Genomic DNA, 72,089 nt, shown 5'->3' with positions numbered 1-72,089 from the left:
TTGTCACAGATCCACCAGGAGGATATCTAAGCCTGCTTTCATTCAGAAGAGTGCCTGAAAAGGTTGGATTTGAATTTTGTCTCGCCTCGTGGGGGGAAAAAAAGGTTAGAAAATGTATTTTTATTTGAATTTGCTTTTTTTTAAAAAAAAAATATTTTGAGTTCCAGGTTTTCATCTCAGTTCCTTCAGATTAATTTAGGCAAGATATGTAAATTCAGACAGCTTGAAAAACCTTTCCTTTTCAGCCTAGCTAGAAAGGAGAATGAGATTTTTGTAAAAAGAAAAGAAAAAAAAACCCCAGAGGAAAACAAAATACATATTTCCATCCATATTATTCCCCCGTGCCATCACTCTGCTAAACACCTAATTCCCACAGGGCTGAACTGTTGTTATCCTTCTCATCTTTCCTATTACCTCTCCTATTGGTATCTTATGATTTATCACTTTGTTGTTTATATCTTATGATTTATGATTGTATCTTATGATTTATCACTTTGTTGTTTGTATGTACACTGAGAACTTATGCAGTGGAGACAAATTCCTTTTGTGTCCAATCACACTTGGCCAATAAAGAGCTATTCTATTCTATTCTATTCTATTCTATTCTATTCTATTCTATTCTATTCTATTCTATCCTATCTCTTATCCTATCCTATCCTATCCTATCCTATCCTATCCTATCCTATCCTATCCTATCCTATCCTATCCTATCCTATCCTTGCTTCAACTCATCTCTAAGTATCAATTTCCTACATAGTACTCCTGTAATAATTCATCTCTAAATGGAGAAATGTTACCCCTGGTGGTTATCATACTTACTTTAACTCATAGCCTAACCTACCTTATAAGGATGTTGTGAAAATAAAGCCACTTCATTCACAGAGCAGCACCCTTGGATATAACCCTGTCCCTTGACATTGATTCCCAACGGATACAAAAAGCTGCTTGGGTGTAGCTTTTCTGCTTCTTTTCTTTCTGATCATCCTGAACAGATTGGGCAACCATTTGTCTGAAATGGTAGAGGGGTTGGACTAGAAGACCTCCAAGGCCCCTTCCAAATTTGTTCTGTTTTGTTCTGAATTTTTGCTGCTGAATTTGGTTACTCTAAGCCAGCATTTCTCAACCTTGGTCACTTTAAGGCAGGTGGACTTCACGGCTGGCTGGGGAATTCTGGGAGTTGAAGTCCACCTGTCTTAAAGTGTCCGAGGTTGAGAAATACTGGTCTAAAGGTATCCAGTGAATCCTCTTGAATCAGTCACTATGCATAAATGAATCATCTGTTCACACTCTCACACAATCAGCAATGCTGTGTGCGTCCGCACTTTGTCCATTGTGCGTCCTTGTGATTTTAGTATTCCTAAACACGTCCCTTGTTCTCTCGCTTATGCTCAACCAAGTAATGCCGCAGTTTTTGCTCCATCAGCGTTTTTCTCGGAGAGCTGGCGGCGGGGGTGGGGGGTGGGTGTTGTTCTGTATTCTGGCTGCCACCCTTTCCCAGGTTGTTCCCATTGGGGCTGGGAACAGCTGACCGTGTCTGCTGAAAGCTGATTGGCTTGGAGAAGCCCTGTCTGGAAGATTAGGCTGGGTGGAGATTTGAAAGATGAGAGAGAACTGAGGATTTGAGCCAACCCATCCCTGCTTGGCATAAAACTGATCTGACCTTTTGGCTGCAGCTAACAAAGGAAAACAAAATCGCCCAGAGGATGTCTTACAGAATAACAGAGTTGGAAGAGACCTTGGAGGTCTTCTAGTCCAACCCCCTCCTCAAGCAGGAGACCCTATACCATTCCAGACAAGTGGCTGTCCAGTCTCTTCTTAAAAGCCTCCAGTATTGGAGCACCCACAACTTCTAGAGGCAAGTCGTTCCACTGGCTAATTCTTCTCACTCTCGGGAAATTTCTCCTTAGTTCTAGGTCCGTGGTGGCGAACCTATGGCACACGTGCCAGAGGTGGCATGCAGAGCCCTCTCTGTGGGCATGCGCGCCATCGCCCCAGGCCTAGGCCTTCAGCTGGGTTTTATAAAACCTTTTTGCTTTAGGCTTCCGCCGCCGTGTGCAAAAAAAAAAAGGTTCAATCAATCAATCAATCTCAACTTCTCGTGGGAAAAAAAAGATCTCGCAAAGTTGGAATTGATTAAACTTCTTAATCCCACCCAGTCTGCCATTACCACCGCAGCCACACCCACCCAATTGGCCATGCCCACCCAATTGGCCACGCCATCCCGGCACCCGACAATACATGTGGGTTTTGGGTTGCAGTTTCGGCACTCGGTCTCTAAAAGGTCCGCCATCACTGTTCTAGGTTGCTTCTCTCCTTGATTCGTTGCCACCCGTTCCTTCTTGTCCTGCCTTCTGTTGCTTTGGAGAATAGGTTGACCAAATCAGGGATTATGGACTCCTGCAGGAAGGTCAAAGAGAGTCCTTCACATTCTCCCCACCATCTTCAGCTGTTTTCACCCCTGTTTTACTTCTAACTTATGAAATTCAACCACCATGGATGATGCTCTCTGTGCTTGGTTATTTTCTTGCAGACATTTCATGATCCAACTAGGTAACCCCATCAGTGCTAGAAGGAGTGGGACAGACAAAGGGAGTAGTTTGCCACTCCCTTTCAAGCACTAAGGATGTTACCTAATTTGGTAATGAAACATCTGTGAGAAAACCACGGAGCTCAGAGAGCATCAAGGACCCCACAGTTCAACCCTGAACCAACCCTGAATAACAAATGCAATGATGTGTACACACATATTAATACTGTGCAATTAATACTGTGCAATGATGTGTACACACATATTAATACTTTAGGTACATTGTAAAATGCTCCAAGGAGGATGCCAAACTTTCCAGAGACATCCACCTCCTCTACCAGCAACCTCCATCTTCTGCATCTGATAAAAATTCCAAAGGAAGGAAGGAAGGAAGGAAGGAAAGAAGGAAGGAAGGAAGGAAGGAATAAGGAAGGAAGGAAGAAAGGAAGGAAGAAGGAACATTAGTTGTGGCAATGTCATTGATGCTTCTTCTTTCCCTCCCCTGAATGCAAAATCAATTTTCTATGGATATCACAAATGAAGGACCTGTCTTTCTTTCTGGGTCTTTTTTCCCTTTCAGCCCAAAGAAAAGGCAGAGAGATTGATCTAGAGTACAATGGAGGATCTTTCCTCCTCTCCCTAACCTAGAAAAGGGTCTCTTAGAGGACTTAAAAAGAGAAAGTGTGTGTGTGTGTGTGTGGGGGGGGGGAATCTGAATGATGGGAAGGAATGAAATCGGTGACCTTGGACAACTATCTCCCTGGCACTGACACAGATTCAAGTTCAGCTGGTGGGCTTCGGAGAAGGCCGGGATCCCTGCCTGAACTGAATCTTGGAATGAATAACATCAGGCTTAATTCTGGACTGATGACACCTCTTCATCTTCCTGTTTTTCATTTTTCTCTCTCCTTGTTTTTTTGCCATCACCCATCTGGTTCTCCCACCTCAGTAGTTTCCTCCTCCTCCTCCTCCTCCTCCTCCTCCTCCCCCTCCTCCTCTCTTTCACATACTTTAGCTCCTTTCTTTCATCTCCGGAATGACCTAAAATGACCTTTTGCTGAGCTTTAGACGTGACTCAACTGATAATAGTGAATACTTTGGGGCCCCTAAGTGTTGGGAAGTCTGAGCACGTAATGGAAGGGGGGGGCGAGTGTGTGAGTGAGACAGAGGACAAGAGATGAAGCCTTTGTGAGCATATTTGTACGTATGTGAGCTTTCTAAAGTTTATAGATATACAGGGAGAGACAAAGAGACGAAGCAAGCGCGCAGCGGATCGCAAACAGTTGGACGTTTTGTGCAAGTGAGCACCACGCAATACTTTTATTCCATTTGTATGAAAGGTTGTTCTTAGAAAACCCAGTTTTGGGGAAACAAAAAGAAATTTATGGCCAACAAAAGAGTGGTGGGTGATGGGTGGGAAGATACATAGGATGTTTCTCCTCAACTAAGCATTTTTCATGGCACAATCAGCTGTATTTTTTTTTTTTAAAAAAAGAATGAATTTAAAGAAATCTGCCCATCATCAAAATCTCAATAGATATGCCCCATCATCATCATCATCATTATTATTATTACAGTGATTGTATTAGTTTATTTATTTATTATCTCTAGATTCTGCCTTTTCTCTGAGGAGTGCAAAGTGATCTGGGTATAGCATCCCCATGTTTATGTTCACAACAACCTTGTGAGGTTTAGCAGGAAATAAAGCTGAAGCAAGGCTACAGCCTGTTTCTTTCTGCTTCTTTAATTTCCTGCTCTAGTAATTCCTTTGACTCAAGGAGGCTTTGAGCTGAGAGTCCCAACAATGCAAATTGCCCCTTTCCATTAAAGAAAAGGTACCGAAAAGGGTACCTATGAGAATCAGGTAGGGCAAGATGATAAAATTAACTAACTAACTAACTAACTAACTAACTAACTAACTAACTAACTAACTAACTAACTAACTAACTAACTAACTAACTAACATGAGATAAACAATCTAGCTTTGAAGTGGGATTAAATGTGGTATAATAAATACAGTTTGCCAAGATTAAGTGACCTAGTTTGCCTTCGAGATACCTTGTAGAATCTACTGGTGTCAATTCTGATTCTTGATTCAGTCTCTCAAAATATTCAAGGTGGTCCTTTATTAGCAAACACTGACGCCGACACTTTCCAAATTGTTTTACCTGTCTCCTTATTTTTGGAATGATTTCAGATGTTACGGATTCTTTGTTATGCATTGTCCACAGTAAAGGACTCCTCCAGCCTCCCATAATTTTGCTTCTTTCCTGCATTTGCAATGCACAGCAGACACAATACCTGCATTCATGCAATGTCATATCAAGTCAACACAGAACATCGCACCCCTGAAGAAAGGTTCAGGGTCCCCCTGTTATTAATTGCCTGGAGGTACCTTTCTGGAGGTACCTTCCCAAGGTGAAAGATAAGATTATGTTATTGCTTTAAACTTCGAAGTAGAATGAAGATTGTACAGAGTATTGTATATTCCCAATTTTACTGAACCGATAACTGCCTATAGTTCCTAGTAAATGCTAGCTAGTGACCAGTGAGTTTATCTAAATCAGGGGTAGTCAACCTTGGCTCTTTTATGACTCGTGGACTTCAACTCCCAGAATTCCTGAGCCAGCACAGCTGGCTCAGGAATTCTGGGAGTTGAAGTCCACGAGTCATAAAAGAGCCAAGGTTGACTACCCCTGATCTAAATGTTGTCACATCTTTGCAAAGTTCACAAATCCAAAAAAAGCTTGTAGGCTAGGACTGAAAACTCCCTCCCTCTTGAGCAGGGATCTCCAAACTTGGTAACTTTAAGATGTGGCTGGCTGAGGAATTCTGTGAGTTGAAGTCCACACGTCTTCAAGTTGCCAAGTTTGGAGACCCCTGCTCTTGACAATCTGTTTTTCAATTCCACAAAGGCAAAACGAACAAGGTCTTTCCTTTCTAAGCAATCAAGCACTCTACAGTCAGGTTGTTGAGATGCTTTAAAATCTGGTTGCTCCCATATAGTGGTAGAGAAGGAAGGCAACCTACAGTTTTGAAAACTCTAGGTCTTTCGGAATCAATTGTCTTTCCAGAATGTGGCTATTTTGTAAGCCTCGTCAGCTACATTGTCCAATAGTCAATTGTAAAAAATACAAATTCATCTGCCTTCATTCTGTGATGACTAAATTTCATTCCTGTCTCCTTTCTTGAGCATCTTCTTTACAAATGCATTTATTGGTGGAGACTTGTGAAGAGAATGCTGGATGGACTTCACTGGTGGCACTGCAAAGTCCAGTAAGAACTGGGCACCCAACCTTGCTCCCAGGATCCTTTGTGGTAGAAACCCTTCAGATCAGGGTGTTCCTTCCCAATGCTGGCTGGGGAATTCTGGAAGTTCAAGTCCACAAGTCTTAAAGTTGCCAAAGTTGGATGCCTCTACTTTAGACCATTTGTTGTCTTTGTTCTCCAGTTTGTCTCTTTGCATGAAAGAAGAGGCATCAGAAGGTGGTCCACATAGGACCGACCTAGATGACAGCAATAGGAAAGAACTTATCCAGAAATGCTGGAACAGTCAAAATAACTGCCTTTCTTCCTAAAATGGAAAATTCTGGGAGTTGAAGTCCACAAGTCTTAATGTTGCCAAGGTAGGACACCCCTGGTTTAAACTATGGTTGGATACCCACTCCCAGCCAAGACCAAAGCCAACATGATGCCTTAAGGTAGGAACCCAGTCTGTAACTTTAAATTATCAAGTTGCCTTCCAGCTAGCTATCTCAATGCAAGATCCACAAGGCATTTATTTTATATACGTTTTGTACCTCTTAGTGGATTTTTCACTGGCAACATGATCTGAACTCTAATCAAGGTTTGTAGGGTTGAACAACCTGGAATTGACTCCAGTAATGCTCAGGCAGTTCAACAAAGTCAGGACAGAAGGACAGAGCCTGTTATAACAACATTCATCAAGCCATGGATTGTCCCAACCAATGAAGGGAAATTGACTCTTAACATCCACTGCAATAATTCATGCAAGTAATTGCCATGAACTTTACTTTGCAGCTTACCTTCGCCCAGACAGGTTCCCGGGTGTCTTGTCTCACCTCTTTGGGCACAAAAAAGCGAGGCCAAGCACACCTCATTCCTTCAACTCTTGCAGTAATATTTATTGAGACAATAAAAGCAGAGCTTCTCAATGGGTTGGCTTGCTTCCATGTGTTTTCTTGGCCCCTGTCTTTCCACCCCCCCTTTCCCCTTCCCAGTCTGGAATGGCCTTAGCCTTATTTATATTTGACAGAAAAGCCTTCATATTTGGCAAATTCTTCTTAAGGCTTATGCAAGCCATTCCTTGGAGCTGAGTAATCCTCAGATTTAGGTCCTCCTGGGGAAAACAAATGTTGCAAATAAGAGCAAACTTGGCCGGGTGGGGAGACAAGGGGAAAGGCAATATATTATATTCATATATATATACATATGGGATTTAGCCCACCCAAACATCCCTTTTAATGAACTGATTTGCAGGTTGCAACTGACCTGCTTCCCCTGACCTATGAGAGCTGGTTTGGTGGAGGTGGAGGTACCTGTCTCCTGGATCTGAGCTCTCTCCTGGATTCAGCTGCATTCTCAGCTGTGGAAGGAGCAGGAGAGCAGTGGGTTTTCCTCAGCATGACTGCTGGAGGGAAGGGAAATGCTGTTCATTGAATGAGGCGGATCGGCAGAGTTCAGATCTCTGCTTGGCCCCTGCGCCAGCCTCTTCCCTGCTGTCTGTCAAGACGGGGTCTGAGCTCGCTCCAGGATCCTGGATTTACTTTGCAAAGTTGGAAGGACCGTCTGAATGGGGTGTTTTCTTTTTTTGCAGTGCCAGAAAGAGGCTGGAAGCTCTGTCTAAACTCTTCGTAGAGGCAGATTTTTTTTTGCCGATGAACGAGCAAGACCGAAAGTGGAGTGGAAGGGAATGGAAACTGCCCAGGTCAGTATTAAATTCTCCTTCAATGGTGACTGAAAGTTTTTAAAAGGGATCATGATTCAGCCTTAAGATTTTTATTAATCCTTTCGAGGGGGAAAGGCTGTCCTGTTTTTCTTTTCTTACTTGATCAGAGAGGGCTTTGTGTTCTGGGCAGTTGTTTACGATGCAGGTTACCATACTGTAGGAAGGACACGTGATAGAAAAATGTTTCACTGACTTTCTTCAAACAACTGCAGATGAAAGAAGGAAAGAAAAATAGAAAGAGAGAAAGAGAGAGAGGGGGGAAGGAGGGAGGAGGGAGGGAGCTTAGAAGATTTATTTCAGTTGGTCGAGAAAAATTGTTCAGAAATGGATCTATTGATTCCCTCCTGGCACTCTGCATTTAACGTTCCTTCTTTAGCCTTGATTGATCTAGTAAAGTTCTGGAAAGTTGCTGAGAAACTTAATCTAAGTTGTGCCTGATGTGAATGCAGATGTTTGGGAGACTGGAGCTGAACTGCTATTCCTTTCTTATCGCATATTGTCTTGCTAAGCAGAAAGTCAGAGCTAGTAATTCTTTCTCCCTATTAAAATGTTCATTGAATAGCGCCAGGGTCGTTTCAATCTGTATTCTAAGTCATGTTGTGAATTTCAAAGAGGCTGCAGTCCTGGGGGCGAGGGGGTGTGGGAAAGATTACTTCTGGGCAAATTAAGTCGCCTGAAAGAGACCCGTTAGGAGTAGAAGGCTAAACTTGATTTGTGGTCAAAGACCAGCTGCCAGTTACACATTACACATAATCAGGCAGACAATCGAAAGGAAGTGAAGAGAGAATAACATTCTCAAAGCGTTAAACCACACGAAATAATCTTAGGATAACTTCAAAATGAGAAAGAGAGAGGAGAAATAAAAACAACCCCATCATAATAATCTCAAGCAGTAAGAGCTACAGAAGAAAACTGGGCAATCCTTGAGATTTCTGAAGACTAGCTAGTAAATGTCTATGGAGATTCTCAGTCATCCAGGTCCCGGTTGTCCCAAAGGTGCTTTTTCAAGAAGCAACTAGACTTTCTTTGAAGACGTTTCGCTTCTCATCCAAGAAGCTTCTTCAGCAGAAGAAAAGCAAGAAAGTCCAGTTGCCTCTTGAAAAAGCATCTTTGGGACCAGTTGGTAAGAGGACTGTGCTCTCCTTATCTGGCCTACCAAGGGAGTGAGTGGGGTGAAACAGGCACCTTTGAAGCTACGTAGAAAATGTAGTAACGGTCTCAAGCTCAAATGGACACAAAGGTTTTTGCATTGGGAGTGTTTTTGTGTCTCCCTCGGAGGGCAGAACACGAAATCTCTCTTCCTCCTGAAAGGGTCTCCAGTGAAACAAGCACAAGGTCATAATCCAATAATTGGTTGGTTGAAAGATCTTCCAGAGAGGCCACCACCAAAACAGGTAGAGAAGAGGAGTCTACTTAGATATTTTTGTTGACCTGTGTCCAATACTTGTTGCCCTAGCTTCATTTTAACTCTCTCAAAGCCAAGTGAGATCAAATACTGAAAGTCCAAATCGTTATCACTTCTGTTTGATACTTTTCTTCCTTGGCTAGGTTGAGGGCTTTCTATGATTCTCTGGCAGCTGTGTGGGGTTTTTTTTTGGTATTGTATATATTTTTGTTCTTCATATGGTGAGCCGCCTAGAGACATATCCTTGAGATGGGTGGACATATATAGATGGAATAAATAAATAATAAATAAATAAAAATAAACAAGAGGACACAAATGCTATCAAAAAGAATTTAGGAGGCATAGTTGTCCTATAACAGGGTGTCGATCTCTTTAGCAAAGTGTTTCTCAACCTCACCGACTTTAAGATGAGTGGACTTTTCAGTTCTCAGAATCTCCTAGCTAGCAGTTTGTTATTGTAAGTTAATGATAATGATAATGTTAATGATAATGATATTGATAATGATAATAATAAAGTTGGAAGGGACTTTGGAGGTCTTCTAGTCCAATCCCCTGCTCAGGCAGGAAACCCTATACCATTTCGGACAAATGGCTGTCCAGTCTCTTCTTAAAAACTTCCAGTGTTGGCGCTTTCACAGCTTCTTGAGGCAAGATGTTCCACTGATTAATTGTTCTAACTGTCAGGAAGTTTCTCCTTAGTTCTAGGTTGCTTATCTCCTTGGTTAGTTTCCATCCGTTGCTTCTTGTCCTGCCTTGTGACGGCCAGTAAACCAGATGGCTTTAACAGGGGTTGGATAAATTCATGGAGAACGTGTCTAACAAACGTCTTAGTCTCTCGAGGTTGGAGGAAGCCCCCAAATACAGCTATAGCAAAACAACAGGAGAGGGAGAATGTCTCCACCTTCTGCTTCCAGAGTGGCCTTTCATTGGCTATCATGAGAAAATGCTGGAGCAGAGTAACCTTCAGGTGTCCAATGGGATAAGGATAATATTGTCTGCTAATTTCATTGCATTATTGAGAGGAAGAAGAGGAAGAATATCTGCTTCTGTGAAAAAGTGTGTGGCTGTCGGGTACACAGAATCAAAGCCACATCTTAAGCCCCAGTTAAACTAAGTTGTTTCTCATGCCTTTAGACAGGAATCTAGTCAATTAATGGTCAGCACTAAATTTATGGAATTTAACAGGGTTTGATCTTGGACTGCTTGTGGGAAAGCAATGACTCTAGCCTGATTATTCTCCTAACTCCACCCCTAGGCTCTGCCTGTTCTTTTCCTATCCAGAAGAAGGAATGCTGTAATTGGTTGATGCACCATCTTGGTTTTAGCTCAAGGAAGAACTATAGGAAGCCCCAGAAAAATCTCCCAGATTTGCTGTTGGTTTTGGTGGCAAACTGCTTTGAAAAAGTGATCTGGTTTATACTTTGGATTAAATGGCATCTACTTTAATCCCAATTTGCTGCATAAACTACAGGGGCTGGATTCACACTTCATGCTAAGCTAAAGCAATGAAATTGTATGCTAGCTGAGTGAAATGTGCAAATCTACCCCATGTTTCAATATTTAACATCTGGGATATGAAAAAGGGACGCATGAAAAATATTGAGGATGATACCCATTTAAGTATTTATGTGTGTTTATATTATATTGTTCTGGAATATTTTTGATTTGACCACTTGGGCCGTGTTCATTCTCTAATCATTGTTTCAGAAGACTTGTCAACAACCTCGCCAGAAACACATCCACAATCTTTGTTACTAAGGTTAATGGGAGCCTATTTCCTTGACTGAAATAATTTGCACCAGAAGGACAAGAAGAGAGTGACATGGGGAGCACAAGCTTCCATTTGGCTCAGCTTCTGTATTTTTACCAAATCAGTCTGAGCAAAATTGCTCTTCCCAAATTCTCCATTCTGGAGCAAAATGGGATGGGTCATTGAATTTTCATGGGGCAAGTGAAGCCGTCAACCAGCTTGAAGGATAATTCCAAATGCCCATGATACTTTCTTTTGTTGAGGGGACAAGGTTGGTTCTTTGGGAACAGTGTTGGGCTTATAAACACCAGCTAACTTCTCCTAAAGTGAATCTTGGAAGAAGCAACCTTACAGTAAATCCTATTATTTGCACAGAGTCCCTCTGAGAGGGAGATGGGTGGATTCTAAATCAATCAGGCAGGCAAGCTGGAGGCCTCATTCTTCATCTGGATGCCAGTTCAAGAAATGCTTGAAGGGACCTTGGAGGTTTTCTAGTCCAACTCCCTGTCCAAAACAGGAGTCATTATATCAACCTGGACAAATGGTTGTCCGGTCTTCTCTTGAAAACCTCCAGCAATGGAACATTGATTAGCAACTCCAGGAGGGAAGCTGTTCCATTGATTAATCATTTTCACTATTAGGACAATCCTCCTTATTTCCAGGCTGGGTCACCCTCTGACCAACTTCTACCCATTGCTTCTTGTCTTACCCTTTGGATAATGGATCAATCCCCTCTTCTCTGTTGATAGCCCTTCAGGTATTGGAAAACTGCTATTGTGTCACCCCCTAGTAGTCCTTCTCTTTGTTAGATTAGGCACACCTAGTTCCCTTAACTCTCCATAAGGAGTTCATCTCCCAACATTCTAATCCTTCCACTTCCAAAATCAAATGAAAAGGAAATACACCTCTAATCCAGCCTTTTATTTTATGTGCTACTTATCCACCTGGAGAGCTTTGTTTTTCTTTTGCTATAGAGATGTCCACCATCATAGGAGTCCCACCTAACCTCCTCTTCTCTGAAGTGGGAAAGCCTACCAGCATTTTTTGCTATGCAAAATCACACCAACAATCTATTTTTGTATCCAGCCCTGAGGGCAGGATTCCTCCTGCTTCAGCTGTCTTTGGGCATTTCCCCATCCATTCTGGTCTAAAGGTTTACTTCCCTCCATGGTGTGACCTGAACCTCAGGCTAATTTATTTCTGTCATGGTGGCATGGCTTGGAAGCAAGTGTGGCAGTCCAAAAAGGGGAGGAGAGGCAATTACTTCAAGATGTGTAGGAAAAATCCCTAGGAAGACCTACTAGACATTCCATCAACCAACCCCCCCCTCCCTCTTAAATATATGTCTATATTTAGCCAAAGTTTTTCTCTGCAGCTGAAGCTACACAATGTCAACTTAAAATGAGCCGGAATTAAAAATGATTTTTATTTTTTACAAAAAATAGCACCTGGGCTGCTCCAAAGTTTTCGTTTAGGACAGCTTGAATATGACCCATGGCTGAAAATCTTGTGCATAATGGATGGATTATAGAGTAGTGTGCAGGAGATACAATCTAAACTGAACCTATCTAGCATTTTAACCTAACTGTGCTTTTGTTGAAGTTGAATAAAGTAGCAACCGAAGTAGAAGCCCATTTCTTTACCCTTATATCTCTGCTAGCCTCATTAGAAGCCACAATACTGTTTGATCTTTACTGAGTGGTGTCCTTTTTTGTCAAGCTGGAGCATGAGGAGGTTCCTTAAGCAATTTCTGGCAGCTTCAGTGGCCAGTGGCCTTTCTAGCAGTGGAAATAGTGTATTAATATGGTAGCAATAATGGCATTGGTGTTTGGTAACAACAAAGACTCCTGTTTAGATCTTAGAGACTGATGTATTTCTTAGTTCCCCTGCTCAAACAGGAGACCCTATAGCATTCTGAACAAATGGCTGTCCAGTCTCATCTTAAAAACCTCCAGGAATGGAGCACCTGCAACTTCTGGAGGCAAATTCTTCCACTGATTAATTGTTCTCACTGTCAGCAAATTTCTCCTTAGTTCTAGGTTGGTTCTCTTCATCATTAGTTTCCATCCATTTGGAACAGAATTTCCCATTCTTCCTCTTTACTTCTGTCATTGCCTCTTGTTTCTTCTGCAACAGGATTTCAACGTATTGAAACTCAAGTCTGAACAAAGCAGGATCCTAAAACTTTCAGTAGGGTCAAAGAATCATTTTTGAGTTGAGCCCAAAGAATGGGTAAATTCTGAATTATTTTAGTTGAAGCTTAAATAAATTCCCAGTAATACGTCTGACAGGGAAGATAATATAATTTATGTTTCCCAACAGACAATTGTAATTTATGCAGTGGAAGTCTCCTAGGATGTGCTTCCTGGAGAAAGTTATTTAATAGCATATAAATTTGTTTAAAGTTATGTGAAAGAATGATTATGGGAAGACCTTTTAAAATATAAATCAACCTCAGCGTTATATTCATCTTGATCACATTTATCTTATGCCAGAGACTCAAAGAAATTCCTGATCATCTGTCTAGAGTTTCTTTCATTTGTGTCAAAGTTAGAGATAAGTTTAAATTTACCAGATGAGAAGGCTTCCTGAGTTTCTTTATACTTAGATAAACAAAAGAATGATAAAACAACCTCAACACTCCCAAACATTTTAAAACCATTACTGAGTCCCATGTCTAATTGATTGCAATTAAAGACCAATCAAGATATATATATTCACATATTTCTCATAGTAGCCAAGCCAGATTAGCAGTGAAACTTTCTGACTTATCTACAAAACATACAATTATTCTCATGAAGTGGCCACCTTTGCAATGAAGACTTAGAAATGGAATGCTTTATCTGACACAACTTCTTCAACTCTTAATAGATGTTGATCTACTAATCAAAAGCAAAATATCCGTTGCATATCCCAATGTCTTGATGGATAAAAATGTGGGGTTTTTTTTGGTTTGTGTTTGGCATAAATAGGGAAGTGGTTTGCCATGGTTTTGTTCTAGTTTTTTTTTTAAAGGAGTTGTTTCTATGTAGTTTGTTTAAATAAGAAACTTATGCTAATAACGATATTTCTGGTTCTTAATGTTTTGTGTTGAAAAGAAACTCCGTAAAGGATTATTAGTATTAAAAAATGGCATACACAGCTGCAATGTATGATTTTTCATGTGATAAAATTCATGGTCAATGGCTTAGCTATACCAAAAAGGAAAGACTGGAACACAGTGAATTCTTGCAATATTTAACTGATCTTCTGGCAGAGTTCATTCCTGAAGTCTTAGATCTTCCATGAAGAAAACAGAGCAGTCTTATTCCACTTGTCCTGGAATTCTAGCCACTTGTAAATTGGACCCAAACATAGTGGTCAGTTTATAAACAAATTTCTTTTGCACGTGAAATTTCAAGTATAAACCACTTGCAAGCTACTTAATGGCTGGTCAGTCTATAAACATTCTTCATTACAGCTAATTACAACTCAGAATTTATAAACACAAGAAATGGTTTTCTTCCCATCCCCAAGTCAAAGGATGATTGATTCCCAGTTCATTGGAAGGTGTGTCTATTTTACGTCTTCTCACAGGCAGCCTGTGTCTTCAACTACAGGTAGTCCTCAAGTTATGACCACAATTGAACCCCAAACCTCTGTTACTGTGAGACATTTGTTAAATGAATTTTGCCCTGTTTTATGACATTTCTTAGTACAGTTGATTAGTAAATCAATGCGGTTGTTCAGTTAGTAACACGGTTGTTAAGTGAAGCTAGCTTCTCCATTGACTTTGCTTGTCAGAAGGTCACAAAAGATCACAAGACCCTGGGACACTGCCACTGTCATAAATATGAATCAGTTGGGAAGCATCTGCATTTTGATCACATAACCGTGGGGATGCTGCAACAGAATGGTTGCTAAATGAATGGTTGTAAGTCAAGGACTACCTGTACATGTTTATTTGGGTCTGGCTGGATTCATGGAGAGCAGTACACAGAAGAGTTGTAGACTCTCCCACCTGTAGGTATTCTTTGTCAACTTATGTATCCAAATAAAAGTCCAGGGTTATTTTCATTTCTGAAAAGCTTACTTTTTATTGAATACGTGGCTTGGTAAAGGCGAAGTAAAACTAGCTCTAAAGTCCCAAGGCATCAAACCATAGCATATAACAATGATTTTCCCAGTCAAACCCCTCCCCCCAGATGTCCACGTAACTCATGTAAACAAAGTTCTCTTTGTTATGAGACCCGTCTGCAATCTGCTTCACACCTGCTAGAACGTCCTTGAAAGGTTTCCATACTGCCAGCTCTCAGCAAGAGAGAGTAGAACTGGAGAGTTTTCGTTTCTCTAACTAACCCATTTGAAAGCAACACCTCCCCCCTAAAACATACAAAGAAGGGTTGCTGGAATTGGGTATGTTTAGTTTAATGAGAAGGATGAGGGGGGACATGATAGCAGTCTTCCAATATCTCAGGGGCTGCCCCAAAGAAGAGGGAGTCAAGCTATTCTCCAAAGCGCCTGAAGGCAGGACAAGAAGCAATGGATGGAAACTAATCCAGGAGAGAAGCAACTTGGAACTAAGGAGAAACTTCCTGACAGTGAGAACAATTAACCAGTGGAACAACTTGCCTTCAGAAGTCATGGGCGCTCCATCACTGGAAGTTTTTAAGAAGAGACTGGACAGCCATTTGTCTGAAATGGTATAGGGCAGTGGTGGCGAACCTATGGCACGGGTGCCAGAGGCAGCACTCGGAGCCCTCTCTTTGGGCACACACCTCCTCCTTTCCAGCAGCCGCCCTGAAGGAGAGTCGTCCTCGAGCGTGGCCCACACGGAGCAGCGCAGCCAAGGACATGGCAGTCAGGCAGTGTAGACAAGACTCTGCCCTCATACCTCATTATGCAGTTGATGCTGCAGGGCGCAGGCAGAGGGTGTGGCTGCCATAGCGCTGTTGGGCTGCCTGGGCGATCGGTGGGCCGTGGAGGCGGTGAGTGGTCCTGTGGGCAGGGGGGATGGGGAATGGGGGGGCAGAGTGGGGGTGGGGCATGTGGAGTGGGGCGGGGCCAGTTTTTGGGCACTCAGTCTCTAAAAGGCTCGCCATCACTGGTATAGGGTTTCCTACCTGAGTAGGGGTTTGGACTATAAGACCTCCAAGGTCCCTTCCAATTATTATTATTATTATTATTATTATTATTATTATTATTATTATTATTATTATTATTATTATTATTACTACTACTACTACTACTACTACTACTACTACTACTACTACTACTACAAGAGAGGCACATAGCTGCCAAATTTTCACTCTTGACATTCTTTTGCTTTGATTTTGGAATGAGTTTGCCTGGTTGAGTTGGCAGTGTCCTTGGGTCCAGGAGAAAACGTGAACACTTCAGAGTGTAGCAGTAGCCATAGCAATAAACTTATATTCCCCTCCATAGGGCTGAATATCTCTGAGCTGTTTACAGATGTCAGCCTATTGCCCCCAACAATCTGGGTTCTTGTTTTACCAACCTTGGAAGGATGGAAGGCTGAAGTCAACCTTGAGCTGTGGGCAGGACATGTGCCTTGCAAGAAAAGGCCATTTTGAGGATTGGCTTGCATGAGAAGAACTGTATATCTTCATCTTCTAGACACTGAAGCAAATGCTCAAATGTGTTCCTGACAGCATATATTTTCTTGATATATAAAAATAGTGTGGAATAGAAACTCTTTTAGCTCTTTCTTGAACTCTTATGGAATCTAGAGCTATGCTGGAAAAATCAAGTGTTATTCGGAGATGTTCCATTCATTTTTTCCCAAAAAGCTTTAGAAAAACAATTTCTCCCAATTATTGGGAGAACACCGACTCTTAGTTCTATGGAGCTGAATTAATAGTCTTTATTTTTTCTTCAAGTAGGACACTATATTTGAACAACTCTGTAGAATATTCTTTTCCATACTTACTTGAAAGTATGACATACTGCTTTTGGGAGTTTCTCCTACTTTTCAGTTCTACTCAAGATTGAACTCATCAGTAAAGAAATATCCTAAATATTAAGAGAGCCCTCAATTCCTGTCCAATGTTTTCAGCATCATCATCTCAGTTTTCCCTTTAAAATTTTGGTCACTTCTCAATGGCAGAAACTTTGTGATTCTTCTTTGACCCTGAATCTTGGCAGGAAAACTCTCTGTCTCTCTTACGCTTCCTCACTTTCTACCTCCTGTTTCCCAGAAGGTTTTTCTTCTGCTCCTTTTCAGTTCTGAACTTTATCATCAATTCTTATGCTAAGAAGGGTCAGGAGATGAGAAGTTTCTCACGTTACACATGAAGTTCCTCATGAATAATGGCCCATATCACCTCTATTGTCTACTCCCAAGCAGAGGAGAAATTTCAAAGCACGGGATGAATAAGAAGGATTTGGGCAAAAGTTAGAGGGTCCAGCCAAGGAGACGAAGGCAAGGTGCAACAGATGGTAATTTCGGGAGAAGAAAGGGAGTGATGTCTTCTGCAGATGACTGTTGAGCAGCCATAGAATGAAACGTAATATTTTGTTTAAAAGTTCTCTGAAATCTTTTGGCAGAGGGTTAAAAGTGTCCCAAAGGAGAATCTTTGAAGTCAAAAGAGGGTACAGGTTGTTACTCCCCTGTCGTTTTTTTTGTCTTCCTTTTTTTTTCTTTCAAAGAAAATTCATTGAGTAAGATCACTTTGAGGTTTTCCTGGAACTCTGATAACAAAAGCATCTCTGCCAGAAGGACAATGACTTACTCTGTTTCCCATCCTGGTACAGAGTCTGTACAGCTGTAGTAGATTGAATTGTTAAGTGTTGATTTTATTTTAGGTCAAACTGGCCTTTTTCACTCATGTTCCCTCTCTCTGTGTGTTAATGAACGCAAAATAAATAAATAAATAACATAAATAAATAACATAAATAACAAATGTTATTGTCTCCTCTTTTATGTCTTTGAGTTGGTCTGCTGATATAAAGTCTTACTGGTGATAGTATTATGTGGTCCTTTTAAGCAATTTGGTCAAGATTTCCCATTTGCCCAGAAAAAGAAAAATGCACTAGATAAGGAGAAAATACTGTATAGTCCGAATATAGATACTCCAATGCTGAAATTTCTTTCTTTCTTTCTTTCTTTCTTTCTTTCTTTCTTTCTTTCTTTCTTTCTTTCTTTCTTTCTTTCTTTCTTTCTTTCTTTCTTTCTTTCTTTCTTTCTTCCTGCCTTCCTTCCTGCCTTGCTTGCTTGCTTGCTTGCTTGCTTGCTTGCTTGCTTCCTTCCTTCCTTCCTTCCTTCCTTCCTTCCTTCCTTCCTTCCTTCCTTCCTTCCTTCTTTCTTTCTTTCTTTCTTTCTTTCTTTCTTTCTTTCTTTCTTTCTTTCTTTCTTTCTTTCTTTCTTTCTTTCTTTCTTTCTTTCTTTTTCTCTCTTTTCCTTCCTTCCTTCCTTCCTTCCTTCCTTCTGATATTTGGGTATCTCATGGGAATTTGTACCTCAGTAGGTTTCTCCCATATTCATGCTCCTTCCAGGTAGGAAGTGACCAACTGGCCCAACTTGTTAAATGAGACCTCTTTTAACCTCAAATCTTGCTATACTAAGGATATCATGAATTTAAGATGGAACATGCAAATGATAGGAAAAAGAAATCAACCTATTCGTTGATTCATTGATTCATTCCCCAAAAAGAGTTTGGTTTGTGTACTTTGGGAACCAAAATTCCATTCCTAAGAGTTCAGAGCTATATCAGGTGAAATGTCTGCAAAACAAAGATAATGATCCTTACTTGGATATCCATGCCCTTAAGCCTGGAGAACCCCAACTCTCTCTCTCTCATGTGATCCCTGTGAAATTGTGGGCTACTCCAGAATGAGCAGTGTCTTCCTCCTCTCCACCCCGGTGCTTTAGAGACCTAGAGGTTGGCAGGAAGAGCTTCTAGATCAGAGAAGCGAATAGATTACTCCCACAAAGATCTTCAGAATCAGAATCAGAATAGAGCTGGAAGGGACCTTGGAGGTCTTCTAGTCCAGCCCCCTGCTCAAGCAGGAGTCCCTATATCATTTCAGAGAAGTGGCTGTCCAGTCTCTTCTTGAAAACCTCCAGTGATGGAGCACCCACGACGTCTGAAGGCAACTTCTGTTCCACTGGTTAATTGTCCTCACTGTTAATTGTCCTCACTTTAATTAGAAATACCTTTGATATTTCTAATTAAAGATCTCGGCCTGCAGAGAGACGCAGAGATAACCTCGAAGGAGGTAAGCAGGAATGGGAAAATAAGAGACAGCTCAGGCTGAAGAAAGGAGAAGCGTGAGGAAGGAACTCAAAATAACCCTGCTTCTTCTGCTTGTGTAAGAAGGGGCAAAGGGAAACTCTGGCAGGTTTTTGGGAGTCACCATCTTGAGAGTGTGAGGCTTCCAAAAGGCGAATTGTACCTGATTCCAGGATGGTTAAGACACAATTGAGAATAGTTCAGCAATGGACTTGGTCCCTGGAGGTGGGTAGTAGTAGTAGTAGTAGTAGTAGTAGTAGTAGTAGTANCCATCCATCCATCCATCCATCCATCCATCCATCCATCCATCCATCCTAGAACTAAGGAGAAACTTCCTGACAGTTAGAACAATTAACCAGTGGAACAACCTGCCTCCAGAAGTGGTGAATGCTCCAACACTGGAGGTTTTTAAGAAGAGACTGGACAGCCATTTGTCTGAAATGGTATAGGGTTTCCTGCCTGAGCAGGGGGTTGGACTAGATGACCTACAAGGTCCCTTCCAACTTTACTATTACTACTACTACTACTACTACTACTACTACTATTATTATTATTATTATTATTATTATTATTATTATTATTATTATTATTATTCCTCTCTATCTATCAAAATGCAATTTGAAGACTCCTTTACATTCAACCATGTTTCAAACTCCCAAATATTGCTGGGCAGCCGTGTACCTAATGGTAAATATAGCTGGTCCAGTAGGGAGGACAAGCTGATTACATACATCCTTTTGCTTATACTTCAACCAGATATTAAGCGCATGTATGGTGGGGAACCAGATTTGTGAAACTGCCCATCAGTGCATAATTGGTAACATTTTTATGGTGAATTCTTTCTTTGGCGATTCTACATTCTGCGGTCAGAAAATTGCTTCTATTCTGCAATATTCTGCAAACATGGCAGTTTTGGCACAATTTATTTTGGTTTGTCTAGTGACCATCAGAAGGGAGGAAGCCTGTGTATTCAGATTTGGTCTCTCTGTTGTTGTTTTTTCTGGGCTTTTCATGTTGATGTAACCTTCAGGAATCTTCTCTGGGGTTGGGATGAGGGCAGAGGAGCATCTGACTCTGTTTCTAGAAAGCACCTAAGAAGCTGTGAGTGTGATTGTCTGTTTTCTCTTCAAAGCACTCCAGAGTTGTGGGCAGAGATGACATTACTGGGGGAGCTGCTTGGAAAGCCCCCTCCTGTTTCCCAAAATTATAGGACTGATATCTGTGGTTATCTCTTTTTCTGGCCCCGTTGATCCATGGCAGCTCCTCGGCAAATTAATAGTTTCAGAATTGCAAAGCTGTCTTCTTATTACACTCTATCGATCTGATTGCGGTGTCTTTAATTGAAAGACTCTTGAGAGGTGATGGATTGTGCAAAGCACAGCCCTGCGTTTTCATCCTGGTGGGCAGGACCCTGATTGAAGTACCCCCGCCTCTCTCTTTTTTCTTTTTTGAGTGGGGGGATTGACTTGAATTTGTCAGATCTTGTAATGGCTTTCCAACATTGGGAGGTTTACAGTATGAAATCTTAGATGGCAATGTATTTGAAATGCTGTGTGTGTGTGTCTGTGTGTATAAAATTAAGCTTTGAAATCCTAGAAATAATGATCAAAAGCATTGATCAAGTGTCCTATTCTAAATTTGTTTCTAAATATTAAAATATTTTGATTTAAAAACACTGAGTTTCAAGATTGTCCCTTTTCTTCCTCCCTCCCTCCCTCCCTCCCATTATTCCTTCCTTCCTCCCTCCCTCCCTCCCTCTTATTCCTTCCTTCCTCCCTCCCTCCCTCTTATTCCTCCCTCCCTCCCTCTCTATGATAGATATCAAATTGACTAATGCAAGTTCATTTGTTACTTTTTTGTTTTACAAAATTCTAGATAGCTAAAAAATCAGTGGGATGTTCTTTGCCATTCCTGTTAATCTCCCAGCAATCTTTCCTTGCTATTTGCTTAAAGATCCTTTAAAAAAAATCTTTTAAATCAAATAGGATGTTTATTGTGTTGGGATTGGCTGGATGAAGGGATTTCAACACAATAAGGTGGAAGATTGCCTTCCTTTGGAATAATCACATCACTTCACTCGATCAGGAATGAGGTGAAAAAAGGAGACGGAAGAAGGATTTTTAAAATTGTTGTCATCATCACTGGATTTGAACTGGCATGGACTTCTTTGTTCTCGTTTTCAAGGATGTTTTTCTTATTTATGGCAAAAGCACACCCTAAACATTTTTGAGGCCAAGTTGGTCTTGTTTTGTGGGCCCTTTAAGTAAGCAATGGCAGACATCTTTACAAGCTTCCATTGAATCAATCCTAAGTCTCTTGCTGGATCTATTATTTGGGGAGGCGCGAAAATTCGAGAGGCGTCACCATTGAAATTTTTCAAAGCAAAATTTTAGAACGGGGGAAAAAAAACTGTTGTAGGAACCAAGGAAAGATTGGGTGAGTTAGCCAAATTAGAAGAATAATTTATTTTTAATATTTATGCATCAATTTCTCATCTGTATAACCTTGGGCAAACGACCACGTGACAGCTTGCCTGGACCTCAGTCTGAAATACTAAATTCTCAGTTAGGTTAGGCCACAAACTGCCATGATCTATCCATCTTTTCAGACCTAAAAACAGCAGAAAATGTTGATCTTATAACATTTTAATGATGTGTAATGGGAGGTATGTTATATGTGAATATAGTTAAGACCCTATGAAGGGGGAAAATAAAGCGATCAGTTCTTACTCTTTCCCGTGTATATTTTTCTCCCTACTCAGCAAAGTTGCAACATATTCGTTTTAATAAATGTATGCTCTGCTTTCTTGCATTTTCCATTCAGATCAGGAGCTGATTCTAAGACAGACTTTGTGAAACCAGTGGATTTATGCTTAGTCAAAACCCCTTTAGTTTTGGATCCCAGCCAACCTCAAATATTGAGCCTATTTTTTTTTTTTAAAAAAAGAAAATATTTGGAAGCATAGCTGTTTTCCAATGCCTACCTTTCTTGGGAATGTTCCACAATGTGACTGACAAATTTGAAAAGGGCGAAGATTCGAGATTTTTCTTTTATGGCAGAGATTTCTCCGTGGTGGAAGAACAATTGAGGAGTTATCACTTCTTTTCCCCTCCCTGTTTTCCATCTAGCCAAGCCCCCACGCTGCTCCAAGGGGAGATTGTAATATGTCTTTGTTGGGCAAAAAGCTGCTTGAATTCATAGTGTTATTGTGGCTGCTGGTTGACTTGATCAAAAAAAAAAAAAAAAAAAAGGTGGGGTTCAGAATCTGGCATTTCCACCAAGTTGGAAAACCGCAAAATGGAGCATTAGGTCTTTTCTACCCCCCTTTCATAATTATCTTTTTTTCTTGGAGAAATACCATTTTTTTTGTCTGTTTAATGAAATGGATTGTTGAAATCCGTGTCATTGCTTTTGAGATTTATTCGAGATTATTGTACAATTTGTTGTTCTTTGCTATAGATGGAGTAGACATTTGCACAACTCTAATGTGACAAAGTTCACAGTGTTTTAGTAAATGACAGTGATGGCACTTACCATTCAATACCATTAACACTTCCGAATTTACACACCTCTTCCTCCTCCTTCTGCTCCTCTTCCTTCTCCCCCTTGGGACTGCCATATTCATAAACCAATTTCCCCATTATTTTATTTTATTATTTTATTATTTTATTATTTTATTATTTTATTATTATTTTATTTTATTTTATTTTATTTTATTTTATTTTATTTATTTTATTTTATTTTATTTTATTATTTTATTTTATTTTATTTTATTTTATTTTATTTTATTTTATTTTATTATTTTATTATTTTATTTTATTTTATCATTTTTAGCAGGATATATCATGCTCATCTTTTGCTGTTGTTATTTCTCATTTACACCAGAGCAATTTTGAGAGTGATGAATCAAGGGGATATTGAGGTTGTCTAGGGTGAGGGGAAAAAATATTCTTTTTGATTTCATTCTTCAGCTTTTCAGTAGATTATTAGTTTGTTCTGGTCAGCATGTAACCTTCTGTTACTATACAAAAGTTGCTGTGTGGTGGAAGTAAAGCGATTTGCATTTGAGGTCTCCAGAACATCTGAAGGAAATCAAACTCTGCTGTCGTTTTATGTATGGATTTGTATACACTTCATTTTTAGTGCTGGTTTTTCCCTCGGTCACTGACTGAGAGACATGCTCAAAAAAAATCTTACTGGAACCTGTGTCGTTGTGGGAAGTTTTAAGAAAGGGCTATGTTTTTAAGAAAGCAGAATAGTCTTGGGCAAATGCTTTATTTTTCACTCTATCCCCAGGGCTGATCCTCTGTTAATTATTTAAGATATATTTAATCTCTTCTCTCCAATTTTACCCTCACCACAGAAAGAACATAAGACATATATTTGAAATCACAAGGACTTATCTCCATTTTCTGTCCGTCTGACGAATTCACTCCTAAAAAAGATTTCTTCCATATCAGATTGAGGTTTAAAATAAAATAATAATAATATTTTTTTTTTAAAAAAGAAAAGCTTAGCATCCCAAAGCTGGTGGCAAAATTGTCCGATCACCTCATCGGGAAGAACCTGTTTACAGACAAAATAAGAAACAAGGAAGAAAGACGACAAAGCCAAAATGGTAGATAGAAGGTCGGAAACGAAGTTGCCAGACGTGAGCCAGGTATTAGAGCTGATTTGCATATTTCCCACCTTTGGTTAACCCTCATACTCACCCCAAGCTTGGGGGTCACCCGCTGTGGCTGGCTAATTGATAGTTGTAGCAACTGCTACCAAGCTATCCTTCCCTTCCCAATGCATGCAGATGTGTTATCTCGAGTCAAACATTTAAGGAATACACTCACTCCCTTATTTACATGGACAGGAAGCCTTTTTCCTTAGAGGTGTGTGATGCAGATGGCAGGACATAAAACAAAAGGTGCACATTATCACAGGCAAGCGTGGACACACACACACACACACACACACACGGCATCATCCAGCATATGTGTTTTTCCCCAAACAGTGCTAACACTGCCTTTATCAAAAGCCCAAATCTTCAGAAATGTCCAACCGTTTCCGGATATTCTTTTCATCGTCTCGCTCCATGTGGGACGTCTCGATCTGGAATGTCTGGGGGAAAAAAATGGGAAAGGTGAGAACTCTGCCATCTTTGGCTCTGAATCCGTCAGTTTCCCTATTTCCATCACCCCCGTCCCCTCCACTCCCCCGGTCATCTTGTATTCTTCATGCCATTGTCCATTCTTATGACGGCAGCAGCCTCCCTGGCTGTTGAATGAAACTGTCGCAGTGGGAGGGAAGGAAGGGGTTGGGGCATCATTGTCAATGCCATGGCTGTCTATTGTTCCCCATTCTTTCACGCTGTTGGTTCCCTGAACCTCATTCTTTACCCGTGACTCCGATCCAGGGGTAAAGGAGGAAGAAGACATCAGCAAAACGAGTCTTCTTCTTCTTCTTCTTCTTCTTCTTCTTCTTCTTCTTCTTCTTCTTCTTCTTCTTCTTCTTCTTCTTCTTCTTCTTCTTCTTCTTCTTCTTCTTCTTCTTCTTCTTCTTCTTCTTCTTCTTCTTCTTCTTCTTCCTCTTCCTCTTCCTCTTCCTCCTCTTCTTCCTCTTCTTCCTCTTCTTCCTCTTCCTCTTCTTCCTTCTTCCTCTTCCTCCTCCTCCTCCTCCTCCTTTTCTTTCTTTCTTTCTTTCTTTCTTTCTTCTCTCTCTCTCTCTCTCTTTCTTCTCTCCCTTCCTTCCTCCCTTCCTCCCTTCTTTCCTCGGCACTGTTATGATAAACAGCTTCGCTGTACATCCTGCAAAATTCGGAGCTATAATGATGGAGTGGGTGGTGGGGCGTATTCTTTGTTGCTTCGATGTGTTTTATGTCAAAATGCTGCACTTTTTTCCTGAGATTTGTGTTTAAGGGGCTGATTGGGAAGGCGAGGTGGATTGCTGGGGTTTGCTTTTCTGTCAAGCAATAAGAAATAATTGTAAGTTGCAACCTCCAAAGGCAACTCGGATGGATCTGGTGGGATGCTTACCCCGAAATGAAAGGATGAATGCATTGTTTGGAATTCAGGGTTTTCAAGACTTACCTTTTGGAGAAAATCAAGCTTACAGTTTGGAGAAAATTTCTTTTGCCATCTACCTGTCCGTTTTCCTGACTGACTTTTCTGTCTAGGACTAGACACCAGTGCTTTCTAAAGAGGCCGGAAAAACTCGTGTTTAGCTTGGACAGCAGCCAGATAGAAAGCTGAGCTGTGGTGTTTTGGAGCCTGTAACTTTGCCCTGGCAAATGAAAAGAATGTGTGTGCCTGTCTCTCTTGCATAAGAAATTTGGATTGTTGAAAGACCTACCAGTAAAATCCATTTCATTAACTTTCCTTTGATGTCCAGAAAATATTGTTAGGTTCTTTGTTGCCTTCCTATCCTTGAGTTTCAGATTTGCACATCTTATTCAGAAGCAAGAATGTTTAATAGATTATATGCCCACCAGTATCCAGATCTGAGATATTTAAACTCCAATTCTTAGAAACCCCTGTGTAACAACCTCTTGGCTCTTTAAAAGACATGTTTTCAGAAAGCTTCCTCTATATTCTAGCTCCAGTGCTCTTAATTATTCTGATTTTAAAAAATCCATATTGGTAGAAGCGTAAGAAATGGAAAGAAAACCATCTCAGTGTTACTTCCAGCGAAACAAAAATGGCATTATTATAGTTGTTTCTCGCTATAAAAAGGATATATCTTGGATTCAAAATACAGGCTTTCCGAGTTCCTATTTTTAGCAAGCATGCTCATCACATGCCATCAAGGAAAGTATTTTGATCTCAGTAATTATGTGGAGAAACATTTCAAATCACTTGAGCATGTTTACTCCTTACACCTTGAAATGTCTAAGTGATTACGAAGGTCTGGTATCGTTTTCAAAGTGTCTAATTTTAGTCGTTTAATGCTTTCCTTGCCACAAACATGGCTTAAACCTACAGTGAGTATCTCCCGTCTGTTCCTGGCCATTTGGAATTGACTCCTTGTATGCCATGAAATGTTTGCATTTTATTTGATTGGACTGGAAAGAAAATTGAGAACTTTGCAATGAATATATAGCAATGAATAGAAGAACAATGATAAGAAAATAACAGAGTTATTGGGGACCTCTGGAGGTCTTCTAGTCCAGAGGTCCCCAACTGCTGGTCCATGGACCGGCACCGGGCCACAGCATGGCAGAAACCAGGCCGTGCAAACAAGCAGAGCCCCATGCATGGGATGCAGGCAGCACACAAAACCACACCCCCTCCGGTCTGTGGAAAAACATCTCCCCACAGAACCGGTCCCTGGTGCCTAAAAGGTTGGGGGCCTCTGTTCTACCCCCTGCTCAGGCAGGAAACCCTATACCACTTCAGACAAATAGCTGTCCAGACTCTTCTTAAAAACCTCCAGTGTTGGAGCACCCACAACTTCTGGAGGCCAGTCGTTCCCCTGATTAATTGTTCTTACTGTTAGGAAATTTCTCCTTATTTCTAGATTGGTTCCCTCCTTGATTAGCTTCCATCCCATTGCTTCTTGTCCTGCCCTCAGGTGCTTTGGGGAATAGGTTAACCCCCTTCTTCTTTGAGGCAACCCCTCAAATATTGAAACCTGCTATCATGTCTCCCCTAGTCCATCTTTTCATTAAAGGATCGCTGTTGTTATTCTAAAAACAGGTTGGGTGGTTTAGGAACACAGCTTGCCTGACGTAATTTGGCAAATCTTCTTGAGATTACACAAGTGTGAAAAAGAGGACTGGTTTTTTGTTTTTTGTTTTTTATTTTTATTTTTCCTTTTTCACTTTACAAAAACAAAAAACAAAATACATTTTTTCCCTTAACAGTACTGTGTCCTATATGTCATACAATTATTTACAATTATTTATATCACTTCTCATATTTTTTATTCCTCAATTCTAATCAGTTGTAACACTTGTCCCATATCTCATAAAATTCTGTAGCTTCTTTGTCTTTGATTTCCAGAGTAAGTTTGTATATCTCAGCGCATTTTAGTATCTTGTAAATAATCATATCATTTGTTGGTATTTTTTCCCCTTTCCAGCATTGCGCATATGCAACGTGTGCCGCTGTTATTATATGTACAATGATGTGTTGAAGTTGTTTTTTCATCTTTGGGTTAATTATACCTAATAAGAATAATTCGGGTTTAAGTTCGATTCGTTCTTTTGTTATTTCCTGTATCCATCTCCTTATCTGCTCCCAATAAATCTTTGCTTTGGGGCATTGCCACCACATGTGATAGAATGTTCCCTCTTTGTTTTTGCATTTAAGAGGACTGGGTTTATAGGGTTTTATTTTTTTCTCTCCTTTCCACATTGTGTAGGATCAGATTGTGTTTCGGAATGCAACTTTTTTTTTAGGGGGGGGGAAGCAGCCCTAACTCAAGCTGGCCTTTTCTTGAAGCTAATTCTGACTGCAGTTAAAGCCAGCTAGCTAGAGTTCAGCAGGCACCTCTCTTCCACATTTATCTTACATTTATCACTTCAGCTGCCATTTCTGTTGATAAGTGATAAAGTGCCTTGTTTCTTTCTCTCCCCCCCCCTGTGCCCCTCTGCTTTGCAAGCGAGATAATGTTATAATCTCTTTTGTAGATGGCATGGGTTAGACAGCTCCCTCACAAATGCTTAAATCAGGAAACAAGACCTTCAGAACTAGGGATACAGGTGAAAAAATAATAATAATCAATGTTTACATTTCAGATTCACTTCTGCTGATGTCTGCCTAAAGAGTGAATTATTGCATAAGCTTTCCTGACATTTGCAAAGGGTGATGTGAGCCTTGAGTTATGCATTGGAGTAAAGCTCCTTTTTATTGTGTTTCCAAGATCTACTGTGTGTATTTTTCTCTGCCTGGTTCATTTGTAATGGGACACTCTATGCGTCCCACTGTTGCACTGAGGTTATAAAAATCATCCTTTCTATACAGTTGTGCCCCTGGTCATGCTGTTGTAACAGGAAGAGTCAGGTGACTTTCCTGTTTCCATGGATAAGCAGTTTGAAAGGATGGGTGTGTTTTGTTTGGTCAATCATAGCTAGGGAAAAATTCTTTTTGGATATAAAAACAAGGGCGAGGTTTTTAAGGGTTCTTAATCTAAGCCGGATTTTGCTGTTGCTGAGCCCCTATGGGACTTTTTCTGTTGACCTGAGATTTAGTCAACAACAAGATATGTTTGATTTCACCCCAAGATTGTATATCAAGGAACACAGCCAGAGTCTTGACTAGGACCAAATATTTAAAGTAGATTTCTCCCCACCCCTTATTGTGGTGAAGAAAAGTGTAAGGGGATCTGATTTAAAAAAATAGTATAAGCTGGCTTTGTAAATGAGGTTGCCAATTTGAGTAAATAACAAATAGTCTGTGACTTTGTTTGTTTAGTGACCGTTTGAAGTTATAAGGGCAAGAAAAAAGTGACTTATGGCCATTTTTCACACTTACAGCCATTACAGCATCGTGATCAAAGTCCAGACCCTGGGCAACGTGATCAAAGTCCAGACCCTGGGCAACGTGATCAAAGTCCAGACCCTGGGCAACGTGATCAAAGTCCAGACCCTGGGCAACGTGATCAAAGTCCAGACCCTGGGCAACGGACTCATAATTATGACGGTTGCAGTTCCCAGGATCATGCGATCCAGTTTTGCGACCTTATGACAAGCCAAATCGATGGGGAAGCCAGATTCATCTCACAACCCTGTTACTAACTTAACAGCCGCAATGATTCACTTAACGGTTGTGGCGAGAAGGTCATAAAAGGGGGTAAAATTCACTTAACAGCTGTCTCACTTAGCAACAAATATGTTGGGCTCAATTGTGGTCATAGGCTGAGGACTGCCGCTAGTGCTCTTTGCAAATTATGCCAAATAAATACCGATGGCTTCATTATTCCCACTACAATCCATTATGATTGGCTGTGTTGTTTAATACTGAGGAAAGTTAAAAATTCAAAATATTTGGAGGGTACCAAGTTGTCCAAACCTGGTGTGAACAGAAGCAGGGAAACCTTTGTTCAAAACTCAGCCTCCCAGATGTTGGCTCTATGTAATACTTGATCCTTTCAATATGTCTTTGATATTCCATTTTTTAATTGCTTTTAATTGGCAGCGTGGGATATGTTTCTTGAAACTGTTTATAAGAAAGTTAGATATGATCTTTAAAAATTGGTTTGAGGAAGATTATGATTAAAAGGTTCATCAAACAGTGGATGAGAATAGTTGGGTGAATAAATGCTCTGTTTTGCTCAGCCATTGCCCCTCATTCTCACCTCAAATCTATTTGCATGGGGGGGGGGGAAATAGGCAAAAACCTGGAGTGCTTAACGTATCTGACAGCAAACGGCCAAAAGGATGTGTGTGTATCAGGGAAAATGACAGCTCATAACCCTCTTGAAGACCATTGGGGAGAAAAAGCTTGTATTGGCTGTAGAACTCTTAGTTCCAGTTGAAAAAAAGAGGCAGCATAATTTTGGTTTCCTTTTCAATAGTTCCATTGTGGTTTGCAGGAAGAATGAGTGTTGAGTAAAATGAGAAAATTGTGGTTGAAGAAAGTGAGTCATGAATTTTTCGGTGCCACTATTTGACTCACTTTCTTTCCCCCAAAGGACCTAGAAATGATCTGATGAGTCAAACTGAATCAGTGGTTCAGACTGAAACAGTGGAGACATTTAGGTGTCATTAGGCAACCTGCGACCTATTGGGTCATCATTTCAGAAAAATGTCCTTCCCTAAAGCCAAAAGCAGAATGACCACGGGTGGACGAAAAAGCAGTGAGAGCAGAAGTGACTTCTGACTTCCTACTGGCTTCCCCAGTGACTTTCCTTATAGGAAGCAGGCAGAGAAGGTTGGGATTGATGATCATGTGACTGTGGCTGACAGCAGTAGTGTGGTAGCATAGAAGGAGCCACAATTTTGCCAAATTTCAATTCTAGTGGAGTTAGGGGTCCAGGACACATGCTTCAAGCAGACCGTGAAATTCTGGAAGCTGAAATCCACAGATCTTAAATTTGCCAAGGTTGAAAAACACTGATCTACAGCATCTCCAAGGAGGGCTAGGAATAAATATGTTAAGCATGAAAGATCAGGTCCCCACGTGGCAATCCAGTTAAACTGATTTATTGCTAATCATGCCTATGAACAGGAATCTTCTTAACTCATGGTTCGCACCTGCTTGGACTTAAATAACAGTCAACGGAATTCAAGGAGGGTTATATTTAGTTCATTTGTGGCTACATAGGGATTCTAGGCTGAATCCTCTTTTCACCCCACCTCCAGGTTCTGCCATTTCTTCTCCTACAGGATGCTGTCTAAACCATGAAAACAAATCAGGATTGAAAATTAAACTAGATGGAATGAGAAGCTGACTTGATATTATGCGGTTTCTTATCCTTTCCCCCCCACCTCTGAAATAAATCCCACTGAGTTCAACAAGGTTTACACCCTGGACCTATCTCTTCTCCTGCAATTTAAATGCTTTGCATTGGGGAACCCTCACCAGATTGAAAGTGAACCACTGCTTTTCTTCGTTCCACATTTCATAGTTATCCCTGAAAATGATTCCAAATCCTTTCAATAGGCTATTGAAAGAGGAAGAGGAAAAATGGAAGCCAACAGACCTGGATTCATAATATGGAGGAAATTGGACTTATTAGAAATCTTATTTATACAAGAGAGGTGCAGTGGCTCTTTAAATATCTCACGGGGCTCCTGGGAAATATGGAAAATGCTTGTGTTTATTAAAGCTTGGGTAGTGTCTGCTTGACCTCCTTTGGGATTGATATTTGCAGAACAAGGGAGAAGGTTTTTAACTTCATTTGCACTGATTTGCATCTTGGAGAGATGAGAGTTGTTTAGCATTATTGATTCTTCTTGACTTATTTATCTCAGCTGCCGCTGTTGAGCCTGGCTTGATGTTGGAACAGCCATTCTCCCACAATGCCCTTACATTAACTCCATTTGCATTCTCCTCTCGCCTGTAGAGANGCAGAACAAGGGAGAAGGTTTTTAACTTCATTTGCACTGATTTGCATCTTGGAGAGATGAGAGTTGTTTAGCATTATTGATTCTTCTTGACTTATTTATCTCAGCTGCCGCTGTTGAGCCTGGCTTGATGTTGGAACAGCCATTCTCCCACAATGCCCTTACATTAACTCCATTTGCATTCTCCTCTCGCCTGTAGAGATATCTTTTGTTCTTCCAGAAATTGCTCATCCATTGCCTTGGAGAATGGAGTGGTTTCTCCTTCTTGGTCCTGTGGTCTTCATTATGAGCAACTCTTAGGACCCTGATTGGCTCCCCATTCTGCACAAGCCTGAATTTGACAGAGACAGACCTTTGGCCTCCCTCTCCCTCTGTTCCTTTTGTTGTGTTGTGTTTTGCACTGCAGTGGTCAGAAAAAGGACAGGCTGGGGAACAGTAGAATATTCCCAGAGGGTGTCATGAGACAGCCATGTTTTTTTTTTTTTTTTTTCCTGGTTCAAGACATTCAGGGTTGGGTGAGGAGTCACCTCACCACACAGAAAGAAAAATGGCTTCTACCGCCAGGACAATAGGCCAAGAGCAATGTCTTCAAAAGAAACCATTAATCAAGCAAGGGCTTTTGTCAGTGGCTGGAGAGTGAGGAAAAAGTGCAAGAAAAGACAATAGGAAGTTCCGTTTGTTTCGTTCCTCAGCGAAATATGCATTTGCAAACCTTTTGAAAATGGATGAGACCTGAGACTCGCTCTGCCTTGGAAAAAGGTCTAGTGAAAGTCCAATAAGAACATCAAGAACATTCATCTTCTTCTTTTTCCTAACTAGCATCTGCAAAAATTGTTTCTCACCACCAAACCTTGTTCACCCACACCACAAATGTCTAGAAAAGAACAGAACAGAACAGATCATATCATATCAGATCAGATCAGAACAGAACAGAACAGAAGATGGAATAGAATAGAATAGAATAGAATAGAATAGAATAGAATAGAATAGAATAGAATAGAATAGAATAGAATAGAATAGAGTAGATATGTAGAATAGAATAGAATAGAAAATGGAATAGAATAGGGAATAGAATAGAAAGAATAGAATAGAATAGAATAGAATAGAATAGAAGAGTAGATATGTAGAATAGAATAGAATAGAGAATAGAATAGAATAGAATAGAATAGAAGAGTAGATATGTAGAATAGAATAGAATAGAGAATAGAATAGAATAGAATAGAATAGAATAGAATAGAATAGAATAGAATAGAATAGAATAGAATGAAAATAAAGTAGAGTAGAGAAGAGTAGAATAGAGTAGAGTAGAAAAAATAAAGCCCCAAAAAGTCCAGTTGCCTTTTGGAAAGTACCTTTGGGACAACCATGACCTGGATGATGGAGAATAACTGTAGACCTCTCAGGTACTTATTGGAATAATAATAGTAATAATAATAATAATAATAATAATAATAATAATAATAATAATAATAATAATAATAATAATAATAATAATAATAATAATATAAGTTGGAAGGGACCTTGGAGATCATCTAGTCCAATCCCCTGCTCAGGCAGGAAACCCTAGACCAGGCATGTCAAACTGACGAATGCGTCACGTGGAAACCACGCCTACCCCATTGCCAGCAATGGGGAAAAAAGTCACGATACATCACATGACGTCACGTGACGTCGCGAGTTTGACATGCCTGCCCTGCCTAGACCATTTCCGTCAAACGGCTGTCCAGTCTCTTCTTAAAAACTTCCAGTGTTAGAGCTTTCACAACTTATCTTTGGAGCACCTGGATATATATTATCATTGGATTCCTATCTCCAAAACCGAGAACACCATTATTCAAAAGATTATCGAGGCTTGTGGATCCTTCTCTTTCCATTCATTTCCGCCCCTATATTTTGGCCTGCTTTACTTTTAGAGTAGGGTTATTGTATTTACTGTGGGAAGAGGGAACTTCTAGGAAGCAAGCAATTTAGAGATTCAGATGAGAAGCAGAAAGGTTCTAAGCAGGTGTGGTATTTCTTTTTTGTTATGTTTACTTGTGGCCCATCTCTTTGACTTCCTGGATGAGGATTTCAAGGGAAACTGGAACCTCCTGGGGTTCCTGGAGGACCAACTGATCTAAATGCATCAGGTTGGCGGTTTTCAAGAAAAGATTGGACAATCATTTGTCTGGGATGGTATAAGGCCTCCTGCCTCAGGCAGTTGGACTAGAAGACCTCCAAGGTCATTTCTAGCCCTGTGAATCTATGATTCTAGGTCTGGTCTGCCCTACCAAGGAGATCTCATCTCTGGCACTAGGCAGGCAAGAACAGAAAGATGCCGCCAGAAGGAGTCGGCCTCTCTGAACAAACCAGTTACTTTCCTTTTCTAGTGACAGACCATGGTACCGTTATCTCGTCCCTAATGTGTCCCCCTTTTATATCCAAGGAAAACTAATAATAAGGTTACACAAGAAGAGTCGATTCGTCCTCTCGGCGAATCTGTTCGGTTTTTCCCTCTAAGAAACGTCTACCCCCGTCACTTTCGGGGAAGGGAACATGGGTTGAAGGAGAGGACAGTAGTTGGCCAAGTATTGTTCAAACAGGGCAAATCCACACATTTATCAAGGGAACATGCTCACAGTCCCTTTCATCAGGAAGGCCTTTCTGTTCCACCATCAAAAATGCATCCAGGCATCTTGGGGGAGCCTTGTCTAAGGGAAGCCTTACCATCCTCAGTATGGGGGCTCCACCGGGGATGTTCAGAAGCAGAGAACAGTCTGCCTTTTCCAGCCCAAGTGGATAGTTCTCTTAATATGGGTACAGGGTGGTGTTTTGTACTGACTGTGCAATGAAGTGGTCAAAGGATAAATGTGAATTGCCTTTCTTAACCTTAGCCAACCTTCCTGGCTCTCTGGAAAGATGGAATGGAAGGGAAGGGAGGAGAGGAAGGAAGGAAGGAAGGAAGGAAGGAAAGGGAAGGGAAGGGAAGGGAAGGAGGTGGGAGAGAGGAAGGAAGGAAGGAAGGAAAGGAGGAAGGAAGGAATTGATTTACAGGCATTACATACCACCAGATTTTATACTGCAAACATCTGTCTGTCTGTCAGTCAATCTATCATCTGTCTCCCTCCCTCCCTGTCTCTCTCTTTGTCTCTCTCTGTGGCTGTACCTATCCCCCTACATACTCACCTATGCTGGCCTTTGACAGTAACATAGATTGTTGTGATATGGTATCTACCTACCCGCCTACTCACTCACCCACTCAGTCTTTGTTTCTAGCTCTTGGTTCATGATCCAGCCCTCACTTCCATGCTCCAGACACAACCTCTGTAACCATGAGATAAATACAATCAGCTTTGACTCTAGTGGAGCACTGAGTCAGAGGAAACCGGAAATTCAAATCTGAGCATAATATCATGTGCCTACCCAGAGCCCTGCACCAAAATTAGTGAAAAATTGGTGTCTAGGTGTGCTACTGCCCTCTACCGGACAGAAAGGGTGCTGGGAATCAAATGAAATTTTCATTGATGAATGAACATGTTCAGAAATCCTTGGAAAAGAAACACAGATTTTTATTCTATTCAGTTTGGGACAAAGAAAAAAGATCAACCTCTTCAAACTTCATATCTTTTCAACATTTAAGACATGCTTTTTTAAAATCAACACTTACCATATAGAGAGTATTTTGCATTGAGAAAACTGAACATGTGTGGTGGATTCGGCAATATTTGGGGTGGCCCTAATGAAGGTGGCTGATTCTTCTTTTCTAAGAGTGATGCACACACCTATAACTGGATCCTTTCCTGGTTTAGAAACAAAAGTCCTTTTAATTTGGCTGCTGCAGCTGAGTGGAAATCCCCCCCCACCATTTTTGGAAGAAGAAAAATATGAAAGAAAAGAAAGTTACACCAATCGGCAAATGACGTTTTGCACCAGACCAGGGGTCTCCAGACTTGGCAACTTTAAGACTTGTGGACTTCAACATCCCAGAATTCCCTATGATGGCTGGGGAATTCTGGGGCTTGAAGTCCACAAGTCTTCAAGTGGCCATGTTTGGAGACCCTTGTACTAGAGCAGCGTTTTTCAACCTGGGCAACTTTAAGATGGGTGGACCTCAACTCCCCAGAATTACTGTGCCCACTTCTGTATTCTGGCCCGTTCAAAGTCCCCCTAAGGAATGTGAACTTGGTCGCCCACCGTGAAAAGTGTTATGGTGAACCAACACTAGTGCCTTGCTGGTACACCTTATTGAAGATGTGGCGTGGCAGAGAGTATGTTCTGAACATAAGTATGTTCCCTTTATTCTCATTATTCAGTTATGACTTTTCCTTCTCTTTCACTCAACGGTTTAATTAGCTCTCATTTACTAAGCAGCGCATAAAAAAAAAAGATCGGGGAAACGCACACTCCAAGAGATAATTAAACCGTGTCGTTCTGATGCTGTCTGAACAACTTAACATTGCTGCGACTGTGGGGAAAAAAACCCATTTGCCTTAACTTTAAGTGGCAATCTGTTTTACCCTCTAATCTACTCAGATATGGGTAGTAGCACCCCGAGAGTACAAGACTGATTGTATAGCGTTAATGGGTCCTTGCACACAAAAATGACATCACTGTGGTATGTTAGCAAGCATTTATAATTAATTCCAATGGAGACATTGAATTAGTTCTAAATAAGGGTTCCCGATTTGGTCCTCATTTAATGACCACAATTGGGACCAGAAACTCTGTGGTTAAGGGAAGCAGTCGCTAAGTAAAACCGAGACTTTGCATATGGTCTTACTTCAGCTTTCCTTTGCTCTACAGTCTTGTGAAGGTGGTAAATGTGACTACAGGTCACAAAGTTAGTTTTTCCTCACTGTTGTGACTGTGGAAAGTTGAGTGCCCGTGCTCAAAAGCCAACAGGCCTCCTGAATCTATCTATGTTAAGCATCTCCATCTTCATTTCCTGTATTGATTCAGTCCACTCAGATGTGTCTGATTCTGTGGCCAGATCCCTCCAACATCTTCTGATCTTGCTTCTTTGGGTTGTTCTACGCCAGTGGTTCTCAACCTTTTTAATGCCGCGACCCCAACCGGTCGTAAGTCGAGGACTAAACTGGTCGTAAGTCGAGGACTAAACCGGTCGTAAGTCGAGGATTAAACCGGTCATAAGTTGAGGACTACCCAACCGGTCATAAGTCGAGGACTTTCCCTGCCCGGGAGCACCGCGCATGCGTGGTTCCGCCCCCTGCGCCGGCCGAGGCGTAGCTGGCAAGCGGCAGAAACGGAGCAGGCCGACCACCAGCTGGCCCAGCCCAAGGGAGGTAAGGCACCCGCCGGAAAAGGGGAAAAAAATGGCGGACAGCCTTGCTTGGCAACCCCCGTGAAATGGTCGATCGACCCCAAATGGGGTCCCGACCCACAGGTTGAGAACCACTGTTCTACGCTCTGGTTGGTGTCTGGAACTTATAGGAGAAAATATTTGTAGCTTGGGGTTGAACTGTGGGGTTTCTGGTGCTTGGTTGTTTTCCTGCCGACGTTTCATGACTTACTATGACATCATCAGTGCTAGGAGGGAAAGGCATTTGCGGAATGGGAGAGGAGAAGGAGGAGGAGGAGGGTGAGGACGATGAGCACAACCACTAGGATGGACAAGCTAGCAATGACTTGGATCTCTGGTGATCTCTGTGCTTGATGGTTTTCTGCAGACATTTCATTACCCAGCTAAGTAACATCATCTGTGCCTGTGTACTGGAACTTGTTTGTGGTGTCTGTGCAGGAAGATATTTTATGCACATACATTCCAACAAGTGTTCTTTTCAGATCCAACCCAGGTCTTAAATTTGAGATTTGTCTCCTTTCTCCAAGTTTCTCGGGCTTGTTGCTCCCACCCCCATGCTCAAACCAACCCCACCCACCACCACCACCAAATCTCTTCACTCTGCATTTTTGCAAAGTTTAAAATGATTCTATCCTCATCGCCCACAACATTCTGTCCTTCGGAGGAGGCCAGATAGAGCCACGATTGTTTTAGTGTGGCACCGCAGCTGGGTCCATGGCTTATTTTGGTTTGGGAGTTATAAAAAGCCAATGTTTTGTCAATCTATCATCCTGAAGGAACCAGTCTGGAGACTTGTTAGCTTGGCTTATTTTTGTTTGGTTTCATTGAAGAGCGCACATTCATCAAGGCCCAGCCATCTCCGCCAGACTTATAAAGTCATTGTATCCCAGTTTATTTAGAATGTCTGGCCTGTTAATTGGGGAAGAGGAAGAAAAAAAAACTGTCCAGCTTAGAAGAGGATGTTGATCTATGGAACAAGAGATGCAAGTTTGAAAAAAAATTAAAACTTGGGGAAGCAAACAGTGAACAGGAAGGAAAAAACCACTGGGGCTGAGCAGATAACTGTTGACTGGCTCTCTGTAGGAGCTATTTGAATGAAGTCTGCGAGAAGCCAGAAAGATGTTGAGCTGACCGGATTTAAGATTAGACTAATATTAATCATATTTGCATGGTGGTCATCCATCTTAAGCACATTGAATGCATCTGGAGGAGGAGGAGGAGGAGGAAGAGGAGGAGGAGGAGGAGGAGAAGGAGAAGGAGGAGGAGGAGGAGGAGGAGAAGAAGAAGAAGAAGAAGAAGAAGAAGAAGAAGAAGAAGAAAGAAGAAGAAGAAGAAGAAGAAGAAGAAGAAGAAGAAGAAGAAGAAGAAGAAGAAGAAGAAGAAGAAGAAGAAGAAGAAGAAGAAGAAGAAGAAGAAAAGAAGAAGAAGAAGAAGAAGAAGAAGAAGAATTTGTAGAATTGGCTAAAGACTTATATAATCCATCTTTTGCATTGCATGGAGTCCATTCAAACACATCCTAGTAGCAAGGTGTTTTCATGCTAGTTATGGTTATCAAGACGAGTAGCTATTAACACAGCTTTAGTATACCTTAATTAATTAATTAATTCATCACATTTCTCTATCACCCATGTCACCTAACTTATTCAATAAATTCCCTTGAATAAATTGGAGAGTGGCCGGTGTTGAAAAGTAAGTCACAATTTGGAGAATACTCTGGGGGAAAAGAGCTTTGTCATCCATGAGTTCCCCTCTTTGGTCGCTCCTGAACTTTATTGGTTCCTCTAATCATCTAGATGAGATGCACCCGATTCCCCAAAGTGGGCAAGAAAAAAAGAGTGGTGACCAAACTGGGTTTGGAAGAACCAAGAAATAGAATCCATGTCTTCTTCCCTTTTGTAGTTATGGGTTGCATTTAGAGCTTCCTCCATGACAATCTTGGTGGGTTAGTTTAATTTGACTAGTCTAAAGTCCACCCTGGCTTTATGGTTGGATGGAGATCTGAATCTGAACTTTCCCTCCCAGATGAAATGTTTAATCTCTATCTTACACTAACTTTTTTTTGAAGCAGAAAGGTAATTTTTTGTGTGTGTTTGTTTCATAAGGCCACCCAGCTCTACAGCGACTCTGAACTGTGGACCAGGTCCCCATGTTTTAAGAAAGCTGCTTTTCATCAAATGTTGGCCGTAGTGAAGCTTCCAGCACAGAGGTCCAACATCTCCTTTCATAGCCATCTAGATCTTTCCAAACAGGTGAAGGAGATAGATTTGGATGTTCCTCTTAGGTGCAACACATCAGGGAGCAGTGAGGGACCTGGAAGATGCTCCTAGAAGACCAACAGTCACAAATGGTTCCTTCGAAATGACTCTGTAGGAAAGGGAGCTCTGTGTGCATCGGTGGTGTTCCTTCCTCCACAACCGAAATGGAATTAGCCAGGTGCTCCATCATGTCACGAGCTCCTTTGATTCTTATCTCAAAGGCAGACACCCAGACAGCCAGTGGTGTGATGCTAATGTAGCCTCTGGCAGCCTTTGCCAAGTATTGATTAAGCATCCGATTTGCTTCCCTCGATAATAGGCCATCGGACTAAGCCAATAAGTGAGGAGAACGCAAAGCTGTCACAATCATTCGATGCGACAGTGGAACCAATGGAGAGAAGAAGTGCCAGGATTGGATGGTACGGAAGCGGAGGGGGCCATGAGCTGGGGGGGAAAAAAGGAAATCTGTCTTAGCAACAGCAGAAAATACCTCCTCTATGTCCCCCACAAACACCCCATTATCCTTCCCTTCCAGTGTCCTCAGCTCTAAGTCACACTGGAAAATGCCTGAGTAGCTTCCTCAATATTTTGAGCTGGCCTGGATCTCCAAGGGGAATTGTGCCATTTCCACCCAGTTAGGAAATTAATAAGCGATGAAGAGGAGCGTAGCTGCTTCCTTCCATCAGTTTGTTAGAACAACTATGAGTGTAAGAGGAGAAAGGATTGGCCATTTGATCTTCCGATGGAAGAAATGGCACTTGTCTTAATCATTCCTTTGGGCAACACTTGTTTGCAAGAGTCGGACTGGGGCAGGGTTAGGGTTAAGGGAGCAGGCTAAAAAACGGGAGACTGGGAGTTCTAGTCCTGCTTGTGCCAATCACTTTCTGTCTCAGCTCTAGAAAGAAGGCAATGGCAAACAGACAGTCAAACGAACAGACTTTTCTCTCCATTGTCCATAGGTACAAATGAAGACTTCAGTAGACTTTAGTTCAGGGGTCTTCAAACTTGGCCCTTTTATGACTTGTGGACTTCAACTCCCAGAATTCCTCAGCCAGCGGGTCTGGCTGAGGAATTCTGGGAGTTGAAGTCCACAAGTCATAAAAGGGCCAAGTTTGAAGACCCCTGCTTTAGTTAGTGGAGCCGGTACGTGACTATTTCCATAAACTATGTAGATCGTTATAGCCAGCCAGTTTTCAACAACATCGAAAGCCTTAGGAAGTAGTGATAGGAATATCAGAGGATTTTTTTGGGATCATTTATTGATTTCAAGATTTTGTTTTCCCTCGGCTTCTGCCAGGTCTCCCTATATAAATGGGTCATAGTATCCACCCCTCAGTGTGACTGTGGGGTCCCACGTCAAACAGTAGATCACGTCATGATTGGCTGTAAGTTGGGAGCATATTCTGGTCCTGTATTTGATTTTTTTCATATAAACAATGCTGTGCTTCAATGGTTAGATGGCCTAGACACTGGTATCTGAACATAGATTATTTTTATATATATATAATTTTGATTTGTTTTTTATAATCACAAGTGCTTAATATTTTATCAGCAACATATTGTCTGGGTTCCAACATTTAACTTACTAATACGTGTTAAATTCCTTTCTCTCTACCTCGTTTTTCTAGCCATTGATAAAAGGTGTTGCATGTTCTAAAATATGCTGAATCTTCTTTCTCTTTCATTTTCAATGTCAATCTATCCATTTCTGCACAATCTAATTTTTTTTTAATTAACACTTCCTCCGTTGGTAAATCTTCATTTTTCCAATGTTGAGCGAATACAATTTTCGCTCCAGTTAATATATGTAACATTAGATATATACACTCTTTCTCATAATTTCCTACAATTATGCCTAATAAAAATAGTTCTGGCTTAAAATCTATGTTTTTTAGTCATTTTCTCTAACCATGTGTGTATTCTTGAACAGAATCCTTTGGCTTTGGGATGTGTCTACCAAAGATGGTAATAAGTGCCTGGTTTTTTTTAATGTAGATTATTTTAACAGTGATATTTTATTGTGTTTTTAATCTTGGGGAAATGTTAAAATGTATTGCAAGTCCGTGTATGATATGCCATAGGCTTAATAAAGAATTTCAAGGTCTAGTAGCAAAACTATACTGCATCTAACCAACCGTATCTTGGAAGATTTCAAATATGTCAGGAAAAAGTCAGGAAAAAAAACCTCTGAATTTTTGTTCCAGGTGATTTTTTTATATCCTCTGTGATGAAGAGAACCATTGGATCTCAATCCATTTGGGATCATGCTCAACTAGTCCTGGGTCAGAATTAGGCAAAATGTATGGAGGATGTCATTCTGGGGGAGGTGATCAAATTGCCTTTATTATTTTTCTAACATTCTCCTTCCTTTCATAACGCATAAAGAGTCAGATTGTTCTGTGCTCTCATATAATCTCCAGTCCAAATACTGGCCACCTGGATATTCACTTGGCAGGGCGAAGGAACCTCCACACACCTCCAAAGCTTATGTAGGATCTCTCTTCTAATTCAGACTAGCCGAGGTCTACAGCTGTCTTAATACATTGACCGTGGGGAATATCTCGAAAAAGAGCATCGTATGCGTTTGCTTTCATTTGTTGTAATTATTCTAAAGCTTTGATGATTACTTTTACATTCTCAGTCCCAGATGAGATGAGATTCCCAGAAGGAATTCCCTGGGAACATTGATTAAAGTAGCTGAAATGGCAACAAATGGGATGTGCTGTTTTCTGTTCAGTCGTGAGGCCGTTTTAATACCCAGCGTGGCTGATATATAAAGTTCCTCTTTTAGAATGTATAAAATTATCAGGGGTCTCCCGTAAAGTTGGTCTCCAGTTGCAGCGTTGGGCGTAGAGGAATCTTTACCAGTTTTAAGGGAAAAAAATAATAAAGGGTCTAGTGATACCTTAAAGGCTACACAGGTAGTCCTCAACTTACAACGATTCATTTAGTGACCGTTCAAAGTTACAACGGCACTGAAAAAAGCAACTTAGGACCATTTTTCTCACTTAGGACCATTGAAGCATCCCCAGGGTCACGTGATCTACATTCAGATGCTTCGCCTTTACGACGGTCGCCGTGTCTCGGAGGTCACGAGATCCCCTTTTGCGACCTTCTGACAAGCGAAGTCAATGGGAAAGCTGGACTCACTTAACAACCGTGTTGCTAACTTCACAACTGCAGTGATTCACTTAACAAATGTGACAAGAAAAGTTGTAAAATCAGGGCAAAACTCACTCAACAAATTTCTCACTTAACAACATCAAGTTTGGGCTCAGTTGTGGTCGTACGTTGAGGACTGCCTGTGCCAGTTTTCTTGCACAAGCTTTCATGGATCACAGTCCATTTTGTCAGAAAAAAAACAGAAGATAGTGAGGTCGTTGGTGCTCTCCGAGCTGGGTGGTTTTCTTGCAGACCTTTCATTACCAAACGTAGCAACATCATCAGTGCTCTTGATGTTTATGAGTGCTGTCAAACCACCAAGCTCAGAGAGCACCAAGGATCTCAGACTTCAATCCTGAGCTACAAATATTCTCCTTTATTGGTACAAATATTCTCTTTTATCAGTACAGAAAAAAAGAGTATTATATAGGTAGTCCTCAACTTTCCACCAGTTGCTTAGTGTCCATTCAAAGTTACAACAGGTTCTTCCAAATGCTGCTTACGAAGAGCATTTACTTCCTGCTTTTGGGCAAAACCTGCCCCAAGCAAGCAATAGCTTTACTTAACGACTGCAGCATATGCTTAATGACTGTGGCCTTCATTTCATAACTGCCATGTTTGCTTCATGAACGCCGCTGAAATAATATCAGGCCCAGTTTACAACTCTCCATTAAAAACAACACCTCATCTCAGGGCCTGGGGGGGGGGAGCCAGTTCTTCAGGGGTTTTTAAAAGATGGTAGGAATTGGAGCAATGGAGGAGGAGGAGGAAGCAGAAGTGACATAAAAAGTTGCAGAATGTATGCTGTGTGTGAAGACAGCCAGGTCTCTGTTGAACCTGTGAGAAATGGAGTTGAATTTTCTGGTGAGTTCTAACTCGCTCATTTTGAGGAGAAAATATTTTGGGTGGTTTCTTTTTTCTTTTTCTTTTTGCAGACAATAACCCTCTTAATCCTTAACAGGCTGCAGGACTATTTTGTTGGAGAAGATTATAACACACCTGTCCCTCTGTTCCATTCTTAGATGTTGCGCAACAGACCTGGGATGGAAACATGCAAAAAGATGTCCTACTTTCCTAGAGCCCAGTCAAGACAGTCATCCCCTCACAACCGGTTTCCAGCTTTCTAGAGCACATGTAAGTAGTCTAGAGATATTGTTATGAAGGATTTGCCGTAACGTGGCATAGATTTCTCTTCCAGCAGTATGAAATGAGGTGCCAAAATGGCATTCATCTTGACATGAATGAGGTCCAGTGAAATGCTCTCTCCTGGAGGGCGCAAGGCACTTTTCTTTGATTAGACTCTTGAAACAGTTCTTCTATCTCTTCAGTTCACTAGAAATGGACTTCTGGTCATGCATACTAGCTCATCTGCACAGGCGAAAGTTGTGGTTACCCTCCTCCATTCTATAGAGTCACAGTCTATGGGCAACATTTTGTGAAGTTGTTTCAAAGACATTCTTTGTAGACATCTTTGTCAAGGTTGGGCACCTATAAAGCATTGCATGGCTCTCGAGCCTGTTGTACAGGTTGTCTTGGGTCAACAATGGCACACAGAGTAGATTGGAATATGCAAAAGGAGATGGTTTTCCACATCTGATGCAAAAAAATGCAAACTTTGGTAGGTTAGGGCATAAAATGTGTATGTTTGTTGTGTGCAAGATGAAGTTAAATTTCCTTAGGTCAGGAAAACTGCAAATCAAACAAAAGTGGAGATATTGGCAATCTTCACGTGTTGAATAACATGAAACCGATGGATTCATGATTAATACTTACATAGAATGAATGTAACCTGATTTCTACATCCCTTGTCCTCTACGAGCCAATCAGTTCCAATCTTTTATGCTCTTTAATTCCCTTCCCTTCCCAGAAGGCAGGAAAGTGGCTGTTGCTGGATGGGAGAGGGAGCAAGGGATTGTGAGAGTGACTGGGAAACTGTCACAGAAAATGACAGCAGCAGCCCAGCTATGCAGCACTGAATAGCACTGAAGTAGCCACAACTTTCCCAAATATCATTCCCTTGGGAATCATAGGTCTAAGATTTTGGATGCATTCTGTAATTTAACCTATTTGAGGTACCTTGGTGCATAAACTGTTGCTCCATTGTATTTCAACTCCAGGAGTCATATATCAAAACATTTGGAAGACATTAAGCTGGAGAAAAAAAATTGTAATGATTGTATATACAACCTCCATCCAGTAGATGGCAATGTTCAATGTCCTTGTGGCTTAGCCCCGCTCCTCTCTTTATTTTAATTGCAGAAATTCCTAAAAAGTGCTATGTATGAACTTTTTTATGGGGTGAGAGGACCGGGACAACATGCAAATAGTGCTTTCATAAAATAGAAAATTTTCCAAATAGTTTTTTTTTCTATTTTCTAGAAAAAAAATAAAACTATTTTTTTTATAAAATAGAACATAGTGATGAAAAAGTCCATGATGCGTATTTATCAAGGTACAATGACAGAGTGGAAATGGGATGCTGAATTGCAGTGAACACAAGGAGTCACCAAATCAGGAACAAGCAAGGACCAAAAGCAAAGGGATTAATGTTTAGATCCGGCTAGGTTAGCACTTTTTAAATTTGGCCACTTTAACATGTGTGAGTGGGGAATTCTGAGAGTTGAAGTCCACACATTTAAAAATGGCCTAGAGTCTAGACTCGTGGTGGCAAACCTATGGCATGCGTGCCAGAGGTGGCACTCAGAGCCCTTTCTGTGGGCACACGTGCCGTCGCCCCAGTCCTAGGCCTTCAGCTGGGTTTTATAAAACCTTTTCGCTTTAGGCCTCCACGGCCGTGTGCAAAAAAAGAAAAAAAAGTTCAATCAATCAATTTCAACTTCTCGCAAAGTTGGAATTGATTGATTGAACTTTTTAGTCCCACCCAGTCTGCCGTTACCACCGCAACCACGCCCACCCAATGGGCCATGCCCACCCAATTGGCCAAGCCTACCCAATGGGCCACACCCACCCAATGGGCCACGCCCACCCGGCACCTGACGATACATAAGTGGGTTTTGGGTTGCAGTTTGGGCACTCGGTCTCTAAAAGATTCGCCATCACTGGTCTAGACCAGGGGTAGGCATGGCTGGCTCAGGAATTCTGGGAGTTGAAGTCCACGAGTCATAAAAGAGCCAAGATTGTCTACCCCTGGTCTAGACCAATGGTGAAGATCTTCCAATCTAAGGGAGTGAGACATAGACACTTACTTTTTTCCAAGCTTGAAGTTGATGTTCTACCAGGCTTCCTCTGAATTTGAAATATTGAATCGGTCACTCTCCTGATATATTTCTATCTGTATCTACTGCCTAAAATACCTATACTTTCACACCTGCACACACAGAATGTACAAGCACTCCTAAAAGTGTTTGTAGGGTGTGTTTCAAGCTTCTCCATTTTGCAGCCCATTCTGTCAGATCAAGGCAAAGGATCCTCCATCGTCCTTTCTACATTTGTAAATTGGAACAACAAAAGAATAAATGGGATCCTTGTCTCCAACCCATGGCAGATTTCCCTTCCCCTTCCCCATCCCTCTCCCTCTCTCGCTTTCACACGGAATGAGCTGCAGGTGTTTTACTACAACACAAAAGTTAACAAGGCTAGAGGTGTTGGCCAACAGCCAAGAGAAGAAAATTGCCCAGAAGAGCAAATGATGAGAAAATGACAAGAATTGTCCCATGCTGAGTTTTTGTACCTTTGTGACTCCCCAAACGAATGCATCGGTCAGTAATCAAAGGTTTACAAAGTCCTTTGGCTTCTTGGCCTCTGAATCCAAATGCAAAGACCATCTGCCCGGATGTTGTTGTCTTTGGAGAGCTATCAACCATATCCTGATCTCAGTTACGCCACTGTAAGCCTGTAACTTTGTCCCGGAGAAAATCAAAAGGACTTACTCTTTTGGGCCACGCATCAGGGCAACCAACTGGCGAAAATCTAAATTTGTACCCCCGCCCCTCTCCTGCAAGAGTATGTTTCTCTCACCAGAGTAAAATTGGTGCCCCATTTCCCCCTTTTTTTTAGCCATGTTGTCATGGTAATTGTCTTCCCTTCTCCAGAGCTGGTATGAAATCTCTGGATTATTGTCTCCCCATTTATCTGCCCACCTCAATCAAAGTCGGAGTTCAATGAAAGTGCAAGACACAAAGGCAAGGCGGCAGGGCTACTGAGCTGGGCCTTCTGCTCTAATTCTGTTTGGAGGTCAAAGTCTTCCTCACCCAGCCCATCCTTGGATGTCCCAATAAAACCACGCTTTGTCTAGCACTTGCAATATTGACAATGTCTAGCACTTGCAATATTGACGACGAGGGAGTGGGAAAAGGGGTGGGCTGCCTCTCTTTATTGCTTTGAAAACAAGGCTGGCTTATGGTGGGGGGGGAACGTGTATTATTGAACAATTAAAACAAGAGATTTTGCAAGAGAAGCAGGCAATCCGCTTTTGAGGATTCTGAGGAAGGAAGTCTTTGGGAACAAAGAAAGCAGAACATTTGCACTCAGGTGGCAGGTCCAACTGTAACGGAGTGGGGACTAAAATTAGGAGAAGCCTGCTCAGATAGGTCATGCTGGAGTATAGAGATAGGCAGACAGAGAATCAAAGTATAAGTAAGTGAGTCTGGGGAAGGAAGTAATGGCTATCCACTCTGGATTGCTTTGAATTATGGCAGTCTACTCAAGTGGACTCTGCTTCATTGCAAATAAACCCTGGCAAATAAACAAAGTTGGAAGGGACCTTGGAGGTCTTCTAGTCCAACCCCCTGCTCAAGCAGGAGATACTATTTCAGACAAGGGGCTGTCCAATCTCTTCTTAAAAGCCTCCAGTGATGGAGCCCCCACAACTTCTGAAGGCAAGCCATGCCACTGGTTGATTTTTCTCAGTGTTAGAAAGTTTCTCTTTAGTTCCAGGTTGCTTCTCTCCTTGATTAGTTTCCATCCATTGTTCTTTGTCTTGCCTTCCGGTGCTTTGGAAAATAAGTTGACCCCTTCTTCTTTGTGGCAGCCCCTCAAATACTGGAACCCTGCTATCACGTCACCCCTAGAACTTCTTTTCTCTAGACTGACCATACCCAATTCCTGCAACCCTTCTTCCTATGTTTTAGTCTCCAGGCCTTTCATTATCTTAGTTGCTCTACTGGTGATTGTAGGCTTTAACATCTGAAGGTTCAAGGTGGTGAAGTCTTTTTTGGGAGGAGGGTGTGTTATGTCATAATATTGATGGCTTCTTAAAAGCAAGCAAAATCCACATTCTCTTTGGTATGTATGCACCAGAGAAAGGGGCCTCTCATTTCCTTCCGACAAGGGAATGTAAGCCGATCTTGGCCACAGAATCCTTTGCTCAGCAATTTGGGGCTTGTTTTCATTGGCCAGTCCTGAAAGCAGTTTTCGGATGCTGTGCCTTTGCCAACAGAAAGGCTTGCAAATCCAGCAAGTCTGAGAACCAAGACGTCCTCTCTGCCCCGTGCGCACCTTCACCCCTGGAGTCTAACCTGGACTCCTTTCGGTCCGAGGCTATAACAAGTTTGTCAAATGTCTTTTCCCTTCGTAAGTCCCTACCCGTCAAGTAAAAGGGTTTCCCGGTATGCTCTTTGACCCTAACACCACCTGCCGAACTTGGAATAGGCTTGCGAAGGTGCACAGGGACACGCGCATGCAAATTGAAAAATAAAGCCGTCGCCTTCAAAATGAATGCAATGCAGTTGTGTTGCATATATGGCGCAGACTGATTTACATTTGCTTTCTAATTTCTGATTGACCTCACACAGGCTGGACAGGGACAGCCAAAGGGCCAGATGTGGCCAGAGGGGTGCGTAAAATGCCCATGTCTGGTTTACAAGAAACTGAGCAGGATTGCTACCTTTGTGGATTCTTCTATTGAGGTCCTATTGGTCGTGCCATCCCCTGTATCTTCTCAGAACAGCTAGATTTCTCCTGAATGCAAGTCATGGAGGCAATTCATGGATGACAGATATAGATGACTCACCATATTTCAATAGCAGAGCAAGCCTAGTTAAAATACCAGCTGGAGATTTGGATTTCCTTCTTTAACGCCTCCAGCTGGAGGAATTCTGGGAGTTGAAGTCCACACATCTAAAAATTGCCAAGTTTGAAAAACACTACTCTAGAGCAGGGGTCCTCAACTTGGCAACTTTTAAGACTTGTGGACTTCATCTCCCAGCTTTGCTGGCTGAGGAATTCTGGGAGTTGAAGTCCACAAGTCTTAAAGTTGCCAAGGTTGAGGACCCCTGCTCTAGAGGAATCCCATCCAAATTTGGTAGACTTAAACGTTCAGCTTCCCCTCATACACATTAAGCTTTTTCTACAGATTATCTATATATCTGCATATGTATACATTTCATAATATATAGGTGATTTATTTAAGATGTACAACAGCAAATCATTTTAAAAGAAAGCCATCTCTGTAAGTCATAATTTTGGCACCTACATGAAATAAACCTCCCTCTTTTGTGCTGATTTTTCATTTTAAAAAATGAAAATAAACCCTCTTTGTTGAATTGTAACCGATCTTCCGTTGTTAATGAATCAGATTATTGAAGTAAACCTCAGTAAAGCCCTAACTGTAAAAAGCTTATTTATCATGAAATCCCAATAAGCTCTGGGGGTTTTGTGCCATCCACACACACAGTAACAATATGAATGCCGTGTGTTTTTCTAAACATATCTTCAGATTTTCCTGGAGCATTTAAAATAAAATTTATGTATATTTCCCCCTCCAGGATCAACATAATGATCTCCACCGCTCCTTTGAGGCAATTAAAATAGGAACTTTGACATTTAAGATATTATTCTCCTCCTTCATTAAACAATTATAAATAATAGCAATAATTAGCAAATTTGTGCTATTCATTCTCCCGAGGAGTAAACCTTTCAGGTTAATAATTGGAGCTGTTAAGGCTCACCTTTTAATCAAAGGATTGACTGCTTTAAAGAAAACTGAAGCCGTTGGTTTGCCTACAGATGATGGATAATTAAGAAAGTCTGAGCCAATCTAAACACAAATGGACAGTTGAGAAGACTCACAGGGCTAGAGGAACATTTTCCCATAACTTGGTCTGTTTTTCTTCTGCCTATTTAGAGGCAGGGAATTTTCCAAATTCAATATAATCTGGGATGGAGAATATACAAGTCTGAGCTCTACGTTGGGCCATTTCCCCAAGAAATTTGATCATACCAAAGGGCCGTTTAAACCAGTCCAATTTAAGTGACTCATAATTCATTTGATCTATTGATCTGGGCAGGATGATTTTTTTTCCACATCCAGGCCCCACAGGGTTAAATAATAACAATTAAGTCGATTGTCCTGGTGGCCCTGAATGGCTTCTACATCCCTGAAACCCAGCATTTTTCTCAGCCACTGGGGTGAAGCTGGGCTGTAGGTTTTTAATACAGGTGGTTGTTGACTTAGAACAGTTCTTTAGTTGACCGTTCGGAGTTACGGAACTGAAAAAAGGGACTTATGACCATTTTTCACCCTTATGACCATGGCAGCATCTCCATGATCATGTGATCAAAATTCAAACGCTTAACATATTTATGACAATTGCAGCGTCCCAGGGTCACGGGATCCCCTTTTGCGACCTTCTGACAAGCAAAGTCAATGGGAAAGCCAGGTTCACTTAACAACCATGTTACTAACTTAACAACTGCAGTGACTCATTTAACAACAGTGGCCAGAAAGGTTGTAAAATGGAGCAAAACCCACTTAAGAAATGTCTCGCTTAGCAACAGAAATGTTGGGTTCCATTGTGGTCGTAAGCACAATACAAGTAATACAATATTTGTATTGTAAGTATTACTACTTGTAATACAAAGAGACTTCCCCATCTTGTACTGCATCTTATTAAGCATTACTTGAAAAAAATAAGAATTTAACTACACTTTGCATAGCATTTTTGGCAGTTAATTTTGCAAACCATTCTATGACTTGGCTTCTGGAATACCGAGCATTTATTTTAGTCCCTCCTCCTCCTCCTCAAAATGCCAGTCGTTCTAAACTTTTGGATGGTATCCCTGTCATGTCCCTTCACATGACCAGGCAGAAAACAGCTTCTTTCAGAACATAATCTTCTTTTGAGTGGTGAAAAGGAACACCGAACTGTTGTGTTTGGAGGTAACCTGAGATAGCTTCTCCTTCGGCTCATTGCAGGATGCACGGCACCAAGAAGGAGTTGAAATTATTTTTGTTTCTCTCCCAGCTAGAAATTGGGAATGATTAGTCTAGTGAAAAAGAGAACCAGGTGTGACATGATAGCAATGTTCTCTTATTTGAGGGGCTGCCACAAAGAAGAGGTGTGTGTGTGTCAACCTATTCTCCAAAGCACCTGAAGGCTGAAGAAGAAATAACAGATGGAAACTAATCAAGGAGAACACCAACCTAGAACTAAGGAGAAATTTCCTGACAGTGAAAACAATTAATCAGTGGAATGACTTGCCTCCAAAAATTGTGGGATGCTGCAATACTAGAGGTTTTTAAAAAGAGACTGGACCACCATTTGTCTGAAATAGTACAGGGTCTCCTCCTTGGGCAGGATGTTGGACTAGAAGATTAGATAGACTTCCAATTCTATTATTCTACGTCACATTCTATGTCTATGATCCAACTGCCTCTTGCAAGCTGATGTCTACTAGATAGGACCTACAGTAGGTCTGGATGCCTGTGTCACGAGGACTTGCCAGGGTAATATGAAATTTCCTGATGCCAACGAATGCTATTCTGCTTATTTGCAAAAACAGTGGAGAGACCTTTCTGGAATTTCCTCAGAAATCAATTTCGGAATTTCCAGGGTGCAGAACTTTTTAATTGCAATCCCCTTCTCTCTGAAATAGTGGACTCCAGAGACCAGGATGTCTCTGTCCGTCCTGTAGACAGGAGGCCATGAAAATGGTGCCCATTTCCCAAAACTGTCATTGGATTGGAAATGGTGCCGTTTTTCCAAGTCACGTGATCCAGAAAAAGACTGCAAGCGGGCCGTGACTGTTCTCCATGAGCTTTGCTGTCTAATTTGGGTTGAAGGAGAGGTTTAAACCTTGTTCTTCAAAATCATCTTTCTACTGCTCAGCTTCTTGTTCTACTATTGAAGTACTGCTACTTTTAGAAAGTCCCCCCCTCCCCCTAACATTCAGTCAGAATATGCCTTGCTGAAACTTAAATCATTTTCTCATGCCTGGTACTCCAAAATAAATAAATAAATAAATAAATAAATAAATAAATAATACAGGTTTGGTAGCACTTTTTCGTTTCTTTGAAGAGTTGCTGCCTTATGAGTGGCAGGTCCATCTTCTCTCACAGCTAAACTTCGTTACATCTTTTAATCCCTCTTCCCAAGATCATCCCTGATCTTTCTGGTGATTCTTTTCAGAACATGTTCCAGGATTGAGATACTGTCATTGGAGTGAAGTCCGCCCAAACAGAAGAAAGTGGAAATTCTTGCTTAATGTGATTCATAAAATACATTTTTAAAAATGTATTCAGTTTGGACGCAACCCAGCTCTGAAACCCTGTTGATGTAGCCCAAAATTGCATTTGTCCTTTTGTTAGCCACATCACGCTGCTGATTTATGTTTATACTTAGTTTTTAATCAACTTCTATTCCAAGGCCTTTTCTATTCTTGTACCTTTGATTTCTGCCTTCTCCCAGAAGAGGATTGCACTGTTAATTTTTTAAAATCCATGCTGTTTATTTTTCAACCTGTTTCTTTAGCTTACCAAGCATGGCCTCCACTATTTCATCACAATCATAATAAAAATATTGGTTTTTGAGTTTATTATTATTATTCAGTTTACTACGCCATTGATTCTCTCGGTAACAATGACAATTCTTAAAGAACTCTGGAATTCAAGATTTCTTCTGTAAAAATGAGTCCTTTCTCCGTATCATTTTAACCTTTTGACAGTTAGCAATGAGGGGTGCGATGGTGATTCCGTAGATATTGCACTTGGACATTTGAAAGCTTTTGATCAAGTTCTTCCTGAAAGTTGTGAGTAAACTTGGCATGAGATAAAAGGGCAGATGCAGGTTCTGGCTTTGCAATTAAAGAGGCAAAGAATCTTTTCAGCAGAGGAATGCAAAAACCGGCGAGATTCTATATTAAGAGGCTGGCTGCTTTTTAGTTTCATCATTAACAACCTAGAGTGAGAAAAACAACAAGGAAATGTTCAAGTTTGCTCCGGACATCAAATTGAGGATGGTAGGATGGTTGAAATAAAAAGGATTGGAAGGAATCCCATAGTGAACTCATCCACTTGGTTAAAGGTCAGTGAAATGGAATTTGTGATTCAACGAAAGTGTGAAGTGATTCAACCACAAACAAACAAATAGATAGATGGAGGCCTGGCTTCCGATATACATCAAACTGGCAGTTGTTGGCCATGAAAATGATCTTGGGGTCATGTTAGAGACCCCATAACCTTCTTGAAAGTGGCAAGTAGGTTTAATCCAACTTTTTCCATTCTCTTTCCTACTCCTAACCAGTGGTGGGATTCAGCCGGTTCGCACCACTTCGGCAGAACCGGTAGCTAATTATTTGTTGTCCAGGCCCAGAACAGACCTCTGGAAGTGGCATCCACACAGAGAACCGTTTGTTCCAGTATTTGAATCCCACCACTGCTCCTAACCACTAGGTGGCAATGAAATGGCACTGACTTGCACATTTCGTGGCCTTCAAAGGATACACAACCACACCTTTGTGCTGAAAATGCAGACTAGTTGAGCAGCTATTGGCTGCCTCGTGTCCGTCCGGCTTTTCCCCAGTGTCTAATTTGACCAGGGTTATTTTTGTACCCATTTCAGATGATACACAGGGACCTGTTTTTAGGCACTGCAATTTGCATACTCCCCAGCTGAAACAGAGAAAATTTAAACAATGTTAGCATGCATTGGGTGGTAAAGGTATGGTTAGAGTTCGGAAGATATGAACAAACCCACAGCAAATGATGATTCAAAATATGAAACATTTGGTCAAACATTCCAGGAAGTTATTAAAGGGATCAGAATGTTGGGTTAGATCCTGGCACTCAGTGTGATTTCCCTCTTTTCTTTTCTTTTTTTCTTTTTCTTTTTCTTTTTCTTTTCTTTTCTTTTCTCTCTTCTCCTTTGCCGGGTAGACCGGCGCCCAAACCTGGCACTTGGAGTCCCCTCTCCCCGTCCCTTCCCCCCCCCTGCCGGGTAGACCGGTGCGCATACACACACACAGGCACTAAGACAAAAAAACAAATCTATCTATCTATCTATCTATCTATCTATCTATCTATCTATCTATCTATCTGTACACACATACATAGGTACATACATACATACACGCACATGCACACGCACAAAGACAAAAAACAAATCTATCTATCTATACACACATACATAAGTACATACATACATACACACACACGGACGCATGCACACACGCGCGGGCACAGGTACACGGACACAGACACACACACGCACGCACAGACACGCACGCACATGCAATGAGACGCACGCACACAGACACGCGCACAAGCGCTCACACACAGAAACACACAGACGCTCACACGCACGCACACAGACACGCACACTCATGTGCAATGAGGCGCACACACGCACATGCCGACACACACACTCGACGTGCACGCTCATGTTGGGTTAGGGGTTGTTTTAAAGAAAAGAGAAGGAAACAATTTTAGAAATCTCAAAAAGAACCTGAAGCACATTGGATATTATATTTGATACGCAAGCTACTTTTAACACTCATTTTGAGAAGATCCTCTCTCTCTCTCTTTTTCATCCTTTCCCTTCCTTCGTTGCAAAACCTTAAGAAATTTGAATCCAAACAGGAAATCTGTAAAACAACAACAAAGCCCAGGTTGAGATACATTTTATATAGTTTACTTATTGCTCTTTTCTGAGAGCTTGTCGCATGGTGGTTGAACTGTGAATGTTCACATTTAACTGGAAGCAGAACAGGCTGCATATGCTACAATAGTAGATTTCTGTTATTATGGGAATAATGGCACTCAAAAGAAGCAAACATCTGGAATCCTTGCAGATTTCATCAAGCTTTCAGGCTGTTTGCAAACATTTCTACATAAAAAGCAAAAAAGTAGAACTTCTTTTAACTTGAGTTTGATCCCAGATGAGATGTATCTCTGTAGTTGGCTGAGCAACAATCCAGAAATGGCTTCCTGTTGTCTTTTTCAACTGCTCGAACAAGTCTAAGCCCTAGAATGGTTTGGCATTCACCCATCCGAGCATGAACCCAAGCTAAACTTGCTTAGCTTTTGAGCCCAGACCAGTTCAGTTACCTGCTGAATTAGAAGGATGCAAATCAAAGACCCAATTTGAATTTGCAATTCTATTTGAATTATCAGTGCAAACTAAATTTGTGATGTGATCCAGTAAAAGCATGTGTGTAAAAACTCCCATCAAACCTTTGAAGGGAATCTTGACAATTCAACTTGAAGGTTTGATTCAGAGAGGAGCTTTGATTGTATCAGAATAAAATGGCATGTATGAACCTGTGTTACACCACTCAGATCCAGGTAGATCTATTTCTTCTTTGTTTACACCAACACACGCTCTGAACTTGCAAAATTTGGGTAAGGAATTTTATCTAGGAGTTGGATGTGGGGATTTCTCTTTGCAAAAAATGTGAAATTTCACACAATGTGGCATTTCCCTCAATCAGACAAAATCATGTGCTGACACGGCAGAGCAGGACACTTGTGCCCCTCTGCCTGGGGGGGTCCTCAAGTCTTACACCCTCTTGTCTTAGCTGAGTTTAATTTTTTTTTAAATTAAGTAAAAATGAAATAGGAAACTGACTTGCTAAAAAGCAAAATACCTGCCTACATCTTTCTTTACAGAATTCTTCTGAGCCCTGTAGGCTTTTTCTTAGAAAATAGGATACGATAGGATAGGAATAGAATAGGATAAGGATAAGGATAAGGATAAGAATAGAATAGAATAGAATAGAATAGAATAGAATAGAATAGAATAGAATAGAATAGAATAGAATAGAATAGAATAGAATAGAAGCTGGAAGGGACTTTGGAGGTCTTGTAGTCCAGTCCCTGCTCAAGCAGGAGAACCTATACCGTCTCAGACAGGCGATTGTCTAGTCTCTTCTTAAAAATCTCCAGTGATGGAGCACCCACGATTTCTGGAGACAAGCTGTTCCATTGGTTGATTGTCCTCACTGTCAGGAAGTTTCTCCTTAATTTCAGGTTGCTTCTCTCTTTGATCAGTTTCCAACCATTGTTTCTCATCCTTCCCTTTGGTGCTCTGGTGAACAACCTGGCCCCCTCTTCTTTGTGGCAGCCCCTCAGATACTGGAACACTCCTATCATGTCTCCACTATTTCTTCTTTTCTTCAGACTAGCCAAACCCAAGTCCTGCAGCCGTTCTTCGTATGTTTTGGTCTCCAGGCCTTTGATCCTCTCAGTTGCTCTTCTCTGAATTTTTTTCCAAACTCTCAACATCTTTTTTGTGATATGGTGACCAAAATTGGCTGCAGTATTCCAGGTGTGGTCTTACTAGGGTTTTATAAATAAATAAATAAAGAAGAAATAAATAAAGAAGGGGAGATGATTGAAGCCCAGAATTTGACTTGTGTATCCATCTAACCTAGGGGAAAAAAGGAGCTGAGAGACACTGAGATATATGGTATCCTGGAAGCCAATAGGGGCTGTGAGAAATACCCTCACCACTTGCTCTCAAGGAGTATCTGTTCCGAAATTAGCCAGGGAGGGTGAGATGCCTTCCATGCTATCAACATTCAAAACAGGCCTCTAGGGCTTCAAAGGCTCCTTATCTCCATTTGGCCCAGCTGAAGGGATACCCAACCGCAGTTCTTTTTTTCCCCCCCAAAGTCAAAATGAAGGAACTGGAATAGATCAAGAAATAAGGAGAGTCCTTGGAAAAGACACAACATCATATGACAGGTGCAAAGGGAGGACATCACGTTAGAAAACAAATGTTATCTTGCATTCTGACTTTGTTCTCCGTGGAGGATAGAAATTGGCCATAAAGAAGTCTAAACTGGCAGGCCTGGGTGACATTGTTTCACCGGGGCAGCATGCAAATGGTGATAATAAATATCAGGAGAATATTGGGGAAAATAAGGCACCATAAGCAGAGCTCTGCTCACAGCCACAATGGGAACCAGAATTTCTGGTGCTAAGCAAGGTGGTCATTAAGTGAATCTCCGGGGTAAAATGTTGGAGAAACAGTGTCCAAAATTCGTTTAACGACGTCAACGATTCTTTTAGGTCAAAGGGAGAACTAAACCGAACAGTCTGCAGCCGATCCTTTCAGGGTATACTGCTAGGGCACTGGACCCTGAGAAGGTTCACGGACTTAAAACTAGTGTACTACCACTACGACATTCACACTCTTGACCAGTTAAGTCCCCCTTTTAAGTGCTGTTGTAACTTTGAACGGTCACTAAACGAAGGGTTGTAAATTGAGGATTACCTGTATATCATGCTATTGGTTTAGCATTTATTATGTCCCAGTTTACAAGGGATGCATTGATTCAGACCCTTCCTTACCACTCCTAGCACACTGTTTTTTCAATAAAGGAGAATATTTGTAGCTCAGGGTTCAGATGAGGGGTCCTTGGTGCTCTCTGAGCTTGCTTGTTTTCTTGCAGATGTTTCATGACCCAAACTAGGTAACATCATCAGTGCTGGAAGGGAGTGAGGTTTGCAGAGAGGAGGAGGAGGGGGGAAGGGGAAGGAGAAGGAGAAGGAGAAGAATTGTGTGGTTCTTGTTGTTCACAGAGCTTGGTTGTTTTCTTGCAGACATTTCACTACCCAACTAGGTAACATCATCAATGCTAAAAGTTGGTGGAGTTTGCAGGGAGGAGGAGGAGGAGGGGAAGGGGAAGGGGAAGGATGATGATGATGATGATGATGATGATGATGATAATTATAATAATAATAAAGTTGGAAGGGACCATGGAGGTCATCTAGTCCAACCCCCTACTCAGGCAGGAAACCTTATACCATTTCAGACAAATGGCTGTCCATCTCTTCTTTAAAACTTCCAGTGTTGGAGGAAGCGAAGGAGAAGGAGGAGAATTGTGTGGTTCTTGGTGTTCTCTGAGCTTGGTTGTTTTCTTGCAGACATTTCATTACCCAACTAGGTAACATCATCAGTGCTAAAAGGGAATGGGGTTTGCAGGGAGGAGGAGGGGAAGGGGAAGGAGAAGGAGGAGAAGGAGAAGGAAAAGGAGGAGATTGAGAAGGAGAAGGAGAAAGAGGAGAATTGTGTGATTCTTGGTGTTTTTTGAGCTTGGTTGTTTTCTTGCAGATATTTCATTACCCAACTAGTGCTAAAAGGGAGTGGGGTTTACAGGGAGGAGGAGGAGGAGGAGGAATGTGAAGTCCTTGGTGCTCTCTGAGCTGGGTTGTTTTCTTGCAGACGTTTCATTACCCAAACTGGGTAACATCATTAGTGCTCCTTATGATGTTACCTAGTTTGGGTAATGAAACGTCTGCAAGAAAACAAGCAAACTCAAAGAGCACCAAGGACCCCTCACACTGTTTTTTTTTTTTTTGGCATGGTTATTTGCTGGGTTTTACAACAGTCTTCCCGAAGGAGACCCCGAACTCCGTCTGGAAACAGTTCCCCAGGAACCCGACCTGGGCCTTGTGAACTCTGAAACACAAAAAGTCCCACTTCACCTCCTAAATCCAGTTCGGTTATCTCAAAGACAACTGGGGGAACAGACCCACCCGGTAAGGACCGTTGAACTTTTGTGGGGGGGACATACACACGTCTACTTGGATTAGCTGCCATTATTTGCCGAGAAGATTATAAAGAGGAGAGGAAATGTCACGGGCACAGATAAATGGCCATGTCAATATTTGGGGCCAGGGCTGGAAGAAAGGAGGAAAGCGATTCCGAATGACCTTAGATCCAATGAAAGTTGTCGTGTCCCCCCCCCTTTTGCAAGTTACCAATGCAGCTGTCGAGGGTCTGAATGCTGGAGGGGGCAACATGGTTGCTAAGACATCCCAAGGTGGTGGATTTGGCTTTCATTTTTAATTCAATAAGGTTGTCGGCACTTATAGCCCCCTTTAAGCTCTCCCCAGTAAAAGAATTCCTGGGTCAGATAGTAGACTGTTGGCAAATACGGAAGTACACACAGCACAGAGTATTTCAATAGCAGTGCATTTTCCCTCTTGAACTCACGGGGTGACCTTATCCTAAGAGGCACCGCCTTTTAAGTGAGGCTTTTCATTCTCCATTGTTTCTTTTTCTTTAAGCAGCTCAGAACATTTATTTATTTTTTGGTAAGAATGGGAACATTCAGCAATATATCCTTGCCCTACCAGGTGTTCCTTAGCTCACAGTGTGGCCCTCAAATCCAGCCACATCGCATTCAGTCTTCTGAATCATATCCTAATATTGAATGCTATCGCAGTCACTTTCTTGGCTGGGACGGCTCTTTCAAGGCGCTTCTGTTATGACCTTCAAAAGCATATTTTAGGATATGATGCATAATTCTAACTACACTCCTGTTCCTAAAGGTTGGGCCAACTAAATCTGACTTACTTAATGGTTATCCAGCTATTCGATTTTGGTTGAAGTGGAATTTGGCTCAGGATTCCCCCACCCATCAATTTTTCGCCAAGGCCGTGATAATCTAACATTGCATCTACTTTTCTCTCCTTCCAGATGAATGGGAACCTAGGGGAGCTCTCTTTCTGGTGAATATTATGAAAATATGATGTCATAGAGGAAAACAAATTGGACTGTCCTGTTTTCAACCCAGCAAGGTCCATGTCTGGCTAGCCTCCTGTCAGGTGCAAAGAATCGGGACTACATATAGAATTATAGGTAAGATGATTTATTGGTCATTCCTATAGGCAACAATCTAGTGAGCTAATGCACTAAATTGGGGCTAGATAAGAGTCAACGGAATTCAGGAGGGGTTGGACTTAGGCTGTTTGTGGGAACGTAATGATTCTAGGCTGATTACTCATCTGACTCCACCCCCAGGCTTTGCCTGGTCTTCTGTATGTCCCTTCTTTCAAGTTATCAAGTGAGCCATTGCTGCATCTCCTCCTTCTTCTCACCCAAGAAGATCTTAGCAATAGTGTGTATTAATAGCCCTCAGATACCCTACAGCAGGGGTCTTCAAACTTGGCCCTTTTATGACTTGTGGATTTCAACCCCAGAATTCCTCAGTCAGGCACGCTGACTGAGGAATTCTGGGAGTTGAAGTCCACAAGTCATAAAAGGGCCAGGTTTGAAGACCCCTGCCCTACAGTGATGTTAGAATTCCAAGTCAAGTCTGTTGCTCCATCCCATGAAATTCCATGCAGAGAAGTAGAGGGTAGTAAGAGATATTATTCAAATTGTGCTATGTTACCAGGACATGGAGAACCACTGAACGATGTGTAACCCTGTCTGAAATGGCATAGCTTGTCCTAGGCGTAACTACATTTCCTGAGGCAGAACTGGATCCTCATAACAGGTCTCAGACAGAATGCATTGGTGGGATTGCCAAATTCCCTTTAGCACAGAAAGCACCGCAAATTACCTTGATTTTTTTTTCTTTTTCTTAGAGTTATGTCAAACCCGGCCATTCTTTCAGGTCATTAAGTTGGCAAGGTAAACTCGGATCATTGTATCCAAGCAAACAATGGCTTCGCTGTCCTCTGTGCCAAGAATGGATGAGTTAGAACATCCTCGTGAAAGCGTGCTTTCAAACGGGTTGCTAGGCAGAGATGGACCAGGAGTTGTAGCCCCCAATTTAGGGACACACCTGTAGAAGGCCAAAGACCAGCAATCTGCTTGGATGAAGGAGACTTGACACAATTCCAGCAATGCCGAGCAAGTCATCTCAAAAAGTGGCTTAAGTTAGATCTGTTTATTCCTCTTTGAGGAGACTATTATCCTTTGCCTTCTGTTTTTGCACCCCGTGAAGTTGACCTGCTCTATTAAGAGTTTTAACATTTCATATCAGAAATGAAGTTACAGCAACTTCAAGCTCTGGGCCATTGGCTTCAATGGGCAATGAAATGGCAAAAAGTGACCCTTACATATTGATACTCTTCTTTCTATGCGTATATCTATTGTGTTGTATTTTATTCTTGTATTATCTTGGTTTGTGTTCAATACAATACAATACAATACATTACAATACAAAAGCAAGACAAGCAACAATGGATGGAAACTAATCAAGGAGAGAAGCAACCTAGAGCTAATGAGAAATTTCTCGACAGTTAACAATAACACCTTTCATCCCTAATGCGTTTCAGAGGATCCACAAATTTACTTTTCTTTTTCCACACGTTCTGCCTTGGAATTCTAATTCCCCTTAATTTGCCCCCCAATTTATTTCTACCTTTCATCATCTTTGCAGGGCCCTTGGTGCCCTCTGAGCTTGGTTGTTTTCTAGTTTTATTGCCAAACTAGCATCATCAGTGCTAGAAAGCATTGGCATTTGTGGAGAGGAGGAGGAGGAGGAGGAGGAGGAGGAGGAGGAGGACGACTGTGGGGTCCTTGGTGCTCTCTGAGCTTGGTTATTTTCTTGTAGCTGTTTCATTGCCAAATTATATAACCTCATCAGTGCATCTTTCTTTGCATGCAAGAGAAGTAAAGAAACTTTCTCCTGGCTTTAAAGTAGAACCTATCCACCCATTTTTGGCAACAGGTTGTTTTTATAAACATTTACTGGCATGAGATTTTATTACTTTCTTCCTTAAAAAAAAAACCAAACAAAAATTGAATCATTCGTGACCTTCTTCCCATATGAGTCAAGCATGGCTCCTGGGTTAATCACCCAATTATGCTACATAACTTTTTTTCTTCTTCAGGAAATGATTCAGGCCATCTCCTTCTCCATTCTCCCCCCCTTTACCCAGGAAGAAGCGAGAAAAGGGTTCATTTTTCCCTCTGACAATCTGCCCGTGGATTTCATTTTACAACCTCATCTAGGAAGCTTGAGTCATCGCTTGCATTCACTTTGGAGCAACGTGACCACATTCCAAAGTGTGCAGTGAGTGTTGGGAGAGGCACAACTGAAGAGACAAATGTCTGTGCCCAGCTGGGGAACCAAGGAGGGAAACAGGGAGCGTTGCTACTCAACCTCAGTTGTGTGTGCCAACACTATCATTTCCTCAGAAGGAAGAGGGAAAAGAGAAAGGACTAACATGGAGAGGTAATCAGAATAGAGCTGGAAGGGACTTTGGAGGTCTTCTAGTCCATCCCCCTGCTCAAGCAGGAGACCCCCCTTCTAGTCCATCCCCCTGCTCAAGCAGGAGACCCCATACTATTTCAGACAAGTGGCTGTCCAGTCTCCTCTTAAAAACCTCCAGTGATAGAACACCCACAACTTCTGGAGACAAGTCATTCCACTGTTTAATTATTCTCACTGTCAGGAAATTTCTCCTTAGTTCTAGGTTGCTTCTCTCCTTGGTTATTTCCATCCATTGTTTCTTGTCTTGCCTTCTGGTGCTTTGGAAAATAAGCTGACCCCCTCTTCTTTGTGGCAGCCTCTCAAATACTGGAATACTGCTATCATGTCACCCCAAGGTCTTCCGATCTTCTCCTATCATAGTTTTCTGAAATACTGATAGTGTGGTTGGTGGTATTACCTTGGGTGTGAAAGCTTGGTGTGCCCTCTCTGTGGAATTCACATTGAAAAAGAAAATGGTTGGGATTTGTCATGGGACCTATGTTTTGGGTCTGCCCCGGCCATTCAAAAGCGCTAGAACAGGGCTCTCCAAACTTGGCAACTTTAAAACTTATGGACTTCAACTCCCAGAATTCCTCAGCCAGCCATGGAGCACTGGTTTCATTAGAAAATAGTTGATACATCTTTAAATAATGCAACACCCAATTTTCCCAGCTTGGGCTTTATTTGGGCCAGTCACCAGGAGACTGTAAGTTCTAGTCCTTCCTTAGGCATGAAAGCCAGCTTGATGAGTTTGGGCCAGTGAGTTCTAGTTCCTCCTTAGGAACAAAAACCAACTGGGTGACTTTTGGCCAAGCATCAGGAACTGGTGAGTTCTAATCCTGTCTTAGCCATGAAAGCCAGCTGGATGACTTTGGGTCAATCACCAGGAGATGGTGAGTTCAATTCCCGTCTTTTGCATGAAAGCTAGCTGGGTGACTTGGCCAATCACCAGCAGGTGGTAAGTTCTAGTCCCACTTAGCCATGAAAGCCAGCTGGATGACTTTGGGTCAATCATCAGGAGATGGTGAGTTCTAGTCCTGTCTTAGATATTGAGTGAACTGGGTGGCTTTGGGCCAATCACTAGGAGACGGTGAGTTCTAGCCTCACCTTAGGCATGAAAGCCAGCTGGGTGACTGTCGACCAATCCCTCTCTCTCTCAGCCCAACCCACCTCAACGTGTTGTTGTAGTGGGGGAAAATAGGAGGAGGAAGGTCTACTAGGTATGTTCCCTGCCTGGAGCTATTTATAAAAATAATAATAAAAGCAGGCTAAAAATACAAACATGCAAATGCATAAATACACGCGCAGATACCGCCTTAGACTGCAGAGAGAAGAGTGGCATATTTCAGTCACATCTGTGAGTTGCAAGCTTCTTGATAGGGGTGGGTGTTGTAGTCATTTTGCTTTGACAGATCTTACGAGAAAGTCCCACACCCACTTCATGCTAACTAACTTGTTTACGAAGTCAGGTTATGAATGAACAAGAGCATGGTTTGGCTTGCCGATCAACTTGCAAATATGTCGCTCGCTCGTCAGAGGGGAGTACATCTTTCTCCTCTGCCCCACCCCAAAATGGGGAGCAACATCGATGATGATGGGTATTGATTGAAACCATATTCTTTGAAAGTGAAAGCTGGGAAGAGGGGGGGGGGGTTGGGGGAGGGGGAGAAATCGCATCCACTGTTCCTTTAAAGTCCCAGCAAAGTTTCCCCCTGTCTTTGCGATGCTTCTCTGAGTCACGGCTCTCGGCAAATGTGGCAGGAAGTGAAACCACAGCCGGTTCTGGAAAAAATTTGAGGCAGCTGAATTGAGGTCTCGATGGATGTCTGTGGAGATTCTCCGTCATCCAGGTCCTGGTTGTCCCAAAGGTGCTTTTTTCAGGAGGCAACTGGATTTTCTTGTTTTTCTTTGAAGACGTCTCGCTTCTCATCCAACAAGCTCCTTCAGCTCTGGCTGGATGGGTGGGGAATGGAAGGATTTATATTATAATATAAATACATGTAAATGTATTTCTACTCTACTCTACTCTACTCTACTCTACTCTACTCTACTCTACTCTACTCTACTCTACTCTACTCTATTCTATATTCTGTTCTGTTCTGTTCTGTAATTTCTATTCTATTCTATTCTATTCTATTCTATTCTATTATTCTATTCTATTCTATTCTATTCTATTATTCTATTCTATTCTATTCTATTCTATTCTATTCTATTATTCTATTCTATTCTATTCTATTCTATTCTATTCCATTCCATCCTATCCTATCCTATCCTATCCTATCCTATCCTATCCTATCCTTCCTTCCTTCCTTCCTTCCTTCCTTCCTTCCTTCCTTCCTTCCTTCCTTTCTTTCTTTCTTTCTTTCTTTCTTTCTTTCTTTCTTTCTTTCTTTCTTTCTTTCTTTCTTTCTTTCTCTTTCTCTCTTCTTTTTTCAGTCTAAATATTGCTTCTCAGTTTTTACTCTCTATTCAAAATTTCAATCAACTTTATATTAAAAAAATACAAAGGGACAGGACATCTAAGAACCTACTGTACGGTAGCTTGTGATTCATCCATGAACCATATAACCAGGTCCACCATCATTTCCATGAGTTGCTTCTCCCCTCACCCCAGGAATTCAGAGCCAGGAAGGAAGAGCAAACCACAAACCATCTTCACTTCATACAACCAATCAGTTTTTTCAAGTGATTTGATTTTTTTAAAAAGAAAATCGGCTTTGGTTTTCTCCAACTCCATCTTCTTCCTGCCAAGCTTCCTTTGTAGTTGCTTCCCCATAACCACAAGGTTGCCTTAAACTTGGACAGAGTTGTTTTCAATTGCTGGGAAAGTGAAAGTCTTTCTTCAGAATGTCAAAACCGCCTGCAAGATCAAAGACCAAAAGGTCACTGTGGTCAAACTGATGGCTTTTAGGAAGCCTATGAAAAGAGCAGGAAGGCAAAGGGTTTTCTTGTGCCCCTGGTTACAATCCTCAACTCTTTCTCAATATGCCATCCTTCAGATGTGTTGGACAGCTCCCATCATCCTCAGCCAGTTGCTATCCAACATAGTTAGTAGGATCTAGTTGGGAAAAGCTACACTCCTCCAATCGTTGACACTTCTTGAGCTTCATGTTCCTGGACAAGGTCATTTTTACAACTTGAATTAATCCTTTTGAACGTGTTTGCCTATTGGTTGGCTCGCTTGTCTGACATCTTTTCATTGCGAATACATGGACTGTATTTTGCTTTCTTTTCCAGGGCTGGGAGTCAAAACAGCAGACTTTGGCACAATCAGTAAGTAAAATTTCTTTTTTCATCAGGGGTTACCAATGGAGATATATTCTGATTCTACCTGACCTGATAAGGGAGCAAGCAGATCCACTCAATTTATCATCTTAGTGACTGGGGAGAATTTGAAAACCAACTATCTGGACTTCCTTTGGTTTGCTAGCACCAACCCCCCAAATGTTTTTGATAAGGGATCTTACAAGACTAGAGGATGAGACACTAAGCTAAGAGAACTAGGTATGTTTAGCCTAATGAAAAGAACAGTACAGAATAACAGAGTTGGAAGGCTCCTTGGAGGTCTTCTAGACTAACTCCCTGCAGGAAACCCTAAACCATTCCAGACAAATGGCTGTCCAGTCTCTTCTTAAAAACTTCCAGTGTTGGAGCACCCACAACTTCTGGAGGCAAGCTGTTCCACTGATTAATTGTTCTCACTGTCAGGAAGTTTCTCCTTAGTTCTAGGTTGCTTCTCTCCTTGGTTAGTTTCCATCCGTTGCTTCTTGTCCTGCCTTCAGGGGCTTTGGAGAATAGTACCTGAAGAGAAAGCTTAGGGGAGACAGGATAGCATCTTCCATGACTTGAAGGGCTGTCACACGGAAGAGGACATCAATTTATTCTCCATAGCACCTAGGGGTAGGACAAGAAGCAATGGGCAAAAGCTGGTCAGAAGGTGATACAACTTGGAAATAAGGAGGACAGCAACAACAATTAATCAGCTTGCCTCCAAGAGTTGTGGGTGTGCCATTGCTGGAGGTTTCCCAAAAAAAAAGTTTGGACAATCGTTTGTATGGGATTTTATAAGGATTCCTGCCTTGGGCAGAGAGTTGGACTAGAAGACCTCCAAGGTCCCTTCCAGCCCTAGGATTCTATGAGCTGCTTATCTTTCTTTTTATGTCTACATTTTATACCCCCTCTTTTTTTTCTTTTCTTTTTGCATGTTTTAAACTTTCCTGGGGCAGCCGCTGTTTGACCCACAGTTGCACCATTCTTCCTTCCCACAGAATATTTGATACTTTGGTTTGGAAACCATGAATGAGAACTTAACATGAAAGGGAAAACAGAAGATATTGCTTTCCACCGGAATTTGTTTTTTCCTTTTCTCCTCCTCCAGATCATTCCTCTTCATTCATTCTCTTAATTTCACTTGTCATTTCATGCAAAAGTTGGATTTAAGTTGGGCATATCAGCGTAAGTTGAACGTTAAGCATCCGTCCTGCTTCCTTGTAGTGCCTTGATGTTTCATAAAGAATCTCAGAAGCTAGAAATAGTGGGGAAAGTCTTATTTTGGTAAAAAGCGAAGATGCAACCAGGACTAGGAGTCAGTTTTAATACTGATAAGATTTCAGTCTTTTTGAGCCAAGTCCTGGGCACAAAATTTGAATTTGCCACATATATTATATTCGCATTATGTGACTGACTAGCGCCAATCATTTGTTGAAATTGGGGAGAAAGGAGAAGTCCATGGACAATTATCTGTATGAGTTGGCAGGGCAGAGAAGGGATACTAAGTCCTCCCAGCAACTTCCAGGGAATCTCTCCTCCAAGAATCTGATGGTTGACTGGTTTCTCTCCAGGATCTGTTTCCCTCATCTTCAGACCAACGTCTGCTCACATGTCGCATTTCATAGTCAACATTTATCACAATCTAAGTGGAGAAGGTTTGAAGGTTGCACTGAACATTTTCAGACTGTTCCCTATTTCATGTGTGGGAGGCCTCCCTGACCATTCAGAAGGATGTTGTTTCCTTCCTCTTATAAGGCTAAAGACTATGAAGGCCTCTTAATAATAATAATAATAGTAAAGTTGGAAGGTACCTTGGAGGTCATCTAGTCCAACCTGCTGCTCAGGCAGGAAACCCTATACCATTTCAGACAAATGGCTGTCCAGTCTCTTCTTAAAAACTTCCAGTGTTGGAGCATTCACTGCTTCTGGAGGCAGGTTGTTCCACTGGTTAATTGTTCTCACTGTCAGGAAGTTTCTCCTTAGTTCTAGATTGCTTCTCTCCTTGCTTAGTTTCCACCCATTGCTTCTTGTCCTGCCCTCAGGTGCCTTGGAAAATAGCTTGACTCCCTCTTCTTTGAGGCAGCCCCTGAGATATTGGAAGACTGCTATCATGTCCCCCTCGTCCTTCTCTTCATTAAACTAGACACACCCAATTCCAGCAGCCTTTCCTTATATGTTTTAGCCTCCAGTCCCCTGATCATCTTTGTTGCTCTTCTCTGCACTCTTTCTAGAGTCTCAACATCTTTTTTACATCGTGGTGACCAAAACTGGATGCAGTATTCCAAGTGTGGCCTTACCAAGGCCTTGTAAAGTGGTATTAACACTTCACGTGATCTTGATTCTATCCCTCTGTTAATGCAGCCTAGCACTGTGTTGGCCTTTTTGGCAGCTGCAGCACACGGCTGGCTCATATTTAGGTGATTGTCTACTAGGACTCCGAGATCCCTTGCATAGTAGAAAGACAGATTTTCCATTAGGAGCAGGAACTATAGAAGATGACACAGAAAGAGAAAGGTTTAGGATCTAGGACAGAATTCCAAGCCAAAAGAAGCTCAATCCAAGCCATGTCAACCGAAGATAGAAATACAACTGTAAGAAGAATAGTTGCCTTTCTGGGAAAGATTTTTTTCTGCTTCCGCTGGTGTACTAAACACGGCTTCTCAGGAGTTGAGGAAGTCCCCAGAGAGGAATCGTGGACAACTGAGGACATCCAAAGAATGAGCTTTCTAGGAATTGGTGACTAAGGGACAGCCATGTTTCCAGGAGATGTGTCTCCATCAGATTCTCGGCAGGGAGGGAAAGAATTCTTTAGCAACTTTAAGAAAAGGATCCCCATTCTTCTCAGGGACATTTGACCACAACAATTTTCGGTTCTGAATCCAGGCTCATATCTGCTGGAAATTATCTAGATTTGGGAGGAAGAAACATTGTGATAAAATGTCAGGGACTTCCTAGCAAGGCTGGTCATTCCCTGAGGTGGGCAGATTTTCAAAAAGCAGCAAAACAGTCTCTTGATGCATTCCTTTGGCCTTTCAAAGACACGACTTGGAAGGAGGATACCTGTGACCCTCTTGTGAGCATACTCAGTGTTTCGGTGGGCTTTGCAGTCTAATTTGAGTGGGGTGCCCTTCTCTGACCTCTTGCAGGTGATGCTTTGCTCCCCACCCTCCGACGAACTGGTAAGAGATTTTCAACCCCAAAGACATTATGCAAAGTTTGCTGGTCCCAGATGATGGTGGGAAGCAAAACAGGCTCCGTGGAATCCTGTTAACTTGACTTTTGGGGTTACGGCATGATTAGAAAACCTCCTGCTTTAAACGAAGTTGTAATCCAACGAGCTTGAACGTCGAACGCCTTTGGGAAGCAGGGCAGAGTTTTCTGGGGGAAGACGGGTCCATTTATTTCTCGAGCCAATTCTTTGCTGTGCGCACATACCCTGCAGCACACAAATATATAGTGCCACCTTCCTCCTTGACTGCAAGGATAAATTAAGAATTCCTGACACACAATATTGCTCCAAAGGAGAAGGGGGAGAAAAGCTGAAAGGAAGAAAAGGAACTTGGTGTGTGACTGAGCACTGAAAGAAAATGTAAATTTCAGTCCCAGACTTACTTATTAAAAGAGAGAAAAGAATGGAACTCAAAAACCCAACTGTTTATTCTTCTCTTAGCCCAGGCAGGGCTATCTCTGAAGGGGTTGGACAAAAAGAGGAGAGATTTGTCCCCAATGTCCATCGCTTGAGGTGGGGATGTGGGTTCCAACCTCTTTGATTTTTTTTTTACAGTAAAAGCACCCCCTCCTCATCTCAAAGGCCAACGTGACACCGTACAAAAGAAAAGGAAAAACCAGTTGCTTTTTTTTGTCTTTTATTAACAGCAGCGTATTATGTCTCCAGCTGCTCTGGGCTGGGGCAAGAAAATTGGTTTTGCATTGGGGAAAATGCTGCGGAGAGAGGAGGAATGATTGAGCAGGGGCTGGCAACCCCAGCCAGACGATGCAGAGTCCCATCAAAAGGCGACAGACAGAAAGCCAGACGCTTAAGGATGCTTTTATAAAAAAAATTTACATTCATGACATGCAAAATGTGATTCCCTTATGAAGATTGCCATATAATTTGGAAGAGATAGATGATAGACAGACAGACAGACAGACAGACAGAGACACATAGGTATTACATAGATATATGTATCTATTCCAGAGTTTTGCATTCAAAAGATGCAAAACATGATCCCTTGTGAAGATTGGCATATAATTTGGAATATCTAGCTGCCTACCTGTTTATCTTTCTGTCTGTCTATCGATCAATCAATCAATCAATCAATCAGATCATCTATCTATCTATCTATCTATCTATCTATCTATCTATCTATCTATCTATCTATCTATCTATCTATCTATCTATCGAGAGACTGATAGAGACAGACAGATACATACGTGTGTATATTACATGCTTATATATATCTATTCCAGTTTTGCATTCAAGAGTTGTAAAACAACATTGCCATATAATTTAGACTATATCTGTCTGTCTGTCTGTCTGTCTGTCTCTCTCTCTCTCTCTCTCTCTCTCTCACCATCCAGCCACACACGCAAACACACACATACATATTGCATACATACATGTTTCTATTCCAAATGAAAGCAACATATTAAAACATTTGGTTCCTTTCCTTCCTGTTCCCCTTCTTTGAAAAAACGGCCCAGTTCTTCTCTGAACATCTCTCTTCTCCCTCTCCCTCTCTTTCTCTCTCTCTCTTTTTCTCTCCTTCCCTCCCTCCCTCCCTCTCTCTCAACTTGCTAACTTTGAAAGATGATACAGATAACAATTTGCTTTGCCCGTCGACGCATTAAAAACCAGGATTACTGCAAAGCATTGGTGTTCCTGTGCCGCAGCAGAGCGTGATCAGAATGCAAGATGGAATTCTGTATCAGTGAGCGAGGCGAAGACATGGTGCTGGCATCCCGACTTTCTGCAAGTCTCCTTAGCAACTTGTCTGACATCTTTTTAAAAATGTTGGCAAGGGCAGAGGGGGCCGTGTCCATGTGTGCATGTCTCTGTGTGTGTCTGTGTGTGTGTGTGTGAGAGTCTTTGTGCGCGCACATCCCTAAGGCCATCCCCCAAATTTCGCACGCAATAAAACATGCCTTTTCATTAAAAAAAAAATAGTTTATTTTCCACTGAATCTTTGTGTCCTGGGGTGCAATGAGGGGATTTAATTAGTTGGGGGGGGCAGAGGTGTTTCTCCCCACACCCCTTTGGAAATGTGGGGGGTGAGGAACTCAGGACTTTTTCATGCAGAGAAACCCCTAGAGAACTGGGGTTTTTCCCAGTTTCTTCCCAATTTGGCACAGAGATTCCCCACCTATTTCCCCCCCCCCTTTTTTTCACTTCCCCTCCTTGAGGTGCTGAAACATCAGCGAAAGCCTGTTGTTTGTTAAACAATTTGGAAGGCGTTTGCTTGCAGGGTTTTTCCTTTAATTATTATTTTTAGACGAGAACTAGTAAAACAAAAGAAAGAGAGCTCCGGTCCCCGATTTTTTTTTCTTCCTCTCCCTCCCCCAAAACCTTCCCGTGGGGTTTTCCCCCCCCCTTTTCTACCCCTCCCACAGTTTGTTTTTTTCTTTTTTAACTTGACAACTGAAGAATAAACTCCTTTGGGAGGAGTGGCGATGAAGGTACGTTGCATTTGGGGGGGGTGTAAGAAAGAGAAGAAAGGAAGTTAATATGGCTGGGTGGGTGGGTGGGTGGGGGTGTCAAAAATCGGAATTTGGAATAGGAAATAGGAGATTGTTAGTTGCCTTGGAATAACTCAAGGGAGAGAGTTCTGTTTGGTGCAGAAGCCTGGTGAAATTGTGGCTGGAAAAGGATGAACTCCAAAGGGGCTGTGGGCCATAGGGAGAGCGAATAGGAGGGAGATTAATATATATATACTGTATATATATATATTTGATTTTTTTTTCCCTTTTTCTTTTTTAAAAATTCCGTTTTGCTTTTTCGGAAGGACTTGAAATTGGCTGCCATTCAAACAGATGTTCCTTGTCTTTGCAAAGTTAAGTAGGGCTTTGTATTGGAGCAAAAAATTATACATATATTTCACCAGGCTTCTGCACCAAACAGAAACTGTCTCCCTTGAGTTATTCCAAGGCAACTAACAATCTCAGATTTCCTATTCCAAATTCCGATTTTGACACCCCCATATATATATTTTTTTATTTTTTGCTCCAAGCTGCTCTTTGGGTTACTTTCGTGTCTCGACAAAACAGAGAGGAAAATAATCTGACCTCTTCTACTTCAAGGTGGTGCTTTTTTTTGTGTGTATTGATGTCTTTGTGTGCATGTATGTATATATGTGTGTGTGTGTGTGTGCGCGCACGCGTGTGCACGTGCACACGCATACAAATAGAAGGTTTTTTGTTCGAAATCCTGTAAGAGACTCCCCATAAGTGAATGTTGGTCCTGGACTAGATGACGGGACCTTTTACTTTATTTCTTTTTATCACTTTGGTATTTCTTTTTTAAATGTAGAAAAGCTCTTTTGGTGGGCTGGCCCTTAAGCTCCGCAGAGGTCTGAAGGCCCCTTTGGCCAGTTTCTTAGAGAAAAATTACCTTCTTTACACAGTAGAAATTGAATGAAATGCAAAATGATCTCTATTTCTTATTCTTTTGTCTGTTACATCTCTAGGCAGGATTTTCTCCATCTTGCTGTAATTGTTGTTTTAAACATCTGGCATCTATCTATCTACCAGTATCTACTGGTATGTATGTATGTATGTATGTATGTATGTATGTATGTATGTATGTATGTATGTATGTATGTATCTATCTATCTATCTATCTATCTATCTATCTATCTATCTATCTATCTATCTATCTATCTAGTAATTATCCATCTGTCTATTTGTCTGTCTATATCTATCTATATCTGCCTGCCTGTCTGTCTAACTGTATCTCCATCCGCCCATCCATCCATCCATCCATCCATCCATCCATCCATCCATCCATCCATCCATCTTTTATCCAGGTCTATTTCACTTTGCCCACCCTCTGCGTATAGAAAACTATATATAACTTATTTCAAATTAAAAGTCCACAAGAGTTACCCAGGGTTCAGGGAGGGGTCCCACAAACTAAAATCTAGCAACCGATCAATGTTGCCATGTTTTTCTTTTTCTTTTTGGATTTTGCGTTTCATGCTTCGTTTCTACTTGATACAGTCAACTTAGTTTAAAACAAAGTGAACAAAAAACACCCTCTCTTCAATTTTTTTTATTTTTTATTTGTATTGATTCCACAACCTTGTAGGTACGATACCTGATTCAGTAAGACCCATAAAGAAAAATACAAGGTCAGAAATTTTTTTATTACCTAACTACCTAATGGCATTAATTTCAGAAGTAACTTTACATTCCATATAACAAAAACTGTGCTGATATAATGAACGAACAGTTTAAGACCAGACATGTGTTATATCTGAAATTTAATATACACGTCAAACAAAATAGTGCGCTTAGAAATAAACAGTATTTACAATAGTATATTACTTATAATATAGTTAACCACTCTGTATATTTTTCTATAGGTTACTATATATAGATGATCCAAACTATTTAGAAAAAATAGATTTCTCATGAAGGTCACCCATTATTAGATCATTCATCCACGTCTCTTCAATGAATATGGTAAAAAAAAATCCCACATTATTTGCTAGGTAATTCTCTACACCACCATTTTCAGCCAGGTTGTTGCATTAAAAAAGCAATAGCAACCCTCTGAATTATTTCCCCCGTTTTTTATGGGATTGAAAACAACTCCAAAACGTGCTTGCATTTGAACCAGTTTTCATTTCCATTCTGAATTTTGACACTGATTTGGCTGTAGCCATTAATTCTCTTCCGCAGAGGCAACTGTAGAAGGCAGAACATCAAAAGTCTCAGGAAAAAAGACAGAAAGAAAGAAGGAAGGAAAGAAAGAAAGAAAGAAAGGAAGGAAGGAAGGAAGGAAGGAAGGAAAAAGAAAGGAAAAAGAAAGAAAAAGAAAGAAAGAAAGAAAGAA

General features: G+C 41.4%; 1 protein-coding gene and 1 long non-coding RNA gene across 2 annotated transcripts in view; one reads left to right on the top strand and one right to left on the bottom strand.

Moving 5' to 3' along the window:
* Positions 1 to 7,127, bottom strand: part of UBASH3B (ubiquitin associated and SH3 domain containing B) — an 80,525-nt gene extending 73,398 nt beyond the window's left edge. The window contains exon 1 of the mRNA XM_015821406.1: positions 7,040 to 7,127. Coding sequence (XP_015676892.1) covers positions 7,040 to 7,127 — 88 coding nt within the window. The remainder of the gene's footprint in view (positions 1 to 7,039) is intronic.
* A 35,486-nt stretch (positions 7,128 to 42,613) lies between these two features.
* LOC107292330 lies at positions 42,614 to 64,037 on the top strand. The gene is made up of 3 exons (XR_001548994.1): positions 42,614 to 42,727; positions 58,258 to 58,419; positions 64,004 to 64,037. It is a non-coding gene; the product is annotated as an uncharacterized LOC107292330 (long non-coding RNA).
* Positions 64,038 to 72,089: the final 8,052 nt, after the last annotated feature.

Source organism: Protobothrops mucrosquamatus, unplaced genomic scaffold, assembly GCF_001527695.2.
Source record: "Protobothrops mucrosquamatus isolate PMUCROS unplaced genomic scaffold, P.Mucros_1.0 scaffold1325, whole genome shotgun sequence".
NCBI lineage: Eukaryota > Metazoa > Chordata > Lepidosauria > Squamata > Viperidae > Protobothrops > Protobothrops mucrosquamatus.
Note: the sequence above shows the minus strand (reverse complement) of the source record. Positions and strands in the feature narration are given on the sequence as shown.